Below are 72,089 nucleotides of genomic sequence, written 5' to 3'. Positions count from 1 at the left end.
ACTTGGTCTCCAAGATGGAGATAATAATGAAGTGTTTCATCTTTTGAAAAGAGTCCTGATGGTCTTTTTCTACATGCTTGACTTGAAGGGTCATTTGTTCTAAAGGCATGTTTTGTAGGCTTGTGACCTAGTCCATCATTGAGACATGGAGGTATTCACAAGACGTGAAATCAGTTTCTTTTATTGAAGCAGGAGTTTAGGTCATCCAGTTGTTGTCTGTATTTCTGTTGTTGTTAACAGTTGTTGTTGACAACTTGTCAAACAGATACAAATGAAATTTTTGTGGAGTAGATGAACTTCACATTTGTTTGAGCCACCTTGGATCAATGATCAAGGCAAAGACGTTCAAACCACCTTCTATGACCATTTCAACAAGAGTTCTGCTGGGAGGCAAAGAAGAAGGCAGCTCTTCCCAGGAAGACCAGCCCATCCAAGAAGGGAAGTGGTCAGAAACTTTGGTTCAGAGGCACTATGCAAGGAAAGTGTAGGCAGGCTGAAAGAAGAGGGTGAGTCACTCTCATTTACTATTCAGGTCAGTATATCAGTCTTTTGGAGACCAAAAGTTCTTTAGTGGGAAGGCGTGATCCAAGAATGGATCCCGAATAAACCTCTAGGTATAAAATACTTCATATAAGGGGTAAAAGGTGCCAAATGGCACAAATCCTTTGTCTATCAGAGGAAAATGAAAGTCACAAGCTGCTCTCAGAAATAGTCTCATTGCAGAGATCTCTTCATTCTGAATCCAACGCAACTTGAATGGGCGAAAACGGACTTCAGATGAAGAAGTTATCGCAGGAAGAAGGTTCCCTTTATCCTTTGAAAAAGGGGAAAATTTCATTAAAAATGGCCTAAAAGGCTATTTGAGGAAATCGTATCGCATAAGGCAAAGAGGAGGACTTAAGTTTGGCTAGAAGGGACCCCCGATCAGCGATCTCCGATGGTTGGATTGGCGGATCAGGTCGGAGGCAGGCATATGCACCCATAAGGAAAAGGCCTTAGGCCGATGCGATAGTGCGATTGCGATATCGACAGATCGCTGTCGGCAATCCCAAAAGGGAAGGACCCTCGGGTCGTGCGACTTGTGATTGCGATCAGGACTAGACCTGATGGGGTTTACAAGCCCGATTTCATAAAATTTCAAATCTGGAAATTCAGATTTTCCTTTGTATTTCCCGTTTGATGGATTTTTGGCCATTGGCCATGCCGCCAAAGCGATTGTGATATGTAATGGAAGGTAGACTCGATAGGGATTTTAGGGGCGATTTAATGGAATTTCACGTCCGAATTTCACACCTGATAGTGCTTTTCCTGTGTATTTCCATTTCAAGCCCGAAACACAATATTTCGTGGATTTTCACTTAAAAGGAGGCCGCCGGTTCATTTTCCATGGGAAAGCAGCGATCATTCCCTATGCCACGCTGCAGGTGGGAATTTCTACAATAGGGATGCGTTTTGAAGTGCGAAGAGGCAAAGCCGGGAGGAGGAATGATTCCTCATGATCACAATTGATAGAGGAATAGCTAAGGAAGCCGAAAAGCCAGAAATGCCTCAAAGAAAGTTGGAGAGCTGAATCACAAGGGGTGTTGGTAGGAGTTGGTAGTTGTTGTTGGAGTTGTTGTTGAAACCGAGCATAAGCCTAAAGCGAAGCCAAAGCAGGAAGCTAAGGCATAAGAGAGCAGCGCGAAAAGGCAGCAGCAAAACAAGTAGCGCATAAAGCAAAAGCGGAAGCGCACGCAGCCAAGGGAGTCACTTGGAATTCAAGTGGAAAGCCAGAGGGTTGTAAACTAACAGAGAGCCAAAGAAACCAGAGCCGAATTCGCAGAGCCAGAGGCAGAGCCAAGAGCCAGAGCCAGAGCCGAGAGACAGAAGGCCGAGAGCTTCAGAGACCAAATGGCATTCTAAACCCATTGTTTCTGTGTAAACCGTGGAGTTGAGCCAGAGAGCTTGTAAAAAGATTGTTGCCATAATCCCAGAAAGCCTAGTCAAGTTGACTAGAGCTCACGGAGACGTAGCCCAAGAGTTTTGGGTGAAATCCTAATTAATATTGTTGTTCTGTGTGTGCTTTATTGCATTGTCTTTGCTGCTTTATTTACTATTATATGTATTTATATATCAGTTTGAGCACATTAAATTACAACACATAAACAGTTTTAAAAACAAATACCAACGTACACCTATATTTTCAAGCATTTTTAATTCTACATTGGTTAATCAATAAGACTTGGGAATATTTAAAGCTTTGGAAGTGGGAGAGGCTCTTGTAAGTTAGACAAGAAGCCTAAGTGCCCCAATTTCATATCAGACTAGCTCTTCATTAACTGGTTTGAGTTACTCCTTGATTTTCTCTAGTTGTGAACTCATCCTCTCTTCACTTGTCTTTGAAGTCTTAACTTGTCCTAACTGAACTTGTCTCTGTAGTCTTAACTCGTCCTAACTAGACTTGTCTCTTACGCCTCATCCTATAGTGTAACTGAAGAAGACTCCAATGAATTGAAGCTCCAACACTACGCATGCAATCTATTGATGACCATTCTAGTGAACTAGAAATCAACTTATTGCAATTGAAGTCTAACTCTTGAATTAACAGTCATGCTAGAGAAAGACAATTTGAAGTCTTTATTGTCTAAGGCACAAGCCATAAGACCTTCCTTTGCTACATTTTCAACACTCCCTCTTAGCAAGGAATGGATTTTGTACAACTCCCAACTTATCTTTGAAAAAAACGAACTTGCCTTTAACTAAGGCCTTCATCAAGAGATCTGCAACTTTCCCATTAGTGGGAATGTTCGATAGCTTTACTATCCCTTTTTGCACATAGTCCTTGAGATGATGATACTTGATCTCGATGTGCTTGGAGTGGTCATAAAAAACTGGATTCTCATAGTGCTTAATGCAACCCTAATTGTCATAGTAAATCACGGTGGGCTCCAAATCCTGCCTGAAAAGACCCATAAGCAACTTCCTCATCCAGATGGCTTCACATGTTTCAAAGTTGGCAACCATGTATTCAACCTTTGTTGAACTGAGAGAAACTGATCTCTGCTTTTTGTTGAACCAAGAAACAATTGTTGACCCAATGTTGAAAATGCAACCTAAAGTACTCTTTTGATATATGGATATCCCTTCCCAATATGCATCTATGAAGCCTTCAAGGCTCACTCCATCAACTTGTTTGTATCATAACCCATAATTTGTTGTGCCTTTGAGATACCTCAAGACATGCTTGGCACCAACCCATTTATCTCTGGTGGGATCCATCATGAACTGGAACAACTGGTTCACTGCAAAACATATGTCAGGTTGTGTGTTGACTAAGTACATCAATGACCCAATGAGTTTCTTGTACAATGTGGCACATACTCGCACTCCTCTACTAGCGTCCACCTTCCTCTAGTTTGTAACTAGAGGCATGGTCATGAGCTTGAAATCATGTATGTAAAACCTCTTGAGAATCTTTGTAGTGTACTTTCCCTACCCCAAGAATATTTCCCCATCACCCTGCCATACCTCTAGCCCAAGGAAATAGTGCACAAGCCCTATGTCCTTCATCTCAAAATCTCATGCAACATCTGCCTTGCAATCCTGAATGAAGTTGTCTACTCCAGTGAAAATAAGATCATCAACATAGAGCAATGAGCGGAATCCATCCAATTTTGATGTGGTACAAGTTGGCATCCACCTCACTCTTAATGAAGCCCAATCCCTGAAGGTAGTTGTTAATGCGAGTGTACCATGATCTCAGTGCCTATTTGAGCTTGTAAAGAGCACTCTTCAGCAAATAGACATGAGTGTCTATGTTCAAAGTCTCAAACCCCTTTGGTTGTTCCATATAAATATATTCCTCAACCACCCCATTGAGGAATTTTGTCTTCACGTCCATTTCATGGATCTTTCACCCCATCTAAACTACAAGTGCTAAAATCGTCCTAATAGATGAATAACGAGCCATTAGAGAAAATATCTCCTCATTGTAAATGCCCTCAACCTACGAGAAGCCCTTCGCCACAAACATGGCCTTGTACTTCTCCACACTCCCATCTACTCCATGCTTCACCTTGTACACCCAGCTTGAGCCTACCACTGATTTTCCCTATGGGCATGGTACAATATCCCAAACATCGTTCTTCATGATGGAGAAATATCCATCCACCATGGCATCCTGTCAAACCTATTAAGAGGTTGCCTCCTCGTAATAAGAAGGCCCTAAGTCTAAAACTCAATCATTAATGTCATGTACCCGATGTACCTTTATGGTTTCTTTCTCTACCTGAAAGAGATGGGAGTCTCAACTCGCTCCTAGGCCTCCTGAATCAACCTCTCGACCCACTTGGCTCGCTTCCTCCTTGTGTTGGGAGTCACTGACTGAGTGGTTGCCTCCACTCATCCTGGTCTCTCCTCCTCATTCTATAATGAGTCCTTGTCATCTTGTTGCACGACCTGCTTGCCACATGGTTGAGGCTTAGTTTGTGGTATTGGTTGAGGCCCCTACTTGGGAGTGAGAATCTCCTCCTCAAACACTCCAACCTGCTCTCGCTCCAAGGACTCCCTCATAGCTTTATCCTTAGAAAACCTCGAATCTCGCCTAATAAATATCTTCCTGAGTGATGGTTTGTAAATCTTGTATGTCTGAGGTGTCTCACAGTAACCCACGAAAAATCCCTTTAAATTAGTTGTTGGTTCCAACTTCTTCCTACTCTCTTTGCGCACATGGTAGTAAACTCTTGTCCCAAAGATACAAAAGTGAGAAACATCAAGCTTCTTTCCTGTGAAATGCTCCTCTGGTGTAACTCATATAAGCACTTTGTGTGGACTCCTGTTTTGCAGAAATATTGTAGTGTTGCATGCCTCTACCCACAAGAACATGGGCAACCCCTGGTCATGCAACGTGACCTTGGTCGCTCCAACTATGTTGTGGTTCCTCCTCTTAGCCACCCTATTCTGTTGAGGGTTATGGGGTGTTGCAATCTCTTTTCTAATGCCCTCCTTGCCACACATGTCTTGAAAACATTAAAGACATATTCCCCACCATTGTCACTCCTCAATGCTTTGATCTTCTTCCCAGTTTGGTTTTCTACTAAGGCCTTAAATTCCATGAACTTGGAGAAGACCTCATCCTTCTTCTTCATAAAGAAGATCCATGCTTTCCAAGAATAGTCATATATGAATGTGACATGATACATGTGTCTCATGAGGGATGGAGAAGAGAAGGGCCCGCATACGTCTGAATTTACAAGCTCCAAACCCCTTTTCGCTCTATTGTCTCAACCCGGAAAAGATGACTTGGCATACTTGCCAAGTGTGCAGCCCTTTCACACTTCATGTTGGTCAATACTGCACTATGGTAGCCTTGTGGCTATATTCTAAAGGATCATTAGCGCCCCATGATGTAAATTCCCCATGCGTTTGTGCCGAATCTCCCCATCTCTGCCATGCTCATGCCATGACTTTCTTCTCAAGGTTGCATTTGTCTCAACTTGAAACTTGTAAGGCTATTCACCCTCACACCAATCTGCTTCATGGCTTTAGATTCTAAGTGCTTGAGGTAGGCCTTTCCTCTGCTAAAAATGACATCATAGCCCTTTTACTCTAGGGTGGAAACGAAAACAAGGTTCTTTTTAAGGCCTAGAAAATATAAGACATCCTTGAGACGGAGAGGATTACTAAATTCCCTCTCAAAACTAATAGTACCTACGTCCTTATTCAAGTACATGCCATCATTTCCTGGCTCAATGTGAAACTACATGTGTTTCTCCTTCAACTGGATGAAATATTCCTTGTTCTTAGTCATGTGAAAGGATGCTCTAGAATCAATGTACCACACGTTGTTGCCCATTGAAATTGCCATGAGAGCTATCAATAAGAAATACTCCTCAAACTGAGAAGTAAAATCATCTACCTTAGCTAATGTTTCCACATGATCCTTATTAGAGCCCTTCTTTCGGTTAGGAGTACACTTGGTGGCATAGTCTCTGAATTGGTGGCAAGAGAAGCATTTGATATTGCTCAAATCTTTCTTCTTCTTCTCGCCATTCTGACTGGACGTGGCCTTGCCTTTGCGCTTTTTTTTCCCTTGATCCCTTTGCCTATTAAGGCAAAGTTCTCCTCGTCCTTTGTCTGCATTAAAATTCCAACTCTCGTCCCCCTCTGGATTTCTTCTTGGATGCAATCTCCCCATAGTATTTCCCAGCTGGGAAGATTCTCTTTGCCATTGACTGCATCCTCGAAATTCTCCCAATACTTATGAAGTCTTAGTAGCACAATCACAAGGTCTTTTTTTGCTACAGTCTCGCCTACTCCAGCTAGATCATCCCCAACTTGGGTGAACTTGGAAAGGTACATGATGATGGTAGTGGCATGGAAAATGATGTGGAAAGCCTCAAGATTTGCACCAAGAAGCTATTTTTCAAGGCTTCACATTGTTAAATGATTCGATGTTTTTTTCGTGTTTTGGAATCCGGAGGCAAAAGGCCATCCAAGCATTCGATGGCTAGGAGGTGCACGTAGTATGCACCATTAACGAGAGACCTGGATCTGAATTCTATCGCAATCAACCATACAAGTGAAGGTTTTATCGAGTCAGAGTTTTATTCTGCTAAACATTTGAGTATCTAAGGGTTGGGCCATGCAAGTCTTTGGTAGGTTAAGAACAATCTGAATACCAGGCCCTCAAATCCAAGACCTAGCATAAATTTCAAGGTGGAGGTGGACCCCGCATCAATGTTTTTCTTTGGATTGATGTTATATGCTCAAGCCATCCGAGCATCCGTGAGTCGGGCCGTGTATGCATAGTTTGTTTTTTTAGATAAGAAAGGTCCTAGATCCCCATATCCAAGACTTAGTGAAAACCTCAAGGTCATGTCATCTAGGTGGCAAGGCATCAAGTGATGTATTTTTTTTGCGAAGGGAAGTGGGGATCGTATCCCAGATCCATAGATTTAATTAAATGCAAGGAAATCTAGGCCTAGACCAAATTCGAGAACACGCTACCAATGTAGGTTGGATGTCGAATTCCACATAGGAAAGTGTTATAATGAGAAAAGGTTGAATTACACAAGTCCAAGACCTAGCACTTTTGAGCTCAAGTCGTCATACCTGGCCCTCAATCATATGCTTCAAGGAGATTATAACTCAAGAATTGAGATCACGAAATTTGAGGTTTCAAGCACACAAGACAAACCATTGGAATAAATGAACTCTGAATTGGGGCCAAAATTATGAGGTTTGTAGGTAATAAAATAAAATCAAATGACATGAATTTTAAGTGTCTCTTGTTCTCATGATATTCTCTGATAAACAAGCAATATTGTGACAATTTGTGAGGGATGTAAGGTGTAGAAAAATTATATAAGTTTAGTTCTTGTTAGGAAAAAGTAAGAGAGAGAGTGTGTGCACGAGTACTTAGCAGAGCTTGAAATTGCTAAATATCAAAAATCTGAAGTAGATGTGAAACAAAGTGTGTAGAGGTGAACTTAGTAGAGGGTGAATGTGTAGATTGGTTGAGATTTGAAACTATTGCGTACGAGAAAATTATTGGTCTAGAGAGTTAATGACTTATTTGTTGAAAAATAGTCGTGTTCATGTACATAACTATAAGGGAGTTGTTCTAATCAAAAGTAAATTATGTAAGTTGGTGCCTACACAATTTGATGTAAATTGAAGTTGGTGCTTGCATTTATATTATAATTAAAAGAAAATTTGTGGTTTTCTCCCATATGGGTTTCCACATAAACATTATGTGCCTAATTCTTTGTGTGATTGATGCACTATTGTATTATTGAATGTGTGTGACTGGCTAAATGGTTTTTAAAGTTTATATAATATTGATTCACCCTCCCTCTTAATATGATTCTAGTTTCAAACAAATGTTTTGTAAAATTCTTGTACAAATTAAGTACCAACTTACAACTTTTGTAGGCACCAACCTACAAGGGATTTTAGTCCTCTCCTAGTTGAGCACCAACTCAGGAAATTCGTAGACTCCAACCTACATGAGATTCTAATCCCATCAACTAAGCACCAAATTAATGATTTATAGGCTCCAACGTACTTCTTCAAAGTACTTCACAACTTCTCCTGGTTCACACAAATTGTCTTTCTTCAGTGAAGTTGTCACCCAACCATGCCACTCTTAGATTTGCTCCTTCAACCTTGATCACAACCACTTGTCATGTTCTTTTCCCTTCTCCTGGTTTTTGGCTCGAGTCGTTTAAGCTTCACTCCACATCTTAGAACTTGTTGAGCTTGTAGAACTTTCCCAACTTTTAAACACTTGAAGCTCAAAAGAAAGATGTTGCATATCAAGAATCAAAATCTACTAACTACATGTACAATTTGATTGACTATGATTGCTTCATCGTAACAAAACCAATGAAATCCATGTTGCTTTATGTCTCTACAGTTAAAGAACTATTGGAGGGAAAGATTACAATTGTAACACAAAACATTCAAATTCTATCTCAGAGTGAAAAGATATGCATGACCTTAGACAATATACCATTATAATAACACAAAATTGCTCTTCAAAAAGCCTCTTGAACACAAATCTGCCACCGTTGTCTCCCCTCCTTAAGATATCTTATTGTTTTGCAACCTAGATGAATTAGGGATCAGCCTTCAACAACTAAACTAGAACTTGACCTTTCAACAAAGAAGAACTCGTCCTTTAGAACATACCTCAACCTGCTCCAAAACAGAACTTGGACTATGGATAGCCCTTAAAAGACAGAGAAACCTTCCTAAAAATGTGTCCAAAAACCCTTTTACAACCCAAATAGGACAGTGAATATATCCCACAAAAATTCCTCCAACACGGCTAGAACTTGACTTCATTTATTTTCTTCTTGGTCCATAACATATGAACCTTGGACCTATTCCTCTTGCTCACTTAAACAAAAACATATTGGCTTGAGCCAGTGAATACCTAGGCTCCTCCATGTAACCCCTATTTATTGTCTTTTTGGTGTCTAGGGTAACTGTGCCAACTAGTGCCACTAGCAAGATGTATAATGAATATTCAAAAAATCATTTATCCGCAATCATGTGGACTTAGAAGACGTATCATATATGTGTAGTTAGAAAGCATGATATATATCATCAGAAAAGTCTTGAAATATGTTATTTGACTATGTAACTCTCTTTCATTTGAACAATCTTTATCAAATAACAATTATTTCCAATATCATTACTAAAGACTTCCTCTATTAACACTCAACATCATGAAATTAAAATCTATATTACAAATATTTCAAAATTGTGATTTAATATAGGCATATGTTCTAAAAAAATTACTTTTATTGTGCATCTTTTTTGTATCTAAGATATCAATTTTGTAATTATAGGATTTTATTAATAAAACTCTAATATAAGTAACTTTCACTTCTACTTTCAAAATATTAGAATGAATTAATTATGGAGACGTATTAAAATGCTCTTATAAATAAAGTTATTTCCAAAATGGCAACTTAGCCACTTACCCTCAAATGGTTTAACTTATAAACAATCCTAATACACTATTGAACTCTCACATGATAAACATCTTGTGAATGACTCTACTTGTTAGTGTTAATAGACCATAAACTTTTGGATAATTTGTGCTAGACAATCCTATTAAATTTTTGAAACAGCACATCTTGTCGATGCATGAACTCTACTTGTTAAGAGTGCTTTTGAACTTACACATGGTAGACAACACATCTTGTCGATTCATCAACTCTGCTTGTTAGAGTGCTGATAGTCCATGAACTTTTGGAGAATTTGTGCTAATTAAGCAATATAGACAATCTCATTGTTATTCAACGCTTTTGTATATTTTATAAGTTATCCACGTTATTCTTCTCCACTTTTTCTTTTCAAATATGACACATGCCAAGATATGATATGCATGTGTGTGAGGTGTAGAATTCGTTGTAATGGAATTGCATGAAGGAATTGTGCTTTCTTTGCTATCCTTCAGCGACAAATGAGTCTCCACATAACCCTATGGCTAATGAAAACTTATGAATGGTTTTGTGAAAAGGGATCATTATCTCCATCTATATTTTTTTATTCAATATATGAATGTGAAGGGATCTACAATGATTGCTCTCTTCATAAAATCATTTCTTTTATTTCATAAAGAAAATAGAAATCATTCTCAAACATAAATGGGTTTATAACTTTCTTCACATTGAAATTGAAAGTGAAATGGGTTTATAACTTTCTTCACATTGAAATTGAAAGTGAAGATTCACATCAATGATTCATTTCATGAAGCCATTTCTTTTGGATCACGAAGAAATCAAAGGTCATTTTCAAAAGGAAATGGATTTCACCCTAGACATGTGTCTAGGGTAAATAATTTCTAAAATACATAAGTTTCTTTTGGCTCACGAAGAAATCAAAGGTCATTTTCAAAAGGAAATGGATTTCACCCTAGACACATGTCTAGGGTAAATAATTTCTAAAATACATAAGATGTGTATGTTTAAAGAGGGTAACAACATGAATAAATCCCAAAATGGGGAGAACCAAAGAGGGGATAATAAAAACAAAACATGTCAACAAAGGAATACAAAGATAAAAATGGAGAAAGAAATACATATGGCTATGGTTGTGACTATACAAAGAAATACTAACCTCTCTATTTCGCCAAAAGATATATAGAGAGAGAAGTATATATATAGTAGGAAATGGATAGTGCAAAAATAAAAGATAATTTATTAACATAAATTCATCAAAAAAAACTTCAATATGAAAATATAGGAATAAAAAAATCATATATGAAAACTTAACATGAAAGAATAAGGATGAGAATACTATATGATAGAAATGTTAAATAAGAGTATGTGATAACCTAATAGTTGAATGAATAGATAAGAGCATATCCATGATGGCCTAATAATTAAATAAATGGATAAATGGATAATCATAGTTTTAAAAACCAGAATCAGTGATCGGACCAGTCTACCTATCAAACTAGGACTAATCAGATCTCAATGAATCGGCCTTCAAAAAAATATGTGAAATAATTGGTTTTTAGAGAAAAAAAATATTTTTAATATTTAAAACCATGATTTCAAACCAATAGAGATAAAATACGCAAATTTTGCTCATCTATATACCAAGTAAAGGTGAATATATCAAATTGGCACCGAGTGCAATACATATCAGCAACATAATACATAATCAATGAGGCTCTAAATGGCCTCTAGAGTCCAAAAACAATGTTATAAGCTATGGGGTCACTGGCCTACTACAAGTCTACATATCAGTGATCAACATGATCACTCCTCATCATGATCAAACTCATCACCACTACTAGACAAGGGATCATCAACATGAGCTACATAAATAATTTGGCTGAGTGTTTGAGGACTCCTAAAACTCCTCTGCAACCTTAGCAATAGTGGTAGCAGTGGCAACAAAAATAGACATAAAAACTACAAATCACTAATCAACATGATCACTCCTGAAACTCATCATTAATTCAACGCTACTAAAAATGGGATCATTAGCAAGAGATACATAAACATAATCTCGCTCAAAGTCTTCAGAGTTGGATTGTTCAACCTTATAATATGATAGAAATTGAAGTTTAACATGCCTAACTAGTGATTTTGGTTTGAGTGAAGGGTTCATCTCCTCAGCCTTATAATGTGGTAGAAAAAGCTTAGCATCCCTAACCAATTATTTTCCTTTGAGTGAAGGGTACATTATTGTTAAGGCCATGATAGAGGAGTTCAACAGTTAATGGCACCAACCAACATCAACAAAGTTCAAAAATCAATGCCACCAACATCAAGGTCCTTAAAGAGCTTCATGCTCTTGATCAAATGCCAATCGCATACCCTAATGCATGATAGAATCAAATGGAAACATTGCAAACCCCCAAACCATGAAATCCTAAAAACCATTAAGTCTGTTGAATTTTTGGGTGAACTCTAAAATTCTAGTTTCTCCATATCAAATCCAATAAGGTTGAAACCACTCTCAAACATCCTGAATCATTTCATGGTAATGTTAAAATTTTAAGTAAAAGGACGAAAATGAAAAATAAAGGAAATGTCACTTTTACTTAATTTAACATTATCACTTGGCATTGATTGCTAGTGTTTCTAGGGTTAATATGTGTGAGGCAAATGAGAGGGGAGGCATGTTTTTCTTAGACGGGTTGTTTTTGGAGGGAAACAACTCCAAATTTCCCTTAAAACAACATCAAAACTTAGAAAATTGCATTATGTGGGGTTTGTATCTGGTTTGGTAATAAACTGATTAGCTTATGAAGAAACTGGTCGTTTCCTTCAGTTCCTTCATAAACTGACCAGTTTAGGCCAGTTTTTGTGGTTTTTTGGCGAAATAGGCCCTTAAACCGGGTTTTCGGTCCGGTTTGACCTGATCGCCCAATGAACCGGTCGGTTTGACCGGTTTCAGTTCAAGACGATCGGTTTTTAAAACATTGTGGATAATAGCACATCCATAAGGTCTTGTCTAAATGGTAGATAAAGATGAGAATACTACATAATATAAATGGTCAGTAATATAAGAGTATGCAATTACCAAATAGTTGAATAAGCATATAAGACCATATCCTCTTTCTTATCATAATAGAAAGTTTGGAAATCTTCAATGAAAAAAAAGATAAGAGAATATCCATGATGCCTAATAATTGAATAACTGGATAAGTATATATCATAAGGTCTCAATAAATGGATAAGAATATATCCATAAGGTTGAATAAGGTCTCATCATGGCCTAATGTTGAAAATTATTGGGTTCCTTGTTTTTTGCCTTAATTCAAGTTGCCTCAACGAGTTTCTCCTTGAGCATGCACGAGTTCTTATGAGTTAGGAGCTAATTCCTAAAAAGTAGGACACGTTCCTAAAATTTAGGGCAAATTCCTAAAATTTAGGAAGTGTTCATCAAGTAGTTAAATAATGTGTCAAAGTGGAAGGTCGCGTTATCAGTCTTCTAGTGCGAGTTAATTGAGTTAAAGAACTTGTGGTTGAGTCTCAAGATATAGGACGAGTTGCATGAGTAGTTAACTCATGCTAACTCAAACAATCACAAAAGCAAACTCCTTAATTAGAAACTCACCAAATTTGGCCATTCAAATTGCTTTAAAAGGAGGAGCGAAGGCACATTGTTACTCATTGTTTTGTGAGCATGGGCTAGTGAAACAAAGAAATAGGAGTACACACAAGATTGTGTGTGAGATTGTAAGGAAGAAGATACAAAAGAAACTTATGCATGGAATTATTGTGAGGGAGAGTTCCCTTGGGTAGTGTGCATAGAAATAGGAGGAAATTCCTATTTAATAGGAGCACCTATTGTGCAAGGATTTAGGGAGCGGATCAAGCTGCAACAAGCATATTTTTCAAGCCTAGGCAAGGCAATGCAAGGAGAAGGGTGTATTCTCTATTGAAAACAAAGTAGTATTGTAAGATATCATTCTTTAGTTTCTATCAATAATATTCTCAACAAGTAGAGGGTTTTCCCAGTTGGGTTCCCTAGAAATTTTGTGTCTTGAATTGTGTTTATTTATGTTCCTATTATGCTGCAAAGTTTAGTAGATAAATTTTGTGTTTATATGAAAACAAAGTAGATTTCAGATCGCTCATATTAGCAAACCAAAATTTTGTGGATTTTCTACATGGTATTAGAGCATAGAACATAGTAAAGGCCAGCGCAAGTTAAGAGCAACACATCATAGGAGAAGAACTTCTGAAGCAGCCTAAGAACAATAAGTGTATGGACTGTTAATGGTTGATTTGCAAGCCCTAGATCAGTCAAAGAGTTGACTATGTGTAGGTAGTTTTGGAGGCCTTGAGGAGAGTGACAATAGGGCTGATGTGTCACAGTGACAGGGAAAATTTGTGTGCCCTAGGAGCAACATTCTGGAGCAGCCAAAATCTTGACAAGTGGGTAGTCCTTGAAGTCCTCATGTATAGTGATCATTGAAGGACTAATGAGTTGTTAGGAGGCAGAGTTGTGAGCTCTAATTCAATGGGTTACAAATGGCCAAGCCATTGATAAGAGGGCAGATCCAAAAAACCCAATGAGTAGACTTCTTAGTCGAGCTAGAGGTCTATTAGTGGGCAGATCAGTGAGCCAAAGTTCAGTGACACAAAAGGAGTTGTGATCATTGATAGTGGCAGATTGTGGACTCGCAAAGCATGGTGGGAAAGAACAAGTCTTCAAAGCAAGTTTCACAAAAGAAAGTAGGGAAGCCTTCTAGTTCAGAGGGAGCAGCTACAACAGCTGACAACTTGGTAGAGTTGGAGACAAATCCAGGTGGATGAGGTTCTTCAAGGAACACCTTCCTTGCTAAGAGGGAGTGTTGAAGATTTTATTGAGAATGGGTTCCTTGTTTTGTGCCTTAATTCAAGGAACCTCAACTAGTTTCTCCTTGAACTTGCACGAGTTCCTATGAGTTAAGAGCTAATTCCTAAAAAATAGGATGAGTTCCTAAAATTTACGGCAAATTCCTAAAATTTAGGAAGTGTTCATGAAGCAAGTTATTGATGTGTCAAAGTGAAAGGTCGAGTTATCAATGTTTTAGTGCGAATTAATTGAGGAAAAGAACTTGTGGTTGAGTCGCAAGAGATATGACGAGTTGCTTGAGTTGTTGACTTGTGCTAACTCAAACAATCACAAAATCAAACTCCTTAATTAAAAACTCACCAAATTTAGCCATTCGAATTGCTTTAAAAAAGAGGAGCGAATGCACATTATTACTCAATGTTTTGTGAGCATGGGTTGGTGAGACAAAGCAATAGGAGTACACATAAGTTTGTGTATGAGCTTGTGAGGAAGAGTGTGAAGAGAAACGTGTGCACATAATTATTGTGAGGAAGAGTTCCCTTGGGTAGTGCACATAGAAATAGGACGAAATCCCTATTTCATAGGAGCACCTATTGCACAAGGATTTAGGGAGCAAATCAAGCTACAACAAGCGTGTTTTTCAAGCCTAAGCAAGGCAAGGAGAAGGGTGTATTCTCTATTGAAAACAAAGTTGTATTGTAAGAGATCATTCCTCAATTTCTATCAATAATATTCTCAGCAAACATATGGTTTTCCGAGTTGGGTTCCCTAGAAATTATGTCTTGAATCATGTGAATTGTGTTTATTTATGTTCCTATTCCGCTACAAATTTTAGTAGAGAATTTTTGTGTTTATATGATATGAAAATAGATTTCAGATTTCTCATATTAGCATATCAAAATTTTGTGGATTTTCTACATGGTATCAGAGCAGAGAACCAAATAAAGGCCAACACAAGTTGAGAGCAACACATCATGGAAGAACTTCTGACGCAGCCTAAGAACAATAAGTGTATGGATTGTTAGTGGGTGATTTGCAAGTCCTAGAACAATCAAAGAATTGACTATGTGGGCAGTTTTGGAGGCCTTGAGGAGTGACAATAGGGTTGATGTGTCACAGTGACAAGGCAGATTTGTGTTCCCTAGGAGCAGCATTTTGGAGCAGCCATAATCTTGACAAGTGGGCAGTCCTGGAAGTCCTCATGCACAACAATCATTAAAGGACTAATGAGTTGTTAAGAGGCAGAGTTTTGGAGCCCTAGTTCAGTGGGTTGTAGATGGCCAAACCCCTGATAAGAGGGTAGATCCAAAAGACCCAATGAGTAAACTTCTTAGTGGTGCTAGAGGCCTGCTAGTGGGCAGATCAATGAGTCAAAGTTCAGTGACACAAAAGGAGTTGTGATCATTGATAGTGGCAAATTGTGGACTTGCAAAGCATGGTGGGAAAGAACAGGTCGTCAAAGCAAGTTCCGTAGAAGAAAGCAAGGAAACCTTCTAGTTCAGAGGGAACAACTGCAACAACCGAATACTTGGAAGAGTTGGAGACAGATCCAGGTGGACAAGGTTCTTCTATGAACACCTTCCTCGCTAAAAGGGAGTGTTGAGAATTGTAGCGAGAATGAGTTCCTTGTTTTGTGCCTTAATTAAAGGAGCCTCAATGAGTTTCTCCTTGAGCATCCGCGAGTTCCTATGACTTAAGAGCTAATTCCTAAAAAGTAGGACGAGTTCCTAAAATTTAGGGCAATTTCCTAAAATTTAGGAGGTGTTCATGAAGCAAGTGACTGATGTGTCAAAATGGAAGGTCGAGTTATCAGTGTTTTAGTGTGAATTAATTGAGGAAAAAGAACTTGTGGTTGAGTCGCAAGAGATATGATGAGTTGCTTGAGTAGTTAACTCATGCTAACTCAAACAATCACAAAATCAAACTCCTTAATTAGAAACTCACCAAATTTAGCCATTCAAATTGCTTTAAAAAGATGAGGGAATGCACATTAATACTCAATGTTTTGTGAGCATGGGTTGGTGAGACAAAGCAATAGGAGTACACACAAGGTTGTGTGTGAGCTTGTGAGGAAGAGTGTGAAGAGAAACATGTGCACATAATTATTATGAGGAAGAGTTCCCTTGGGTAGCGCACATAGGAATAGGACGAAATCCCTATTTAATAGGAGAACCTATTGCATAAGGATTTAGGGAGTAGATCAAGCTACAACAAGCGTGTTTTTCAAACATAAGCAAGGCAAGGAGAAGGGTGTATTTTCTATTGAAAATAGAGTCGTATTGTAAGAGAGCATTCCTCAAATTCTATCAATAATATTCTCAACAAACATATGGTTTTCCCAGTTGGGTTCCCTAGATAATTTGTCTTGAATTGTGTTTATTTTTGTTCTTATTCCGATGCAAAGTTTAGTTGCGAAATTTTGTGTTTATATGAGAAGAAATTATATTTCAGATCACTCATATTAACATATTAGAATTTCATGGATTTTCTACATGGTATCAGAGCAGAGAACATAATAAAGGCCAGCACAAGTTGAGAGCAACACATCATAGGAGAACTTTTGAGCATCCTAAGAACAACAAGTGTATGGGTTTTTAGTGACCGATTTGCAAGCCTTTGATCAATAAAGAGTTGATTGTGTGTGGGCAGTTTTAGAGGCCTTGAGGAGAGTGACAATAGGGTTGATGTGTCAAGTGATAGCGCAAATTTGTGTGCCCTAGGAGCAACGTTCTGGAGCAAAATCTTGACAAGTGGGCAGTCCTTGAAGTCCTCATGTATAGTGATCATTGAAGGACTAATGAATTGTTCAGCAAGTTCCGAGTAAAAGAACTTGGTAGAGTTGGAGACAAAGCCAGGTGGACAAGGTTATTCCAAGAACACCTTCCTCACTAAGAGAGAGTTTCTCCTTTAACATGCACGAGTTCCTATGAGTTAGGACCTATTTCCTAAAAAGCAGGACAAGATCCTAAAATTTAGGGTTGATTCCTAAGATTTAGGAAGTGTTCATGAAGTACTTAACTGGATGTGTCAAAATGGAAGGTCGAGTTATCAATCTTCTAGTGCAAGTTAATTGAGGAAAAGAACTTGAGGTTGAGTCTCAAAAGATAGGACAAGTTGCATGAGTAGTTAACTCAGGCTAACTCAAACAATCACAAAAACAAGGTCCTTAATTAGAAACTCACAAAATTTGGCTATTTGAACTGCTTTGAAAAGAGGAGCAAAGGAACATTGTTACTCATTGTTTTGTGAGCATGCGCTGGTGAGACAAACCGATAAGAGTACACACAAGGTTGTGTGTGAACTTATGAGGAAGAGTGTGCAAGAGAAAATGTGCACGAAATTATTACGAGGAAGAGTTCCCTTGGGTAGTGCACATAGAAATAGGATGAAATTCCTAATAAATAAGAGCACCTATTGCACAAGAATTTAGGGAGCAAATCAAGCTACGACAAGCATGTATTCTCCTAGGCAAGGCAAGAAGGGTGTGTCCTCTATTGAAAACATAGTTGTATTGTAAGAGATCATTCCTCAATTACTATCAATAATATTCTCAACAAGCAAAGGGTTTTCCCAATTAGGTTCCCTAGAAATTATGTGTCTTTAATTGTGTGAATTATGTTTGGGTTCCCTAGAAATTTTATCTTGAATTATGTTTATTTTTGTTTTTATTCCACTACAAAATTTAGTAAAGAAATTTTGTATTTATATGGAAAGAAATTATATTTCAAATTGCTCATATAAACCGATCATAATTTTATGGATTTTTTATACCTAATAATTAAATAAATGAATAAGAACATATCTATTAAATAAAAACATATCATAATTTTATGGATTTTTTATACCTAAAAATTAAATAAATGAATAAGAACATACCTATTAAATAAAAACATATCCATAAGGTATTAAATAATGCAGTTGTCTATAATGCGACTTTTTGGAAGCTTTTCTGGTGGATTTTTCTGGTCAAAATCTGACAGCAATTTATTGGAATCGCAAGTTTGATAGCTAGTTTCTACACAATCAAAGCGTCTTGGAGTTTTTCAGGGTGCTGAATCCAAATATGCAATTAAAAACCATTTTAAATAATACAAATCAAGATTTAACCTCAAATTTTTCCACCAGATTCCGTCGCCACAATCTCCAAAAAATCGCATTATAGACAACTCCTTAAATAATAATGACTTTAATAAATAATTTTAAATATATATTTAAATTTTGACAAATCCCAATAAAATATATATTTCAGGATTAAGAAAAATATATAATTCACAATTGAGAAACACTTATTGATGAGAGATTCAACCCATATCTATCTTAAATATCTAAATTAAATGGATACAAATAATCCCTCGTCAAAAACCTTAGATATAAGATTGAGCCCTTTTTCTTAGGCAAGTGTATTTGGACGACGAAATCACGAAATTATCCCCTCCAGCTGAAATTATTTCATGGATACTAATAATTTGAAACGCAATGCCCCGGAAAACTACCGGAGACCAGCCAAAAATTATAGCAACGGGCAATTACTAATCCCTAGTATTGATTCCAAGGGGAACGGTTTCAAGGGGGGAAAATTATTTTTACTTGGCCAAGTTGAAGGGAAAAATATAATACTAAAGAGAAATTCGTGATCCGGTGCATTGTTTAGATATTATAATGAAGAGAAATTCGTGATTCGGTGTATCGTTAAGGTAATAGGTGATATTAAGTTATTGATGTTAAGCAGTATATTGTTAAGGTATTAGGTGATATTAAGTTATTTATGATCTGGTGTATTGTTAAGGTATTAGGTGATATTAAGTTATTGATGTTAAGCAGTGTATTGTTAAGGTATTAGGTGATATTAAGTTATTAATGTTAAGTTACTGGTTCAATTTGTCAAGTTGGTACTGTTAATTTACTTGTTCAAATGTTAAGTCACTCATTCAATTCTATTAAGTGGGGACATTAAGTTGGTGATGTTAATTTACTAGTTCAATTCTGTTAAGTAGGGACACTCAAGCAATTAGTTCAATTATGTTAAGAGGGGACACCTGCAATCAGTTCAATTATGTTAAGTGGGGACACTTAGGTGATCAGTTCAATTCTGTTAAATCTGTGATCCAGTAATCAGGTGCACTGTTAAGGCCAGTAATTAGGTGCACTGTTAAGACACAGCACTCCAGTGCACTGTTAAGGCAAAACACTCAAGGGATCTCTGTTAAGGCACAACACTCAAGTGATCCGGTGATTGGGTGCTCTGTTAATCAGGTGCAGGGTGCTCTGTTAAGGCACAACACTGTTAAGGCCAGTAATTAGGTGCACTGTTAAGACACAGCACTCCAGTGCACTGTTAAGGCAAAACACTCAAGGGATCTCTGTTAAGGCACAACACTCAAGTGATCCGGTGATTGGGTGCTCTGTTAATCAGGTGCAAGGTGCTCTGTTAAGGCACAACACTGAAGTGGGTGATTGGGTGCACTGTTAAGGCACAATACTCAGGTGATCCCTGTTAATGCACAACACTCCACTCAAGTGATTGAGTGATCAAGTGCACTGTTAAGGCACAACACTACCCTCAGGTGATTGGGTGATCAGGGGCACTGTTAAGGCACAACACTACACTCAAGGTGATCGGGTGCACTGTTAAGGCACAACACTACACTCAAGTGATTGGGTGATCTGGCAAGTCACTAGTTTAACTTTGTTAAATCATGCACAACACTACACTCAAGTGATTGGGTGATCTGGTAAGTCGCTAGTTTAACTTTGTTAAATCATTCTTTGTTAAATCATGCACTGTTAAGGCACAAGGTGATGTTAAGTCACTGGTTTAACTTTATTAAATCATGATAGGTGCATTATTGTTAAGGCACAATGTTAAGTCACTGGTTCAATTTTGTTAAATCAGGACACTGGCTCAGGTACACTAATAACAGTCACTCCAGTGATCCAATGATCAAGGGGGCACTGCTATCTCACCTCTCCAGTGATCCAGTGATTGTGATCAGGTGCACTGTTAAAACAGTCTGAGTCACTGGTTCACTTCTCCACCTCATTCATATGTCATTTAAATGTTATTTTTGAACATGACAATGATGTAACTTCACTCTTGCCCAAATTACCAAAAAAAAAACAACCTAGAAAAATTTACAACAATACACCTGAGACAAACAATAAAAATCAATCACGTCCGACACGCTCTACTTTTCCAATTGGTGTTGGGACTGATAGATGTGGGAAATAAGCCTAATCAGCACTAGTTGGCTAGTGCTATATGGCGTCTTCCCAATATCCTTCCTAGAGTAAAATGGGGTTCATAAGAGATGGATAAGAGTTATGGTGCAGCCAAACATTGCCATGTCTGAGTATGCATGAGGCTTTTTTAGGAGGCCTCAATCTTCCAAACAATTTATCTAATGGTCCCCCATCATGGGGTAATCCCGGCGATCTGTCCGGGAGAACAGAGCTAGATTAACCGAAAAAAACAACCCAGTAAAATTTACAACACTACATCTGAGAAAAAAAAATCAATCACATATGAGAAAAAAAAAATCAATCCGAACCATTTGAATTAGTAGAAACTAATTTAGAAACTGACATTACTGATAAATACTTCGCTGCAAAGAGAACTTAAACCTTCCACTTAGTGGTTTTTTCAATTCAACCTTCCCCTGAGTTTAACAATCACTTGAACACTGTCTCCAGAAGGATTCTCAACCTTAGAGCCCGCTAATTCCATTTAATGTCTTAGATTCCAAACTTATTCCCTTTTCTTCTCTGTAAATAATAAAGATTTTGTTTTTCAGAGAGAAAGATTCTTGACTTCTAATATTACAAGATCATCATCAAGCAAAATCATCTATCTAAATTTATCTAAACTTCCGCAATGTGTCCTGCAAATAAATGATGTGGAATCCATCTTTCAAAATCCAATGGATTAAAGGGTGCTAATTGGCTACCCCAAATTGATTAAATCAGGGTTCCCCTGTAAAGCAGTACAGCTTGAAACATCTACTATGGATCCTCATCATTTAGTAGATTTGGCAAAGCAAGGTTGGCCGTAGCTTCCCCCATTTTGACGAGACGCTTCATCCAGCTCAACTTGTGTAATAGATGAATGCATGCAAAAGAATTTCAAATATAAAACCTAAAACAACGAAATAAAAGCAGAGAAACGAAGGCACAGAAAGAACAAAATGTAAAATCTAAACAACGAAATAAAAGCAGAGAAACGAAGACACAGAAAGAACAAAATGTAAGGGGATACCGAATGGTTATCATCATCAGAATTCACTCTCTCTCATCCACAGCTTTCAAGCCGTGTAAGAAGGTGTCCTAAGATTATATTTTTTTATCATCATCTGATAAAACCATAAGGGCACAAAACAGAGTACTCGGATTCAGCAAAATAAAAGTAACATTGCATCACTAATGAAATCAGTCCAAGTGTTGGATAAATTTACTTTATTCATCATCATCCTCATGCCCTGCAAATCAATAAACCTCTAGAAACAACAAACAGACAGCCAGGCATATATAAACAAGACCGAAGAAAAAACCCTAAAACACTCCAACCCAATACATGCAATAAGATCACACAATAATAGCTCTGAGAGGGATGAACTCAGGAAGAACGTAGCGATACATTATAATCACTTTCTCTGAATCATTGTTAAACATAAACAGTATCATCATCATCCATCCATCCTAAGGAAAACACTCAAACTACTGCTAATAACCTATTCAGCATATCCCTATTAAGCAAACACACTGCTGAAATCGTTAAAACCATACAATTTTCAGTTCTTACATAGCTCAAGGCGGCGGCCGAATGCTAAGGTTAGCAGAGGCTTTTCACTTATAAGGAGGGTTTGCTCCCTGAAACCCTAGGAAGTTCTACCGTGGCCGTCCATCGCTTTTCAGATGGATGGATGACAACACGCCACATGGATTGAATTAGTGACAATTAGCGGGTGTGAATTTAAATCAGAGTTGAGTGTGGACGAGAAAATGCTTAAAATGTGGAGTTAGTAATCTCAATATATCTCATTCATCGCAAGTGGTACTTATCCAATACTCTTTAGACTCGTTTATATTTATTTAATTTTGGATTCGGATGATCATCCCTGGAGAGGACGAATAAATTTATATTTAAATTTAAATTTAACTAGCATTTGCATTTTATGTTGCAAAGGAAACACCGTAAGGCATAGAGTGGTGAAGAATAGCATAGAATGGGGAAGAATAGGGACATGTATAGAGTGGGGAAGAATAGCATAGAGTGGGGAAGGATAGGGACATGTGAATGGACATTGTTGAAAACAAGGGTGGATGATAATGAGTTACAATTGCAATAGTTAGTTATGTGTATTCTGAAAATGGATATTTTGTAAATAATAATAGTTTGTGAAAGAATAGCGACATGTAAATGGACATTGTTGAAAGAAAGGATGGATGATAATGAGTTAGAGTTGAAAGTATTACTTATGTGTATTTTGAATATGGATGTTTTGTAAATAATAGTAGTGTGTGGAAAAATAGCAATATGTGAATGGACATTATTAAAAGCTAGGGTGGATGATAATGAGTTATACTTGAAATGATTAGTTATGTGTATTCGAATATGGCTATTTGGTAAATAATAGTAATGTCATGTAGAGGTTATCTATTATCCATGTAGTTGTTTTTGTTTATGTGAACATGTTTTTGTACATTATTTTTTTTTTTGTCTTCCGAGATGTAATTTTTCCATATGCTACCTATTTATGGTGTTATTAGAAAATACTATTATATTGTAATGGAAGAGGTGAAAGAAACGATACGACATTGTGAACAACATCATGGTCGTCATTCCATATTTGAAAATGCATGAAAAATTGTTGGAGCCATCATGATAAAAATAAAAATTCCAGCATGATTTTGAAAAAATTTAGCTAAATTTTTTGAAAAAGTGGATTATAGTTGTCAAGTTTTAGAATTTTGAGTGCCTTAATTTTGCATAGAAAATGATAGAAATTACAACATGATTTTGAAAAAATCCAGCTAATTTTTTTGAAAATGTCAACTACAGCGGTCAAGCTTCAGTATTTTGGGTACCCAGGCATTCAGTATTTTGGGTACTCTAGCCTTAGTCCATTGAAGGCCATCTTCTCAGCTCTGAATAAATCTCACTACACTGATCTTCAAATTTGAACCTCTGAGAAACGACTTCAAATTTGTTGTTTTAATGTGAAGCCTGCTTTGATACCATGTAGAAATTAGGTTGTATATTTGCAATTGCTCATGAAGTTTTAATCAAAATCACAAGACACAAACCTACTCTACTGCTTTGAGGACATTAATTTAAAATTTATAGCAAAAATCTCAGACATACAAGAAGAAATAACACACATGCAACAAGTATTTTTATTTGGGGAAATAAATTTGCTAAAAGACCCAATGCTTGCTTGCATTAATCAAATGAATAGAGATGTATTACAATTGCTTTGCACAACTGATCTCACCCTGCAAGTGCACAATTTATTTCATTCTTCATTGAAGCCATCTAACCCAGACTAGGTCACATTTTGCCTCGTCTTGAGCTCATACTTCCTTGTGTTGTTCCTTGAGGAATTAAGCCCCATTATTTAGGAAATTCCTCTAATTAAATTGTGCAATTCCTTAGGCTGATAATTTGACTGCATGCAACACCTGTACACTCAAGACTAGTCTACTACTGATGTTACATTGCCTTGGAATCTCCACCTCAACTAGGTAACTCGAATTCTCTGGATGCACTAGATATTTTGGGATGATTGATCAGTTATTGGATGATCATTAAGTTTGACTGAAGTCCCACTGCTTAACTTGACCCTCCACTAGTTCGTCCAACAGTTGGAACTAGTTTAACTGGAAATGAGATAAATGGCCTTGATTGCTACAAATTAGCAATCACACATGCAAAATTGAACTCTAACTCCTCCAACTCGAATTTACTGAGTAAACTGGGTGACATAAGCCATGTCACACAAGTTAACATCATTCAAGTTGTTTGTTGATGTGGAAATTCAAATTTGATCAATTTGATCAAGGAAAAATCAAATTGAGAATTTCTTGTTGCAATTTTCAACACCTAATGGTTATAGTACATTGAGAACAATGTTTGGTGAGGCCAATCTTTAGTGCGTAGGTAGTTGAGTAGTACAACTAAGGGCATGATTGAACCAAGCACTACTATTGAACCACACATGTATATCAAATGACTATAACACCTAACACTCCTTTTCCCTCAGAACCAATAACTTTCTCCAGTGAGCTCACCATAGTTGTGATAAAGAGATAAAAGAGGAGCATTATTTTTCTCACATGGCTCCAAAGAAACACCCAAGAGTTACTTCACCAATTAAACTTCTAGAAAACTCAATCATGACTGATGAAGAAATAGAAGACGTGCAACATCAAGTATTCAATTTAGATATTCAAATTAAGAAAATAATTGACACTATGTTAAGAAAGGTTGAATTGTCACAAATACAAGAATCAATTAAATAGGATATGGAAAAAACAAAAACAAAAAAAAAAACAAAAAAAATGGTGGAATGATTGAAACAAAAGATGGATGAAAATAAGGAAATGGAGAAAAATATGGAAAATTGGAACATAAGATCGTACAAGCCCTCTATGAAAGGCTCCCTAAAATTGATAATGTTTGAAGTGATTCATGAAAATAAAGGTAATATCCATGTTGTTAAAGTTTCTAAAAATAAGCATTTGTCAGAAAGATTTAACTCTAAATAGTGGAGTTACTTATGGATTGTCTCCAAACAGTATGAAATTTCTCGAGGTTGAATTAAAGAAGTTTGAAGGAACAAATATCTTTACCTAGGTGAAACAAATAAATAAATATTTTGAATTGCATAATATTATAGATGATAAACAAACGATTCACATAACAACTTTGAATTTTGAAATATAACGCTATCAATGGTCTAAATGGGTAGTTAAAAGAAAGCCTTTTTTTTATTCTTATACTTTGGGTTTATTTACAATAGACTTAGAAGCACAATATGGAAAAGTTTGGGAACAAGACTACTTTAGTCAATTGACAAGAATCAAGTACTTAGGTGATATCGAAAATTAAAATTCAAAATTTTGAGTATTGGCCACAAGGATGGATAACATAAGTGATGAACATTTGTTGGAAGCTTACATGGCTGGATTAAAATAAGACATTAAACATGAGCTTTTCCTAGAACATCATGAAAATATTATGGAAGCTATGCAATTGAATAGTCATATTCAAGCCAAGAATAACGCTACAAACAAGTCTACTGGTGGGACCATATGCATGAAGCAAAGATTGTTTGAGATTCATAAGACAACCCTAACTCAACCTACTTGAATATCACAGAAGAAAATAAAGGAAATAAGAGCAAAATGTATAGCCTTTGGTTGTAACAGCAAAGGATCAAAAGAGCATAAATGCCAAGAAACAAAAGTGTTCACCTTCAAAACTAATGATAGAGAGAAAATGGAAACATCTACACAATGAAATGAAAAAGAACTTGTCAACTTAAAAAAGTAGACATAGAAGTTGAAATTGTGCACAATATTGTTTTATCCATGTGTGAAATATCTATGCATGCATTGGCAAGTTTGTCATCACCTCAAACCTTGAAGATTGTAGGTTACATTGAGAAGCAAAAGGTCATGGCGCTTATTCACTAAGGAAGTAACTATCACTTCATTGATAAAATATTAGCAAAGTGTCTCAATAGCTTGGTATATCCAAGCTATTAAGTATGGGAAAAATGCCACCACATTAAACTAAGTATGGGAGAATATAATTTGGTAAGCCCAATGTATGCCATTTCCATTGGAGGTGTAGATGTTCTATGGATTCCATGGTTGTGAACATTAGGTAAAATTTCTACAAACTACAATGAATTATTCATGAGATTTGAATTGAGAGGAATTCAATATGAATGGCAAAGAGTTAAAATCCAGACCTTCTCAAGCCATCAACTATCATAAAATAGAAAGGGTAGCAAGGGAGTTGTGGTTAAACTTTATTTTATGAAAGTTAAATGGAATGCCAAAGTAGTCTCATCATTCCATACAAATATTTTTTTTCTTCGAGAGAGATGTGAGTGGGTTTGTAATGTGTGCATAATTTTTAACAAATTTTTAATAATATCTTTCAAGTCCCAAAAATCCCCTAAGACTCTTGATGTTCTTGAGAAAATGTCATTTTGTAATGGATTGGATCTTTTGAGGATCCACTTTAACTCCTTCCTTTGAAACGATATGACCTAAATACTCTACTTCTTGTTTCCCACAAGGACATTTGGATATTTTTACATACATTTAATTGTTCTTGAGAATTTGTAGAACTTTATCCACATGGTTAATGTGGTCTTCCTATTATTTTCTATAGATAAGTATATCATCAAAGAAAACCAACACAATTTTTTCAAGATGGGGTCAAAAAAATTTGATCATAAGGCTTTGAAAAGTAGAAGCATTAGTCAACCCTAAAGGCATGACCAAGAACTCACAGTATTATTTGTGTTCTAGAAGTTATTTTTGGAATGGTTTCTTTTCTTAATTTGATATAGTGGTATCTTTTTTTAAGATCAAGTGCATGTCTTCTATACCAGTATTGGCATTGCCTAAGTTTTGTGAAACACTCACAAAAAAACATTATGCATAAGGACAAGAAATTAGAGAAATATTGACACAAAAGGAAGACTATTGGTTTTTGAAAGCAAACAATTCAAGGGAAAAGACTTGGTGAAATCAACGTGTAGTAGAAATAGAAGCAATTTTACATGAAATAAAAAATGATGACAGTGTCTCATTAGGAGAACATTAAAGTCAAGACAAACCATGATATCCTAAAGTACTTTTTGGAGCAAATATTGTCAGTAGAAGAGTAGCAAAAGCACAAGGGTTTGATTTTGAAATAATCTACAGAAAATGGAAGGACAATGTAGTAGCAAATGTTCTTTATAAAATAAAAGAAACCTCAAGTTCATATTCTAATACACATTCTATCCATAAGTGGCTAGCAAAAGCTCACCATAAATGGAAAACTGACAACAGTTCTAAACAAAAAACACAATGGATAAAGGGATGAACTATATGGAGCATTGTGAGTGGAGGGGAGATATACTTTAGTATACAAGGGTAGAATGTTTTCATACCCTTAATCATAGTTGAGGCAACAAATATTAAGAGAATTACATGATCCAAGATCCAAGACATGCAGGGTTTCTTAAAACATATCAAAAGATCATTTTTTTTAATGAATAAAGAAAGATATTCAAAAACTTGTAAAAAAATAAAGGGGAGACAATAAAATCTCCAATGTTACTTTTTCCATTACACATACTTAATCAAAGATGGAAGAGATATCAATAGACTTCATTTCAAGGTTACCAAAATTTAAAGGCAAGGGCGTCATTTTTGTGCTTGTTGATAGACTCACAACATATGCACATTTTTGGAATTCAAAGTACATATATAACAAGCCAAGCAACGAAAGTGTTCATGAAAGAAGTTCATAAACTTCATGGTTTTCCGAAAGTAATAGTAAGTGAAAGAGACCCAAAATTCATTAACTTTTTAAAAGGATTATGAAAAATGAGTGGAATAACACTAGATATGAGTTCAAAGTTTTATTCACAAACAAAGGGTCAAATAAAAATAGTTAACACATGTTTAGAGAGTTATCTACGATGTTATGATTTAGATAAGAAAACTCAATGGATGAAGTAGTTGCTTTTGGCAGAATGGTCATATAATTCCACCTATCACACATCTACTAAAATGTCCCCATTTGAGGTCATTTATAGATATACATCTCCTAGTATCCCATACTTTTTGCAAGATAAGTCCAAAGTACATGCAATAGAGTTACAAATGGAAAAGACTAGAAACTTTAACAATTCTCAAGTAAAACCTTCAAATAGCGCAAAACAAGAAGCAAATCAACATGTAAATGAAGAACAATTTCAGAAAATTGATTGGGTATTTTTGAGACTACAACCTTACAAACAATTTATATTCAAGCAAAAGAAGAAGAAAAAAACATAGCTACAAAATTTAATAGAAATCTACAAGATTATTCATAGGATTGGACAAGTGGCATATCAGTTAGATTTGTGTTCCCACATTCATAGGATGTATATTGTCTAAAAAAAGGTTTTGAGATAAACTATGCTAGTGCAAACAAAACTTCTAAAATTGTATGAAGAATGAAAATTGATCTTAGATTAGAAAAAGTTATAGATCAACATTCTATATCACTTTAGAATAGAATTGAAAAGCTAAAATCAGTGGAAGAACATGCATTTTGAAAAGGTTAAATGGAAAATGAACGGTTCATGAAGACACAATCTCAATTACAAACTTTAAAGGCAAAACATTTTTAAAAGATGAGGGCTATATTAAAACTCTAATAAAGATTTATCATTACTTTGTTTATTATGATTAAGTTGAAGACACAATCTCAATTACAAACTCTAAAGGCCAAACATTTTTAAAAGATGAGGACGGTTAAAACTCTAATAAGCATTTATTATTACTTTATTTATTAGGACTAAATTGACCTACTGATAGGTTACATCATGTGGCGTTGTCTCCTATTCTCCTATTTATAATAAAAGAGATTCATTTCTCCTATTTTCGTATTCTCCTATTTATAATAAAAGAGATAGAGATTCATTTATATAAATATCATATTTGTCTTTGCATTAAATTTATTGTAAAAAAAGATTTCCCATTTGATATTTTCAAAATATTTAGAAAATCAAAATTTGAATTTCCATCTCTTTAAAATATTTAAAAAATAAAAAATATATATATTCTGATATTTTTAAAATATTTAGAAAATCAAAAAAATATATGAATCTTTTCTTATGCCTTCAACAACAAGAAAAAAAAAAATTGATTTTAGACCATAAAGTAAACGAGATTCACTTGTATAGAGATCATATTTGACTTTGCATTAAATTCATTTATAATAAAAAAATATTTTCATATTCTCCTATTTATAATAAAAAGAGATAAGATTCATTTATATAGACATATCCTATTTATAATAAAAAATCCTATTTATAATAAAAGAGATGAGATTCATTTGTAAAGACATCATATTTTTATAATAAAAGAGATGAGATTCATTTGTAAAGACATCATATTTGTCTGTGCATGTCTGTGCATTAAATTCATTGTAAAGTAAAAGATTTCTTTACCTCAAAATTTGACTTTTGATATTTTTTAAATATTTAGAAAATCAAAATTTGACTTTTTGATTTTTTTTAAATATTTAAGAAATAAAAAATTTAAAAATTAAAAATATATATCTTTTGATCATTTTTAAAATATTTGGAAAATCAAGAAAATATATGAATCTTATCTTACGCCTTTTGGTGGGCTCCAGTATTGTAGCAATAATGCTACAACTCCTGGAGCTTCCTTCTCTAATTTTATGAACCCGATAGTTCGTAACAAACTTGGAAGCGACGATGCTGTATGCACAAGTACTAGCTCTTGCCGCAGCTGTCACTTGGTCAGCTGGCACAAGTCCACTAGGAGCTTAAGCCAACTTCTATGAGCTCTTAGAAGAAGCTTTTTAATTGATGGATGAAAGCTAACTCGAACGAAGCTAATCTAATTGCAAAAAGAAACTGAAAGCCAAAAAGAAACGCAAACCCTAGCAAACCCTAATTCTACCAGCTAGCCCTACTGACGCAAAGGAGAGCATGCAAACTACTAAAAGAGATGACATTACTTCTATGAAGGTAAAATACATATGTCTAGACTACCTCTATCTGAAGAAAACGTCTTTTTGTATTTTTGTTTAAGTTGTTGGAATTATCATGCATGTGCTTCTAACTAATTTTTACTGTGCAGAGGTGGATCAAGGAGGAGAAATGCTTGGGAAAGGTTGGGAAGGTTCAGAGAGGGTCTAAGGGGTCCCTAACACCCTTCCAGAGAGTCTCACAAAGTTTGGCTGCCAAGAAACCGTGTTTATGAGCTTCTACAGGAAGTATGCAGGGGTTCTACAGGATGTTCAGGATTTCTACAGGATGTTCTGTAATTCTTCTACAGGATGTTTCGAAATGGGATTTTGGAGCATGGATGGAGGGAAAAAGATGGAGGAATGAGTATGGAGGTGAAATAGGGGTGTGAAGAGGTCTAGGACTTGGAGGATGGAGTTGAGGAGAAGGTGTGGATGGCTGGACTTGTTCCAAGAAGACTGAAGTAATGCTGCACAAAAGGTAGGGTTATGAGGGCAGTATGGCAACGTGAGGCAAGAAACCAAGTTAGGAGAGGGAGAAGATGGGTTTGAGGTAGTCTGGGTAGATAGGGAAGTGGTACAGGTGCTCTGCAATTTGTGTTTCCAACTGAACCAACAAAGACAAACAAGAAAACAAAGATCTAGTTATGCTACCCTAATATGATCTAGCTAACAGTAACAAGAATGGACAGCAGCTTTATTTGCAAGGAAACCATGTATATTAACTATGCAATGAAGCATTCAAAGATCTGAACATGTAACCAACTTCTGCAAATGAAAACCAAACACTAATGATTGCATGGCAAAGCAAAGTCAGTGCTTTTGTGGGCAGCAAAGTCATCCTAGTCACAGCTTCTGATCCCACTAAGGGAGAGGTGAAACCACAGATGTTTGTTGGCCCTTTTCTTGAAGCTTTTTTCTGTTAACAACCTATCAACTAAATCTGAGCATGAAAAGCTATTTTACTCATCAAAAAACAAACTAAATAACAAAACAAGATTTAGATCTAAATAGCAGATTTTATTCTAAGAATGCAGCAAAAACACATAAAGATAATCAAAGGAGGTACTGGGCGCTTGAGATGGGCCCAACCCCAAGAGATACAGCCTCCTAAGAGAGATTTAGAGCTGGTGCAAAGCTGGATTCATCTTTATTGAGCAAGAAAAGAAGAGTTACATCAAAACTATCCACAAGGAGAACTTGAAAATGTGCTTAAAGCAAAGCTAATCTACTGCCTAAAAATCGAACTACAAAATGACTACAACAAGACTATGAAATGACTAACTACTAGCTACAGAAGTGACTAACCACTAGCTAACCCAAATGAGGCCCTAAGCCTTCTTATTTATACAAATTGAGGACCCCAACAGTCCTCCTAAACTTTAGGGACTTGGCTGCCCAAGACTTGTAGTTAACAACAGTCCTACTTGACTTGCTTGGCTGCCCTTGTGCTAATTGATTTGGTGGCCTTTGAACTCCGAGCTGATGGTGGAGAATTCGAGGTAAGGGCCCATAAATGAAGGGGACACCTTCCTACAAATCCTCTCCCTTGTTCTCCCACGAATTTGGCTGCCAAGTGCTCATTAAAACCTTCAATTTTGTCTCCAAGTTGACCAAAAAGGCTACACAAAGCACCCATTAGACTTGTTGGCATAATGACTAACCAAATTCACTCTATTAGCATAAATATAATAAAAACATGCAATAAACTAATGAGAATGGTGGATTAAGTCGAATTAGGAGGTTGAATGAGCCCAAATAATTATCCATTTTTGGGGCTCATCATCACCCCCCTACTGAAAGTGTTGCTCATCCTCTGAGCAACCAATCTCTCTCCTCATCTTTGATGGCCCTGGTGGCCTCCTTGTCATGCCAAGCTTCTGAAGTGATGTCCTCTTTTCTGTTATGAAACCATGCTTCTTTGCTTCTTCCCACTGCCTGTTCCTTTTCCTAGTGAATTCTCAGCCTTGGTATGAGTGTGCAAGTATATTCAATCTGATGGCAGCAATGGTGGTGAAAGGAGATGAAACCAGTGGAGGATGGAAGAAAAGAGTGGTTGCATGTCTCCTCAACAGTCTTCAAGCTTCAAATCCCTCTCCATAATTGATTCTAGCCTACCCAAAGGCTTCTACAGGATGTTTCTGGTAAAAATACAGAACTTCCTGTAGAAAGTTGAACCATGACTAAATTGTGTCCGAACCCTGAAAATAATGAGTGTTCATGGAGGGGATGGATGTGCTTAGGGTGGCCAACACAGGTGCTGCATCCTTAGCTAAAATCTCGGCCAATTTCTCCTTCTGCTGCCCTTTCTCCAAACTTCCTGTAGAAAGTCCTGTAGTGGCTATTTTCTGTCTTCCTGTAGAAACAGTCTTCACTGTTTTGGCCTGCTTGGCTGAGGGTGCCTTCTCCTTGACTGTGTTGTGGTTGCCTTGGGTGTGTCCCTACTTGTTTTGACATTTTTAGTCCTCTCTGCCCGTGTTTGAAGCCATTTCTCCCTTGGTGTTTGTGCCTTCATTCCTCCCACAGTTTTGGCCTCAACAATTTGGCCTTTGCTCCTTTTCTTCTCTGTTCTTGCCTTGCCTGAATGTCTTGCATTTCTTCATCATTGGTTTTCTCATATTTTTCAATGTGTTTTTCTTCCTTGCCATCCTTTATTTTTTCAGCACTTCCACTAACTCATCAACATTAGTTCTTTGAGTATCCAGCCTTGTCCTCCCCCTCTCGCTTTTATTTGGCTCCTTGTATTTCTCTTGATCATGTAAAAGATCCCACCTATTCATTGTATGACTGTACTATGACAAGACACAAACTTGCTGTTCTTGGTTGGTTAATTACATGCCTTGAATGGTCCAACCTATGATTGATTTCCACCTTACACTTATTTCATCTCATTAGTCTTATGGTCAACTTTAAGTCGCACCAATGTTTGTTAACTCTTCATTTGTGCAATTTTGGCCACCTTCAATTAATCCTTCTTGCTGTAACTGGTTGTCAGCTGCCAAACCTGATCTGTCACAGTAAATAAATTTTTCATTCCCAGCCTGATCGCTTTTATAAGCACTCTCAAAGTAGTGTTCCCCTGTTCTCGATTTAGACAGCTCCAAACTAGCTTGGATCTGTGACATAATCCCTTTACAATCCTGGATCACCTGCATAAAATTCTGATATGATACCTTACTCTGTTTTAACAATTATGTTCATGCATGCAAAAGACCCTAACCACGTTTTTTTCTTCTGTTCTCTTCTTTTTTGGTAGAAAGAGATCTGAAGGACATTAAGAATTCTTCAGCTATCTGGTTATGAGAGGAAGAGTTTGCTTCTACAGATAGAGGACAGAGACCAAGTTTTCTTCTCAGGACAAATTCAGATATGAAAATTTTAAAAGTTACATCCACAGGCTGGCTCTCACAGCTGCATATGCCTTCTTTATAAGAGAATTTTAGACCAGAAACGTGGAGAGATGCAGAAAAACTGAGAAATTCCATGCAACACACAATCACACTGCTATTTTTGACTTACAGGCAAACTGGTCTCTAATTCTCCTGCTCCAGATAGTTCAATTCACCACCTTTCAAAATATATATCATGCGTGGAAGAGTGCTTTCGAGCCTACCCTTCTCGGAACTCCAAATCTGATGAGGGAAAGCTCAGGTTTCTTTGTTCCAAAACGCTGTGTCATACTTCCTGTAGAAGACCCACCCGTTTTCTGTAGAATGCCCTTGCATAGGTGGGTTTAAGAAAAAAATGGCTGAGAAAGCTTGGTTTGTTGCTATGGGGCTGGTATGGAGCTTGTTGCAGCTGCAAGGAATGTGATAAACTGGAAACAACATCGGTGAGAGTTCGATTGGCCATTATGAAGATTTCCGTTGATGGAGGGTGAGCTGGCCAACTGCACGTTGGCCCCATGCAGACTGTTGGTCCCCACTGTAGTGTAATTATGAACTGTAGTCCTCTGCCTGTAATCACTTACCATTAGTTGCACTGGAGTTTGGAATATCCACAACTGTCTGTGTTTTTTTTCAAATTTCACGTGAATGACCATACACGTATGCTGCGTGATTTTTGGCTGATTGCTAGAGAATTGGAAAAGGAACTTATCGGCTCAATCTTGCTATATTCGTGCTTTAATTCCACCATTCCGTTTGTTTAAACATTTCTTCAATTAGATTCATGCAACAGAGGAACAAGTTTTAGTCACGTACCTGAAGTCGTGCATGGTTGCTGTGAAGCTGAGATCTTTCATTCGCTGCATGCATTTGTTTTTGTGATTGCATGTGGCTTGGCTGTTGATTTTTTGGTTGTTTTCCTTGTGCAGGTGTCCTCTGGCCAGATGCATGCTGCAGGAGTTCATTTCCAAGCTCAGATCTGCACCTTGAAGCTGCTGCTGTTGAATTTTCACATGACCAGAACTTGTTTTCGCCATTGCTCCCAAACGGTAAACCGGATCGATCTGAAAATTGTTGAGCATGTTCCTATCATCATGATGCACCTCCCATAGCAAAATCGTGATCAATGGATGCACGGATTTCGAGAAAAATGGAAAATGGCTGAAGATTTCAGAGATCGATTTCTCGGAAACCGTGCATCAGAATCGGCTGAAACTGCTTGGGTAGGTTACCATCACTCATATGCATATCCCCATGAAATAGGTTTTGAAACGGATGCACGGATATGGAGAAAATGCAAAAATGGCTGATGGTGATGGAGGCTGATTTCTTGGAAACCGTGCACTGGAATTGGCTGAAACTGCTCAGGCATGTTGCCATCACCCTTGTACAATTTCCCATAAAATGGTTTTTCAAATGGATGCATGGTTTTCAAGTTATGGCAAAAACAAATTTTGTTCTAGGTATTTTTGCTTCAAGGCATTTTGCATTTTTGTTGCATGGTATGAAAAATGAATTTGGGCTGTGATGCAGGTATGGAGATGATGGAGGAGGAGTTGGAAGATTGCATGAGGACTTATGAACCCTTGAGGAAGCTACCATGTTCACCAAACCACCTTTTTGAAATCCATTTCTAGCTTCCTACAATTTCTACAGGAACTTCCTGTAGAAGCATAATGAAGAAGCACAAGGAGGTGGAAAATATGATGGAAAAGGGTGAGGAATGGGAACATGGATGCTTGCAGGCATAACCAATGGATTCCAAGCTTTAGATCCCCTTCCAACATCGAACCTGGCTCGCTTGAAGGTTCTACAGGATGTTTCCTGTAGAAATATAGAACCTCCTCTAGAAGGCACAAAAACTCCTTTGTCTTTGTTTTGAGTGATCCTCCTGACCTGCAATGTCATTGCTGCAACCTGAAATTATTCAATGGAAATTAGATTTATTTTTCTTTTTCTTTTTCTCTTTTTTTGAAAAACAACTAGGGCGCCTCATGGAGGTTTTCACCCTAATTGCCTGCCCTAGGCGCCTCCAAGGGAGGTTTTCACCCAGAGATCTTATTCTCTTTTCTCTTTTTTCCAACCCATTGACCGCCTCATGGAGGTTTTCAATCAATGAGCCAATCTAAGGCGCCTCCGAGGAGGTTTTCACCTTAGATTTTTATTTTTTCTTCTTATTTTCATTTTTTCTCTTTTTTTTTTTTTCTACCCTACCCTACTTGAAAAACAAAATCATGTTCAAGTATAAGAATACTTCCAATGGAGCCATGTGCACATCGAGATTAGAGAAAAAATGATGTGAAGGCTCGAAATGCATGCTTGGACAACTATCCGGACTTTAGAGACCAAATGATCTGACTTTGAAGGGATCAAACATAACTGAGGAAGAGAGTACCGTTGCAACTTAGTCACCTTCTGAAACCATATCTCAATATAGCTTTGATATCCTTGGTCCTTTTGCTGATCTTTCTCTTGAGTACATGGAGGATTTGATGGTAACCATGAAGGAACTCTCTCGATCTCTGATTCTGATCTCTTCTCTTCATCAAGTGCAGCCCATGGTTCTTTGATCTCCTCTTTGGAATCTTCTTTTTCCTTTGGTCCTTCAATGTTGTCAATATAATCTCTATTTTGCAACACTCTTCCTGAGCTTTGGTGAACATCATTGAGCTCAAAAGGAGTCATTTGCACATGTTGTGCCTCAGCTTTGCAATTGGGTTGAGCTACTCCATTGTATGGCTTTGGAAATGGTACGGGTAGTTGAGTGGAGGTGTGAAATTGAGATGGAGATGGATGGCATTGTGGTTGGGTAGGCATTTGGGGTTGCCTTGGTGGAGGAGGAGGCGATGGTTGTGGATGAGTAGGTGGTGGAGGGAAAGAAGCGGGAGGAGTGTTGTATTGGGGCGTCCACTCCTGATGAGGTGCATTCCACTGAGGCTGTGGCTGAGCATAAGAGTGAAATGAATGAGCAGCTGGTTGGGCGTAATATGGATCTGTGAAGGAACAAGGAGGAGGTGTGAACCATGAAGGGTGAGTAGGGGGACCCCAAGAGGGTATGGAAGTGGTTTGATAGGGGTCATAATAGGTCTGGGATGTACCTTGCATTCCCTGCTGGTAGGGTATGGGTCCATGTGGCCTCCTTTGGTTCATATAACAGAGTGATTCAGTGGCTCCTTTGGCTCTCTGGTATGCAGCTTTGAGTCCAGGCAAGGAAGGGCACTGATTCGTAGGATGGTATTCTTCACAGACGAAACAAACTTCTAGAGAGTGCATTGGACATTCGTTCCTAGGATGCTTTCTAGTGCACCTAGGACAAAAAATGGCCAAAGCCCTCTTGGCTTCTTCTTGCTTCTTTTGGATCCGCAAGGTATCCAGTTGCATGGCAAGAAACTGCCTCATATCACTCTTGAAATCTTCGATCTGATTTGCAAATTCATTTTTGGATAAGGTACTGCTCCCCACATTTCTGCTTGTAGCCATTTGCTCCAGAGGAATGTTTTCTTCTTCTTCTCCCCTAGAGGTTCTTCAGATATGTCTTGATGTCCACCCAGGGGTTCTTCTTAGTCACAGCCATCGAAGAAGAGAGAAGGTTGGCTGTGTGAAGCAAAGGGGGGTGTTGTGAAAATATTTTTCTAACTTATCTCTACTCCTACCAGGCATGAAAGGAAATCTTTTTGGTTGATTTTTGCTTTTTTCTACTTCTACCTGCAAAACTGAAATAGATTGAACTGCAACTAACTATCTTGCTAAAATGAAAATGCGGAATTGAAACGAAAGCAGGAAAGGACTAATCTATTTTGCTCAAATGAAATTGCAGGAATGAAATGCTAGTCTACGCTTGCAGAATTGAAATGCTAATCTACGCTTGCAGAAATGAAATTGCGGAATTGAAATGCTAATCTATGAAAGCGGGAAATACTAATCTACTTTTGCAAAAACGAAATTGCATAATGGAAATGAAATAAACTACTTAGCAGAAGATTGTAGTGGAAAATAGAAGAAAAGCGGCAATCACCAATACTCTGACGCTTCCCCGGCAACGGCGCCAAAAAGATGGTGGGCTCCAGTATTGTAGCAATAATGCTACAACTCCTGGAGCTTCCTTCTCTAATTTTATAAACCCGGTAGTTCGTAACAAACTTGGAAGCGACGGTGCTGTATGCACAAGTACTAGCTCTTGCCGCAGCTGTCACTTGGTCAGCTGGCACAAGTCCACTAGGAGTTTAAGCCAACTTCTATGAGCTCTTAGAAGAAGCTTTTTAATTGATGGATGAAAGCTAACTCGAAGGAAGCTAATCTAATTGCAAAAAGAAACTGAAAGCCAAAAAGAAACGCAAACCCTAGCAAACCCTAATTCTACCAGCTAGCCCTACTGACGCAAAGGAGAGCATGCAAACTACTAAAAGAGATGCCATTACTTCTATGAAGGTAAAATACATATGTCTAGACTACCTCTATCTGAAGAAAACGTCTTTTTGTATTTTTGTTTAAGTTGTTGGAATTATCATGCATGTGCTTCTAACTATTTTTGACTGTGCAGAGGTGGATCAAGGAGGAGAAATGCTTGGGAAAGGTTGGGAAGGTTCAGAGAGGGTCTAAGGGGTCCCTAACACCCTTCCAGAGAGTCTCACAAAGTTTGGCTGCCAAGAAACCGTGTTTATGAGCTTCTACAGGAAGTCTGCAGGGGTTCTACAGGATGTTCAGGATTTCTACAGGATGTTCTGTAATTCTTCTACAGGATGTTTCGAAATGGTATTTTGGAGCATGGATGGAGGGAAAAAGATGGAGGAATGAGTATGGAGGTGAAATAGGGGTGTGAAGAGGTCTAGGACTTGGAGGATGGAGTTGAGGAGAAGGTGTGGATGGCTGGACTTGTTCCAAGAAGACTGAAGTAATGCTGCACAAAAGGTAGGGTTATGAGGGCAGTATGGCAACGTGAGGCAAGAAACCAAGTTAGGAGAGGGAGAAGATGGGTTTGAGGGAGTCTGGGTAGATAGGGAAGTGGTACAGGTGCTCTGCAATTTGTGTTTCCAACTGAACCAACAAAGACAAGCAAGAAAACAAAGATCTAGTTATGCTACCCTAATATGATCTAGCTAACAGTGAAAAGAATGGACAACAGCTTTATTTGCAAGGAAACCATGTATATTAACTATGCAATGAAGCATTCAAAGATCTGAACATGTAACCAACTTCTGCAAATGAAAACCAAACACTAATGATTGCATGGCAAAGCAAAGTCAGTGCTTTTGTGGGCAGCAAAGTCATCCTAGTCACAGCTCCTGATCCCACTAAGGGAGAGGTGAAACCACAGATGTTTGTTGGCCCTTTTCTTGAAGCTTTTTTCTGTTAACAACATATCAACTAAATCTGAGCATGAAAAGCTATTTTACTCATCAAAAAACAAACTAAATAACAAAACAAGATTTAGATCTAAATAGCAGATTTTATTCTAAGAATGCAGCAAAAACACATAAAGATAATCAAAGGAGGTACTGGGCGCTTGAGATGGGCCCAACCCCAAGAGATACAGCCTCCTAAGAAATATTTAGAGCTGGTGCAAAGCTGGATTCATCTTTATTGAGCAAGAAAAGAAGAGTTACATCAAAACTGTCCACAAGGAGAACTTGAAAATGTGCTTAAAGCAAAGCTAATCTACTGCCTAAAAATCGAACTACAAAATGACTACAACAAGACTATGAAATGACTAACTACCAGCTACAGAAGTGACTAACCACTAGCTAACCCAAATGAGGCCCTAAGCCTTCTTATTTATACAAATTGAGGACCCTAACAGTCCTCCTAAACTTTAGGGACTTGGCTGCCCAAGACTTGTAGTTAACAACAGTCCTACTTGACTTGCTTGGCTGCCCTTGTGCTAATTGATTTGGTGGCCTTTGAACTCCGAGCTGATGGTGGAGAATTCGAGGTAAGGGCCCATAAATGAAGGGGACACCTTCCTACAAATCCTCTCCCTTGTTCTCCCACGAATTTGGCTGCCATGTGCTCATTAAAACCTTCAATTTTGTCTCCAAGTTGACCAAAAAGGCTACACAAAGCACCCATTATACTTGTTGGCATAATGACTAACCAAATTCACTCTATTAGCATAAATATAATAAAAAGCATGCAATAAACTAATGAGAATGGTGGATTAAGTCGAATTAGGAGGTTGAATGAGCCAAAATAATTATCCATTTTTGGGGCTCATCACCTTTAACAAAGAATTGATTTTGGACAATAAGATTGTCAAATGATTATGGAAATTATTGGTCGCGTGAACAATATCATGCAACCAGGCAGGTGGTTTAAGCTCTTAAGGAAGGAAGAGATGTAATTTTTTCCTTGCCCTATGAAGCTAGAAATGTTGTGAAATATAATCGCCTAGGCCAAAGTGGGCATTAACAGTGTAGTGAGAGATGGAAGGCGTGTCATCCTGATTGAAGTTCCTTAATAAGGACCAACTATTAATTAGTAAATTTGTTCCATGAATAAATGGTCAAATGTTAAAATAGCTTAGCTTTACTTTCTGCATATGCACAAAGCATTTCAAGAGTATTCCCTGCTAGAATTTTATGCCCGAGTAGGCTCAAGATCTGTCCAAAGAGAGCCTACAGTGTGATCCTAATATTGCTCATAAAAATCACAAATTGTCAAAACAGGTTCAAAAATCTCATCAAAATCACATTAATATCCCCATGATATAACATCCAAAGAAAAGGATAACTTTTGAAAAAGAGAAATCACAACTCTCCCAGCATATGGCATTCATCTTGTAACAAAGGGAATTAAGCTGTCAAACATGAGCCATTAAATAATATCAGGAGCTTTTGCCCACGAGTATATATAACAGAGGATCAGGACCAATTTGGAAGTGACTTCTAGCTACTGTGAGTCACAAGACTGAAAGAATGCATTTTGAAATAGCTTGCCCATCCTTAACTTCTAAAACAGACCAGCTATGAAAATCTATAGTCCTGCTTTAGAAAGACATCATTTTCAGAGTGGAGTTTTCCATAAACATGATTTGTTAAAAAGGAAATGGAGTTAAAAACAGAAATTGACCTTTTAACTTATCAAAGATCAGGATTAAGACCAGATCCCCATTCTAAATTCACCCTTCATCCAAATTATTACCATCAATTGAGTCACCAGAGATTGAATTCAGACCAGATCCCCATTCTAAATTCATCCTTCATACAAATTATTACCACTAATTGAGTCACCAAAGATCAATTTCAGAGTTGAGTTCTCTGTAGGCATGATGAAAAAAGAAATGGAGTCAGAAATCGACCTTTTAACTCATCAAAAATCAGAATTAAGACCATTTCCCCACCGTAAATTCACCCTTCATCGAATTTATTACCACCAAAAATCTGAAGCTTGAACCCCTTTTTACAAAGTATATTAATAAGCAATTTCAAAGCAAGGAGCTCAGCATAACTGTCAAATTCCTCTCCCAATCTGGCCTTGACCCTGAAAAAGTGGGTGTCTTAAAAAAAATTATGCCACTTGCTTTATATTTATATTTGGGAGGAGATCCTTGGCTTGCTCCGTCAAAATCGTGAAAAGGCTGCCTCTCAAGCATTGCTTTGGGAAGAGTTATATAACTAGCAAATATAAATCTGTGCTGGGATGCACACTGGAAAGGTGGGATGAATCTCCCTTCAAAAGCGTCAACGTTCCTTGCAAACCAAATTCCCAACTATCAAGAGTAAAGCTTTGAATTCTTTTAAATCTGGCTTCTACTGCCACTGTGTAAAACTTACTACTTTAGTTTCACCTTGCCCAGCACCTCCTACCCGTATCAGGCTATCCATTCCAGCCCACAATGGGGAAGAATATGGGCAAGATGATCTCCTATAGCTTCCTCATCCAGCTTGTATAAAGTACATCGACTTGGCCCATGTCCAATCCTCTTCTGTACCATGTAGTACTTACACAGAGTAGGGCCTTGTTCTATATGGCCAGCCACATGAAGATCCTTGCTTCATGCTTTTAGTGGGGACTTGATTTTCCAAAGTGGTTTCCACTGCCATTAGATTCCATCAGGCCGATCTGTTAACAAACATTGCATTGCATTGAAACCGAGTCTGGGGGTAGAGAATCACCAGACCAGCTCATCCTTGTCTCCTTGAGTCGAACATGACTCACTTTTAGTCCACCTGTGTTAGACTCCCACTGCTCCCCTTCATTCCCTCCCAGCTCTGGAAAGTTTGCCCTGCTCCTCTTCATTCGCCTCCAGCTCTAGAGGTTTGCCTTTTTCCACTTTTGCTACCAAAAGGTAGTGTTTTATGGAGAGGTAGCCTGAGCTAGATAGAAGTAAAATTTCCCTCACAGGTTGTAGATCAGATGAAGGCATAACTTTTCTTTTAAAATCCTCTTCATTTGTCAGCAATGCTCCAAGTTCAATGTATTGGATCCACATAGTGATCAAGAATTAGAAAGAACTATCCAACTTTGTCCATAGAACCATAAATCATGTAAATTTGAATGTACAGAACATAAATGCAAACCATACACGGGCAATATTCCATGTTAGGATGTGGTTCAGTACAGGTAATGCAATTTGTCCCAAAATATATTACTAACTCACTACAGAGGATTCAGTTAGATAATTTAGATGAGAAAGCAAAATTAAATTGCATCAACACAGTTAAAAATAAGAATCTCATATTCTGCGTATTTGCAGACAAATATACATTAGTGAGGAATTGTTGACTTCTCTTATCTCACATTTCTTACTTTCACAGTCCATGGAGCAACATAAAAGACGGATGGATGATCTGTAAAGCTCGAAATGTTGTTCCTGCACCAATCAACCCCTTCTAAGTAAGGTAAGGTTTCATGGACTAAAGAACAATGCCAATGAACGTTTCTATCTAACCACTGTATCGAATAAAGAAAAGAATCAACCAAACCTGAAGTGTAAACTGTAACAATGGGCACTGCAGAAAGCTACAGAACAAGTCAATGTCTAGATGCATCTTAATACTGGACAAGTTTCCAGGGTAATTCAATTTAACCTTCCAGCCATCAACCATAGGAGTATGATTGCGTTAATGCCCTATTCTTATTTTTCGAGTCTCTGGGGAATGGGTGCATTCATCGGATAGCCGTCCCTCTTTAGATTTTCTATTTGAGCTGCCACGTTATGTGCATCCGCTGATTCTGAATCTGGAGAAATCGTAATATGAGTTTCCGCTGAAAGAAAGTTAGACAAAGGAAATGTCGACCCTTCCCGCACAAGGGGCATACCCTGTGGAGGAAGAGAGTTTTCAATGGAATAATGCATTGGACTCAAAACTGGCGACACTGAAGCTTGAGCATTCAAATTTGGTGACATGTCTGATTTGACCCAAGAGGGTGAATTCAAAGCTGGTGATCCTGGTTCATGACCCAACGGAGCCAAACTCGGTGAAGCATCTCTCAGGTCTTGTGAATCTTGGCCAAGATATTTTTTAGAATAGAGTTTATCCTCACAGACTTCATAGAAATTCCCAGTGTGAACCTCTTGACAGAGAGAACAAACACCACAGAAAAGCCACTGCATTAGATCTGTCACATTAAGCTGCCCACAACAGCAGCCATTTCCAGGTAAGCCAAACCTCTTCTGCATCTGAATCCTCCAAAACCCACCGTACAGAAGCCCAAACACGCAAAGAATGATCCCAATGATACCAAGACCTTCCCGAATATTCTCATTATCAATATTGATAGCAGCCAAGGTGAAGATCTAATAAGGGGCCATGCACAACAAAATGAAGGTCACTATGTGCACATACATGTTCCCAAACCCCAGTCTATCCATATTCCACCCAAAAACGTAGAACCCACAAAATGTTGAAAAAAATGCAACAGAAGGATCACTCCAGCAGTCAAATAGACCTCCCTGCCATTCCGGTTTAGGTTCCATTCTTTTACTACCTCTTCTAAGAAGAGAGTATTTCTTCTCAAGCCGCGCGTATGTAGATTTGTTTTTCACAGAGTTATCATCTATCCTAATAACATTTGCATCTGCATCAGTGATACTTATAACCGTAGTCTCCAAATCACCTTCGGCTTCGTAATCTTTCCCAAGAGGACTCAGGATAAGATAAAGACCAGCTGCAACAGGGGCGCCTATTGCAACAGAAACGCACAAACCCACTCCAATAGCCGGACGCTGTGATCTCTTATAGCCCCAATTCAGACCACAGAGCGCATACTGCGCAAAACAATTTATTTACAAAAGTAGCACAACTACCATCATGTGTGCCCACTCATGAGGTTTGTAAGTCTCATTTTTATAGTAGACCTTTCTAAGATTGACAATGTCCTCTGGTTTCCATCTAATGAGAAGAAAAAGATGATAACAATGTTGTGGATGTAGATAAAGTCACATCATGATAAAAAGCGCATTTAGAATTTGATTATTGACCTCAAACCAGGCATCCCTCTCACTCTTTTTAGGCACGACCCTGTTAAAAAAGCCAACCAGAACCAAAAAAAAGAATAGCTCCAGATACTGCCACAGCAATACCCCATATTAACAGTGCCAAATTTTTCGGATTTCGCAGCCATACTTTCACTGCCTCCTTCAAAAATACCCACCTAATTTCACCAACAAAAGGGACTTTAACGCCATCCTTGAGGTGACGAAAAGGCTTCGCCGGTGCTGGAGTTCATTGCCATAAACTCCACTAAGAATTCAAACGGACTCTATCTAGAACTCCTCTGTAAAAAGCGCACAGATGTCAAGCGGAGGGCATTGTTCATTGCCCTAATAACGCTTTTTAAGGTTTTTTAATGTTTTAAAACATTTTTTTATTAAATTAGATGGCTGATTTTTGTTCAATCGTCTAACAAAAGATCTAACGGCTACGATTAGGACAAAAAGGCATTTGGGGGAGTCCATTTCAGAGGGAAACGCCTTACGGCGTAGTAATGTATGTCTATATATATATGATTGTTATAGTTTAATTTTAGTAGATAGGATGTAAGGGAAACTGTTAGAAATTAATTTGTTTGCTTTATAATTGTATTTTTATATTTAAGGCTCTACAAAAAAAAAGGAATTAAGGGAAATTGTTAGAAATTAATTTGTTTGCTTTATAATTGTTTTTTTATATTTAAGGTTCTACAAAAAATTTAGGTGGGAGGTTTGTGTTTGATACAAATGATATTCTCAAAGATTTAATGTTTATGTGTGTTAGGTTAGTAGACTATGTCATGGACCTAGTGGATGTTGTGGATCTTTTTTATCATAGTTGTATGCCTATGTGCATGGGTCAATTCATGTGATGGAGAATGGGAGTGTTGAGCACAATGGGGATGTGGCAAGGGAATGATGGAAAGTTGGAAAAGTAATATTGATCTATGGAGATGATAAGATACAAGATTCAATCTCTAATTGTTTCTATGATATGGTCATTGAGGTGGAGGTTGTTCAAGTGTTCAAGTTAGAGGGGCAATTCCCTAAGAAGACTGAGATTTATCGTGACTCAATTGAAGCACCCACTATGGACCTCCTTGCATTTACTTCAAACATAGTCCTCTCTAATAGCCATTACTTGTCACCTTTCATTCGAACATTTGGGTTTTTTTAAAGAGATTGAAGGGTTTTTAGAAACATTGTGTAGTGGTAGAGGTATTAGGCATGAAGAAAGTGTGTCGGCTAAGGGTTTTATGGGCTCTTCCTTGGATTTAGCGGAGTCGATAAGGTCTGTCGAGCTAGGCCATGTGGAGTCTATGGTGACAGATAAGATAGTGGATTCAAAGAAGAGAAAAAATATTATTAAGATGAAGGAAGACATAGTAAAAATAACAATCGATGAATATCTTAGAGTGGAGGACATGCTCGATTATGTTGGGAAGATATTAGCAGGTTGTTTCTTTGGAATCTCTCTTTTAGAATAATATATTCAAGATTGGATAAAATTATCATGGGAATGGTTTGTGGGATGCTACCTTACTTTTCATTTTTTGGCTAGATGATGGCTATGTTTTGTTTTCCAATCTAAGGAGGTTGGATGAAGGTGCTAGGAAGCCAATGGTTCTAAGGAACTTGATCCCTTAATCTTAAGTTATGGCATTTGTGCTTTGACCCTAGGCAGGAGCTAAAGGAACTCACCAATATGGGTAAAGCTTCTATGGCTACCTATAAATTTAGAATGACAAATTTCTTAGGGACTTAGGCAATCACCTAGGTAAGACCTTGATGGTTGATCAACAAAACAAGTTTTTCGTGTAGAGAATGGAGGTGAGAGTCCTAGTCAAAATTGACATTTTGAAGAGGTTGGCAAGGAGCATCGATGTTGAAATTGGGAATGGGAATCCACACAATCTTTAGATTTTGGCAATGTTCCTTTAGGTTCACATGATGCCATGCAATTAGGCATGTGGTGGATGATTGTGAAAGACGATTTGTGAAGAAAGTACGGAAGAAAAAGGAGCACTCTGTAGAAATTTTGAATAATATGACACTTATTCACAGAGATTATCCTGATTATACACTATTTGCGGAATGCATGCATAATACATAACCTCCTCTACGTTGATCATCAATTTGCATAATCAAAACATTCGCATGCGTACATTGAAACACATCAATAACACATATCAACACACTATGTAACCGGAGAAAGCATACAGTTGAAAACCCCCAACTATCTGTATATTATAATGATAGAGAACATGTAACAATACATAGTACAATACTCCTCACAAGTACTCAGTACTATCTCCACCTGCTACACACAAACTAGCTCAGATCTGAATCAAGTCACAGGTTCAAATCTCCTCCGCTGTCTGCCTGCCTCTACTGCGCAATCCAAAGCAAGAATAGGAATGATCCAAGCTCATTTTCCTTGGCTTGTACTGCGCAATCCTCATTGGCAATCTCCATCAATGCATGTGCAAATCTCATGCACAACTATAGTCACAACTGATAGTAGTCTCCACCTCTAACACCTATCTCCACTGAACTGTCCATGCACTGAGTTAACTGATGTATCCTTTAGTTGCTTTATGAGTTAATAATTAGTGAATTAATTAATAATTAATTCACATCACTCATCACTAGTGTATTCTGCAGTTAGAATAAATACAACTAGTTCAACCAAGTCAAACTGAACACAACTCCATCAACTCCTCAATCAACTCCACCAAACTCAATCACTTGAGTTCTAACTGAAGTCCAACATGCAATAGCTCAACTGACCCATAAGAAAAGAATATTTCCTTCTGACAGTTGCATGTGCCACATCCGTAGCTCGAACTGAAGTGCTCCAAGAGGATAAGATAATGTTTATAGTCCAAATATTATTAAGAACTAATAATATTCGACTGTTCTAATTTTAGCCTGGCAGTCTAAAAATAGACTCTGCCCATATGTCTAAAAATAGAAGTCCATCTATTTTTACCAACATGACCAATCATCCACAAATAGCATCCTACAACTCATAGACCATGATCCATATGTCTAAAAATAGACATAGTCTAAAATAGACTTTGAGCCAAAAATAGCTTGCGGCCCACTTAGTGAAGGCGACTTCTTTTCACTAAGCTCCATCATCTTGTTGCATTTTCAACACTCCCTCTCAACAAGATATGGATTATCTGCAACCCCTATCTTGCCTCGGTGGTATTCTAATTTGCTCCCGGTGAGCGCCTTCATCAAGATATCAACATCCTGATCCTCTGTTGGAATGTATGAAAGTAACATGATTCTCTGGTGCACACAATCTCTGATATGATGGTACCTGATGTCAATGTGCTTGGATATATCATGAAATACTGGATTAGCCGAGAGTTTAATGCAACTCTGGTTATCACAATAAATCACTGTAGGCTCCAAGTGTGACCCGAACAACCTGACCAGGATCTTCCTCATCCATATAGCCTCGCATGCAACCAAACTTGCTGCCATATACTCGGTCTCTACTGAACTGAGTGCCACGGATCTCTGCTTCCTGCTGTACCAAGAAACTGTTGTTGACTCGATACTGAAAATCCCTCCAGATGTGCTCTTTCTGTCCGTTGGGCTCCCTGCCCAATCTGCATCCGTGAAGCCACATAGCTTCACCTCATCCTCCTGTCTGTACCACAATCCATATCCCGATGTGCCTATGAGATAACGCAATACATGCTTGCCTGCCTTCCAAAAGAGCTTGGTTGGCTTAACCATAGCTTGTGAAAGCTGGTTAACAACATAGCATATATCGGGTCGTGTATTGACTAGATACATAAGCGACCCCACCAACTGTCGATAAACAGTGGCATCCACTACCTCCGCTGAAGTAGCATCCTCCTTCCTCCAACCTCCAGGAAGAGGAGTATCAACAGGCTTGCAGTCATGCATGTTGAACTTCTCTAGTATCTCCTGAGCATACTTACCCTAAGAAACAAATAGTCCATCACTGCGCTGCCAAATTTCCAATCCCAGGAAATAATGAAGGAGGCTCAAGTCCTTCATCTCAAACTCCCTAGCAAGATCATCCTTGCATGAAAGTATCAACAACTCATCTCCCGTCAAAATCAAATCATCTACATAAAGTACAATGATAAGCAACTTACCCTCCACCACAATCTGGTATAGGTTAGGATCCACCTCACTCTTGGAGAATCCAAGTTCAGTGAAATAATTGTCTATCTGTGTGTACCAAGCACGTGCTGCTTGTTTCAACCCATACATCACTCTCTTGAGCCTGCACACATGCGACTCGCTGCTGAAGATCTTGAAATCTTCGGGCTGCTCTATGTACACCTCCTCCTCAATGACTCCGTTGAGGAACGTAGTCTTCACATCCATCTGATGAATGTGCCACCCCATCTGCGCTGAGAGAGCAAGAATCGTCCATATGGAAGAATACCTTGTGACAGGTGCAAAGGTCTCCTCATAATCGATCCCCTCTATTTGTGAAAAGCCTCGGGCAACAAATCTTGCCTTGTACTTCTCCACACTCTCGTCAGTTGCCTGCTTCACTTTGTAGATCCATCTCAAACCCACCACTAATTTCCCCTCCAGTCTTGGGACAATCTCCCATGCACTGTTTCTGACAATCGAATCATACTCTTCCACCATGGCATCTACCCATGCGGGATCCTCCACAGCTTCCTCGAAAGAGGATGGATCGTCACGACACATTTGCTCCCAAGAGCCATGTATCCAGTGTACCGATTAGGTGATTGTCTCTGTCTGCGCTGTGCTGTAGGTGGTCTTACAACCTTCTCTGCATCTTGAGCCAATCGCTTAGTTTCTGTAATGCGCTTTTTCCCTCTGATGGTTGGCGCTGCATGAGTGGTCTCCTCCACTCCATGAACTTCATCTTGTGGCTGATCCACATCCTGAAGCTCATCCTTAGGAACTAATAGGTCCTCATCTGGATGCAAGTGTGGCTCCCTTTCAAGCAAACACTTCATGGCTTTCTCCTCCTGAAATTTGATATCCCGTCGCACAACAGTCTTACGACTATCTGGCAAATACACACGATAGTTGTGGGGCGTATCAGTGTACCCCACAAATATCCCAACCTTTGTGGTCAGCTCTAGCTTCTTCCTGGCATCCTTTGTCACATGCATGTAAACGTTAGAACCAAAAATCCTCAAATGAGAAATATCAGGCCTCTTACTAGAATAAGCCTCCTCGGGTGTACTCATGCCAAGTATCCTGTGAGGACAACGGTTCTGCACATATACTGCAGTATTGCATGCTTCCACCCACAAGTGAAGGGGTAGGCCCTGATCATGCAACATCGCCCGCGCAAGACCCACGATCGTTCTGTTCTTCCACTCAGCAACCCCATTTTGCTGTGGGTTATGGGGAGCTATGAGCTCTCTTCAAATCCCTTCTGCACTGCAGAAATCCTTGAACTCGCTAGAGATGAATTCACCACCATTGTCGCTCCTAAGAGCCTTCACCTTCTTCCCCGATTCCCTCTCGACCAGTGCTTTGAACTCACAGAACTTTGAGTATGTATCGCTCTTCTTCTGCATGAAGAAGATCCAACACTTCCGAGAGAAATCATCAACAAAGATCACATAGTACCTGTGCTTAGCTGTCGAAGCTACTGAGAAAGGTCCACACACGTCTGTGTGAATTCTCTCAAGGATCATCGTGGCACGACTATCCTTCTCGTGAAAGGTGGCTTTCACAAATTTTCCCAAAGTACACCCCTTGCACTGATCTGACTGCGCAAGAGTTCCTTTAGGAATCCCAGTAGTAATCTGCTGCAGTATCTTTAAGGCTCCATGGTGAAGGTGGCCCAATCTCCTGTGCCACAGCTCGCCATCATCCCGGCTCACCAATCCTTCTGCCTTGCATGCCATTGCTGCGCAGCCATCTACATGCAATTGATAAAGGTTCCTGACTCGAACCCCTATCTTCCGGGTTTCTCCAGTTTTCTTACTGCGCAGGAAAGCCTTTCCCTCGCTGAAAACAACATCATATCCCTTGTCTTCTAACATCACCACAGAGATAAGATTCTTCTTCAATCCTGGAACATGCATCACTTCCTTCAATACGAAGGGTTTACCAGACTCCCTCTCAAAGGAAATGGTACTGATACCGGTCGCACTGTATCTACCATCATCGCCCATCTCGATGTGCACTCCAAGATCTTTCTCCTCCAGATCAGAAAACAAATCTCGATCTCCTGTCATGTGAAAAGACGCACCACTGTCCAAGAACCATACCGATCCCATCACACTTGATACGAAGCATGAGATCAACGAAAAATCCAGCTCAAACTGCGAGGCTAAGGCCTCTCCCGCTGCAGATCCAACAGCTTGCTTATTTTTCTTCTTCTGCAGACAATTTGTGGCATAATGTCCGTGCTGGTGACAGTGAAAGCACTTCACCTTGGACATGTCCTGCTTCTTGCCTTTTGCACCGGAATGAGAAGCTTTCTTGTTCTTCCCCTTCTTTGCTTTGGTAGCCAAAGCACAATTTTCTTCATCAGATGCCTTTGATGAAGATCCGTCCTTGGTATTCCGCCTGATCTCCTCCTGCACAAGATCTGACCAAAGTCTCTCCCATCCTGGCAATTTCTCTCGACCATTGACAGAGTCCTGATAGGAATGCCAACTCTTCAGAAGACCAAGGAGAGACAAGCTCACCAAGTCCTAATCATCGACAGTCACCCCCACACTTCCCAGCTCATCCAGGCATTGAGTGAACTTCGTGAGATACTTCCTTTCTCACACTTAATGTTTCTGAGTTTATCCTTGAGCGCCAAATTCCTTTGGTCGCTCTTGCTTTGGAATAAATCTGTCAACGCTTTCCACATCAAATATGGAGAAGCCTTTCCATGCAGGCTGGACATAATGTGATCCTTCATGCCCTCCAATAGAATCCTTTGACACTTTGCTGTCTTCTTTTGCCAAGCCTCAACGTGATCAGCATCAGTAGGCTTTGGGACCTCAGCCTCTATGAACTCATTCAGCCCATTGTCATCTGACACCGCCTCCATCCTGTCTTTCCATGCAATATAATTCGAGCTGCCCTCAAGAGCATACTCCAATCGCAATCCGTTGAAAGACATTTCAACTTTGACACCAAGAAAACACTGCTGCAAATTCGAATTCCACCAGCTCAAAACTCAACCGCTTCTGATCTAAAATTCGTGAGAACAAAGTATTTCTCGTACAGAGATTGACTGTATGGGATTTTACCGGATATCTCACTTTCGAAAAGAAGGATGAATCCAGAGGCTACCTGGCCCGATTACAGACTCTGCCTGAAGAAATAAAATGTAAACACTCTCTGAATAATAGATCTGATGATCAACTCTGCTATGATACCATGTAGAAATTTTGAATAATATGACACTTATTCACAGAGATTATCCTGATTATACACTATTTGCGGAATGCATGCATAATACATAACCTCCTCTTTGTTGATCATCAATTTGCAGAATCAAAACATTCTCATGCGCACATTGAAACACATCAATAACACATATCAACACAGTATGTAACTGGGGAAAGCATATAGCTGAAAACCCCCAACTATCTGTATATTATAATGATAGAGAACATGTAACAATACATAGTACAATACTCCTCACAAGTACTCAGTACTATCTCCACCTGCTACACACAAACTAGCTTAGACCTGAATCAAGTCGCAGGTTCAAATCTCCTCTGTTGTCTGCCTGCCTCTACTGCGCAATCCAAAGCAAGAATAGGAATGATCCAAGCTCATTTTCCTTGGCTTGTACTGCGCAATCCTCATTGGCAATCTCCATCAATGCATGTGCAAATCTCATGTACAACTATAGTCACAACTGATAGTAGTCTCCACCTCTAACACCTGTCTCCACTGAACTGTCCATGCATTGAGTTAACTGATGTATTCTTTAGTTTCTTTATAAGTTAATAATTAGTGAATTAATTAATAATTAATTCACATCACTCATCACTAGTGTATTCTGCAGTTAGACTAAATACAACTAGTTCAACCAAGTCAAACTGAACACAACTCCATTAACTCCTCAATCAACTCCACCAAACTCAATCACTTGAGTTCTAACTGAAGTCCATCATGCAATAGCTCAACTGACCCATAAGAAAAGTGTATTTCCTTCTGACAGTTACATGTGCCACATCCGTAGCTCAAACTGAAGTGCTCCAAGAGGATAAGATAATGTTTATAGTCCAAATATTATTAAGAGCTAATAATATTCGATTGTTCTATTTTTAGCCTGGCAGTCTAAAAATAGACTCCACCCATATGTCTAAAAATAGAAGTACATCTATTTTTACCAACATGACCAATCATCCACAAATAGCATCCTGCAACTCATAGACCATGATCCATATGTCTAAAAATAGACATAGTCTAAAAATAGACTTTACACCAAAAATAGCCTGCGGCCCACTTAGTGAAGGCGACTTCTTTTCACTAAGCTCCATCATCTTGTTGCATTTTCAACACACTCCTTGACGATGCACTCATTAGATAAAAGCCCATAATCAACAAATGAAATCAAAATGATGAAGGAAAGCCCTGAAAACTCTCAGTATTTTGATAGTCAAAATTCTTCTTTGGTATGAGCCTCAACCCTCTTTGAGCGACAGTGCATCAAGTAGGTTGAGTAAAGGAGAAGGAGTCCTTCAAGCACAATAAATCCATCAAAATCCATAGGGAGGTGTGAAGTCAAGGAAGTCTCTAGAAGATAGGAAATCGTGTAAGTTAGATAATCTTTTACATTTACCACAATATTTACATAAATGGTGGGAGACAAATGGGTGGTAACAAGTGTTGGGGGTGCAATAGGCCTTTCAATTGAAGTTATGATGGCTTGGATGTAAATGGCATGGTGAGAATAACTAGTGAATGTTCCAAGGATATGCAAGAACTATTACCTCCAACCTCTAGCAAGTGTAGGAAGTATTGCCTCCAACCTCTAACGAGTGTAGGAGAATTTCCTCCAACATCTAGTAAGCATAGGAAGTATTGCCTCCAACCTCTAATAAACTTCAAAGCGACATTTCCCCCTTTACCTATTTTGTAGTTGAAGGTGGATTTGAATTGCGTAATAATTAATAATAAGAGGGTTTTACAAGGTTTTTGGACTTTGTGGAGTTGGTGGAGTCCCTGAGGGAAAATTATACATTGAATTGTGCTACAAACACCTCCCCACTTGAGGCTTTGAAGGGTCTTTTGTTATAATCATCGAATGAGCCAAAGGGCTTGTAGATGAGTTCCCAATCCACCTCATTGGGGACAATTTTTATAGGAAATCCTATCAGTTGCAGTTGAATAGACTGGTAGGGGATGGGGGAGCTTGTCTAATTGGGGGCTTAGGATTGGACTATAAAAGGGGAGGGAGGGAACTTGAAGTGGGTAGGAGATTACACATGTTTCACACACGTAACGAAGAAGTATTAGAGATCTTACAAGGAAAACAAAAACACACTAACTTGGGATCTTAAAGATGTTGGGCCCTTTGTTAGGGTTACAAAATGAAAATACTTTCTTTGGATGTGAGGGGGATGGGCATCCCTATGTAAAGATTTACCCTCCATATGTTAGTATAAAAACATAAACCTTAGGTATTAATAGCTCATGTGACTATGTGTAAAGGGGTAATTATCTTAGGTAGTTTAAAGAAGTTTTTTACGAATTGGGATTTTTTTATAGGTGAATGCATGTGGTTTGTTGGGTGGATTGTCGATGGGATGAAGTTTGGTTCTTAAACTGACAGGTTATTCTTTATGCTACCAAGGTTGTGAATGGAATTCTCATTCGAAGACTTGAATTCATAGATAATGATTTTAAACGTTTATGTGCCTTATGTGATCTAGGTTGATTTTTTGGATTTTAAGCACAATTGAATGATCTAAGCATGAAAAAATACTAGACTAACTACTTGCAAAACAAGAAATAAGAGAATAAAAATACAGAGAATTTACAAATGAACCAAGAATACAATTTGAATTAGTCATGCAATTTGATGATCCAGGATGTTTTCGCTTATAGATGTATAGAAAAGAATTACATGTAAAATTGTAGCTTAACACAAAAGTGTGCACATAAGAAAGAAGAAGTAAACACATAAAAGGCACAAAAAGAAGACACCAAGGCTTGATAACGGAGTTCGTCCAATTCGGACTATGTCTCCGAGCCCGGCTCAACAATGGGGAGGTCTTTCTTATTAAATGGCATGAAAGAAAAGAGAATTACATTCATCAAATGTCCACAAGAGGCTTATACCTCCAATCTGCAAGATGGCCTGTGAAATGGATGCCTAAGATGGAGAGGTCTGCAGCACCAATGTGTCCCGCAGCAATGAAAGGGGTTGGAGTGATGTAAACTATCTAAAATAGATGAAAATGCTTTCTCGGCCTCCTGCCAACGAAACAATGTGCTACAACAATTCCTCCTCCCCATGCTCTTTCCATCAATCGTGTTTTATAATGGGTTCTTTGGACAGAATCCCATGCAAATCGGAGCTTGTCTAGTTCATTATAGAGGTCGGTAGTCGTGGAATGATCAGCAGGCACAACCGCCTCTTTAAATGGCCTTCTATTGTTGAAGCGATAAGACTTCAAAAATCCTGAAAAACACTGAAAATCCACCCCAAAACCATATACCCGGACTTCAAAAATCATTAAATCGAGTGCATATTCCATATCGGGTCTGACCTGAGGTCGCAAATCGGCATATCGGGGGTGTCCAGTCCTGGTTATTGGGAATGACCGACCGCCGATATCAGCGTTGGCCGATCGTATCGGCGTTCCCTCATATATCGCTCCGATAATGATCGTCGATCATGTTATCACCGATTGCACTGCCCGCTCGCCGATATATATACATATATATATATATATATATATATATATATATATATATATATATATATATATATATATATATATATATATATATATAAGTCCTCCGATCTGGTTGCCTCTGATCCGTTGATTCGATCTAATCGAAGATCGACGATCGGGGGTTCCACTGCTCCTTGCTTAAGTCCGCCTCTATGCGACCTCTGATTGCGATTTGGCCTTAAAGGCTTAAGACCCATTTTCAAAGGAAAATCCTCATTTTCTTAAGGATCAAAGAATCCTTCTTTGTGCAATAACTTCATCATCCGGACTCGGATTGAAGTACCGTTTGCGCCATTGGAATCAGGAAGACGAGATCTCCGCTTTGGTCCTGAGTTGACTTCATTCTGCTCACTTTGATTTCTGAGTTTTTCCATGCCATTGTATCTGAAGATCCACCTGGATCAATCCTCCCCATTGAGGAGCTTTTGGACCGCCAAAAGCTTTTCATTAGTCAATTGGCAAGTGAGGGAACTGTGCCCTCACTTTCTCTTTCTCCAGCCATCTGGCCTTGTTGGGATGCATTCCCTTGAATCCAAATTGAAGGTATTCTACATCTCCTCGCCGTGAAGTCCTAGTTCTTTTGTCAAGGATGATGTCTTCGGGAAACTCATCGAGATATTTTGGTGCAAAATCATCGATGGTAGGAATTGTGCCCACCTCATCAATGTCCATGATCAAAGGTGGTTCATACAGCTTCAGGTTCTCCACATTCACTACTGAGTACATCTGCATATATACCGGCAAGTCAAGACGAAAGGCATTGTTCCCAATCTTCTCCAATATGGTGAATGGTCCATACCGGATTGGCTGCAACTTCTTTCCTTCTCCCTTCATCCTGTCTTTGCTGATGTCGAGCCTTATAATGGGCTTGACTTTTTTCCAACTTCTCTTGGACTGCCTGGTGAATCAATTTGATTCGTTGAATGAACTGTTGAGCTTTTTCCTTATCATTACATCCATTGGAGCCATCCTCCCTTCCAAAGACCATATCAAAAGGTTCCTTTGGCAGGTAACCAAAACATGTCTCGAATGGTGAACGCTGTGTTGATGAATGCACTGCTTAGTTATAGGAATGTTGTATATAGGGGAGATTTTCATCCCACAACTTGGATGGTTCCCACAATAGCCTTGTAATAAGTGTACCATGGTACGGTTAGCCACCTCTCTCTGTCCGTCGGTCTGTGGGTGAAAAGTCGTGCTTCTTTTCAGTTTGGTGTCCATCATCCTCCACAAGTTAGTCCAGAACTCCCCAAGAAAGCGAGTGTCTTGATCTTACACAATTGATGTGGGTAATCCAAAGTGGACCCAAACATGCTGAAAGAAAAGAGAAGCAGTCTGCTCTACAGTAATCTACTTTTTACAAGGCATAAGAATACACATTTTGTTGAAACGGTCAACGACGACATACAAATAGTCGTGACTCTTCCTAGACAAAGGTAAACCTCCTACAAAGTCCATTGACACACTTTCCCATGGACGACTCGGAATAGGGAGTGGTGTGTAGAGCCCAAGTTTTCTATTAAAGGGCTTTGAAACAGAACACATCACACAACCCTTTACATAGCGAGTCACAATGTTTTCCATATGAGGCCAAAAACAAAATCTTTGTACATAACATAAAGTCTTTTCGACACCAAAGTGTCCAGACACAAGAGAGGTGCGGGCCTCTCGAATTACATGTACTCTTTCTCCTATGGGAATACACAATTTACTAAGGTGATACAACAATTTCCCCTACAAGTGATAGTTGTCCACCTGTGAACCATGGGTTAGTTTTGCATAAACCTCCTTAAAGTCATCATCGTTAGCACATTTTTCAACATAACTTTCAAAAGATAACGAAGCATTATGAAAAATAATAGAAGCAGAAATAGGAGGGCGAGATAGCATATCGACCACTTTATTGCTAGTGCCCTTCTTATACTTTATTACTAGATAAAACTATTGAAGAAAGCCCATCCAATTGAAATGACGAGATTGCTACAACCACTTGAAATGACGAGATTGCTACAACTTGGTTTGTGACTGAAGGTACTGCAAGGGCTGATGATCTATATGGATGATGGTCTCCTTGCTGATCAGGTAGTGTTTCCACTTTTTCACACTCTGCACCAAGGCATAAAGCTCCTTGTCATAGGTGGGATAGTTTATCACAGCTTGAGAAAACTTCTTCGAATGGTAACAAATCAGCTTCTTTTGCTGCATCAGTACAACTCCCATGGCATAACCGCTGGCATCAGTTTCGATCTCAAATGGTTGTTGGAGATTGGGTAAGGCTAAGATTGGCGCGGTGCTAATTTTTTCCTTCAATGTTTCGAAGGACTTCTACTGTCTTCCTCCCCATTGGAAGACTTGTTTCACACTTGTCAATGTGTGCAAAGGTGCTATAATAACAGAGAAATTAGCAATAAATCTCCTCCAATATTGGACTGCACCTAAAAAGCTACGGACCTTGATTACACTAGTAGGCTTAGGCTAACTTACAATTGCTTCAACTTTAGAGGGATCAATTTTTAACTGACCATAACCAACAATATGACCTAGGTAACCCAAAGAGGTTTTCCTGAACTCACACTATGACAATTTTACAAAAAGTTTTTCTTTCTTCAGCACATCAAACACTTTCTTTACATGACTCACATGTTCAAACCAACTCTTGCTAAACCCTAGTATATCATCTAAATACACGAGAACAAACTCATCAATGAAAGGCTAAAATATATTATTCATAATCTGCATAAAGGTGGCTAGAGCGTTGCAAACCTAAATGGCATCACCATCCATTTGAACAACCCTTGCTTGGTTTTGAAAGCGGTTTTCCACACGTCCTGCTCCGCAATTCTGACCTGGTGATAGCCACTGCGCAAATCCAAATTTGTGAAATATACAACACTTTTTAATTGGTCTAATAAATCATCTATGCGCGGGAGGGGATAACAATTTATCACCGATATTTTGTTGAGCGCGCGGTAATCCACGCACATCCTCCAGCTATCGTCTTTCTTTGGCACTAGAACAATCGGCGAACCGCATGGAGAGGAGCTCGGCCTGATTATGCCTTGGTCCAACAATTCCTGCACTTGCCGCTTGACCTCCTCCATTTCAACTGTCGACATCCTGTACATGCCGATATTTGGTAGAGGGGCGTCATGCAATAGTTGGATTTCCCTCTTCAGAGGTAGTCCCTTCGGCTCCTAAAACAGTTCAGTATAGTTAGAAATTAATTCAATTAATTCCTGCTTATGCTTCCCATCACAACCCTAGAATGCATCAACGAAATCAGCCTCTTTCTCCCTTACGACCATAGGCATGCATGTTTTACTGGAATTCACTAGTCGTTTCATCTGCCTAGCGCTTACAAGGTTAGCATTAATCTTATTTTGATGAGCCCGCATTATGTATTCTACCCCATCCTTGGTGATGTGATATTTATTCTCATGGTGGAAAAAGACTGCTTTTCTGTCATACAGGTATGGGCTCCCTAACACCATGCCACAGATATCTAGCGGTATAACATCCATCTCTACTTCGTCTACCAGCTTAGACACAATCACAAATTTTACCTTGCACTGTTGGGTTACATTCAATTTAGCTTTATCATGTATCCATCCCAGCGGGTAAGGCTTTGGGTGCGGTTTTGTCTCTAAGCCAAGCTTCTTTACTAGGGATTCTGCAATTAAGTTTGCTTGAGACCCAGTGTCAAACAGAGTTTCAACCTTGGTGTGATTTACTACAACTCTGATATGAAATAATTCAATTCTTTTTCTATCATTCGAAAGGGACTCATCTACAGAACTGGTGCTTTCATGCGATTTAGAATTAACAGGAGGTGTAAGGGTACCTTTTGTTCCCGCTGCTGTGACCAACGCTTCATCTCCCGAATCTGATCCAAGGTCTTGCTGTGTTGCTGCCACTATTTTCTGCTTCCGTTTTCCTCCATACTTCTTTGGAGGCTTTTCTGGGTCCTGCTTCCAACAGTGATCGTCATCGTGGCCTTCCTTCTTGCAATGATTGCAATAAGGCCGCTCTCCTTCTTTGGCTGCTGCTATTTTCTTCTCCTTCCCCTTCCATTTCGCTTTGGATTTGCCATTGGGAGGCTTGAATGGTGGCTTTCTGGACTGATCCTCTCTTTCATTCTTGCCCCTGCTCTCAATATGAATTGCTTCTACACTAGCTGAATCAATAGTGGTTGGTTAAAACAATAACAATGAATGCCGAATATAACTATGCAGTGAGCCAATATACTTAGTTACAACTTCAGGTGTATCAAGTGCAATACCCAAATTTAGTGCTTGCTTCCTAAATTCTTCTGTAAAACTCTAAACATCCTGCCCCTTGCCTTGCCTTAAATATTTCCAATTCATCAAAGCTTTCTGTTTGTATCCTAAGGGATAAAACGATTCCTTTAACGCAGAAGTGAAATCAGACCATGAGGAAAAGAGCTTACCCACATTTTTACTGCTCTGCAATTTGCTCTCCCACCAAACAAGAGCCGTGTTGCCCAGCCATAGAGAGGCCAGCTGGATCTTTGCCGCATCCTCTATGATTTGCTGAATCCTGTAGTAAACCTCAATCCGCCTGATCCAATTGTTAAGCTTTTATGCATTACTTTCACCATTAAACACAGGAAGATCAAATTTAACATCTAATTTAAAAAAAGGTTTCTTAGATGCATCCTTTGGATTTCTCTGATTACGGTGGTGAGAGGAAGAAGAACCTTCACTACCAGAAGGAGAAGGAGGGGGGTATTCTCCACCATTCCCATGTGCTAAACCTTGTCCTTCTGGGTTCCTCTCTTCTGCTTTTTCCAGTATTATAACTAGTTGATTGATATTTTCTGCCATTGAATAGAAAGTCTTTCTGAAGCTGTGCTCGTCTTCAATATGAGCTTCATCTTCAGCCATGTTTCTTCTCCGAGGTGCATGACCTGCCTCTGGATCGAAAGGTTCTAGATTCCCTTTGCCTTTTTGAAGCCTACCTCTTGTTAGCATACAAACATGCAATTCACATCTAAAAATCCCTGCTCTGATACCACTTGATCCAGGATGTTTTCGCTTATAGATGTATAGAAAAGAATTACATGTAATATTGCAGCTTAACACAAAAATGTGCACATAAGAAAAGAAGAAGTAAACACATAAAAGGCACAAAAAGAAGACACCAAGGCTTGATAACAAAGTGCGTCCAATTCGGACTACGTATTTGGGCCCAGCTCAACAATGGGAGGCCTTTCTATTAAATGGCATGAAAGAAAAGAGAATTACATTCATCAAACTGTCCACAAGAGGCTTATACCTCCAATCTATAAGATGGCCTGTGAAATGGATGCCCGAGATGGAGAGGTCCGCAGCACCAATGCGTCCCGTAGCAATGAAAGGGACTAGAGTCGTGTAAACTGTCTAAAACAGACGAAAATGGTTTCTCGACCTCTTGCCAACAAAACAGTGTGCTGCAACCAGAAAAATGCCTCCTCCTCGTGCTCTTTCCATCAATCATGTTTTATAATGGGTTCTTTGGACAGAATCCCATGCAAATCGGAGCTTGTCTAGTTCATTATAGAGGTTGGTAGTCGTGGAATGATCGGTGGGCGCAACCGCCTCTTTAAATGGCCTTCTATCGTTGAAGCGATAAGCCTTCAAAAATCCCGAAAAACATTGGAAATCCACCCCAAAACCATATACCCGAACTTCAAAAATCATTAAATCGGGCGCATAATCCATATCGGGTCTGACTTGAGGTCGCAAATCGGCATATCGAGGGTGTCCAATCTTGGTTATCAGGAATGACCGACCGCCAATCGCCGATATCGGCGTCGGCCGATCGCATCGGTGTTCCCTCATATATCGCTCCGATAATGATTGCCAATCGTGTTAACGCCGATCGCACTGCCCGCTCGCTGATATATATATATATCTCTATATATATATATATATCTATATCTATATATATCTATATATATATATATATATATATATATATATATATATATATATATATATATATATATATATATCTGTAAGTCCTCCGACCTGGTTGCCTCCGATCAGCCGATCCGATTTGATCGGAGATCAGTGATCAGGGGTTCCACTGCTCCTTGCTTAAGTCTGCTTCTATGTGACCTCCGATTGCGATTTGGCCTTAAAGGCTTAAGACCCATTTTCAAAGGAAAATCCTCATTTTCTTAAGGATCAAAAAATCCTTCTTTATGTGATAAATTCATCATCCGGACTCGGATTGAAGTACCGTTTGCGCCGTTGGAATTAGGAAGACAGGATCTTCACTTTGGTCCTGAGTTGACTTCATTATGCACTTTGATTTCTGAGTTTTTATATGCCATTGTATCTGAAGATTCACCTAGATCATTTGATGTTGTATTATTGTTGAATATGAATACGCAATATAAATTTTCTGAGAGGAAGAACTAATTTGAATTAGGTTGGGATTCCATGTGTGTGTACTTGATATAACTCAAAAGCACTTCCCCTAATTGGCAAGTGGGTCAAAAATAGATAGGGAGGTCTAACCTTATCAAAGTATCCTAAATTGGAGTGAAATAGAAGTAAGTGGAGTTAGAACTTAGTTAGAATTGATTAATAACTCTCACATGCAAAAAACTAACCAGTTAAACACCAAAATAGGACTAAAAGTCACTTAACAAGGGGAGGAGAGAGAAAATTGGGAGCTAGCTATTATAAAGTAGGGAGCAAGTGTATACTCACTCTAGGAATCCTTATGCATGAGGTATTGTGAATTAATGGAGTGGAATTATCCATATTACCCGCCAATGAATGTCCTATCAGTGTCATATGTCATCCTAGGCGACACTCCCCACTAAAAATAGAAAAGCGAAAAATAGAAAATGTGTCAAATGATGGGGAATGTTTAGTAGTGAATGAAAAGTGGCCATATTCACCCCTAATAATGTCTTGAAGAGGGTCTAATGATCACTTGAGGGTAGATCCTAATGAGGTCCTACTAAAATACTAAGTGCAATGCACCCCAACAGATATCAGTGGCCACCAACCTCTTCCACTGACTCAATGATTCTATGTCTTCTTGGCAGACTTTATATGGTTTTTTGGGCTCTAAACTACAGGGCCATTTTGAGGCCCTAAACAATGTTTTTTCCCCATTCAATAAGCTAAGGGTTTCCATGGCATGCCTTGGCCTTGGCCAAAAGTTGCAATCATCATATAGTTCTTTCCAATGAACTATTGTATGCCCCAAATAGAGAATGTATGCAAAATTTGTGTCCTAAAGGAGTCGAGGTACTAACTGAACACTACAAAGCTTGCAAAGCTTTTGGCTCATCATCTTCTATTTTTAGGGTTTTACACCTTTAGGGTTCTTTCTTTATGTTAAAAGGTCGTTCTTCCAACTTCTTGTAATAGCTTTGTGAGTGAGCATTGTTACCATCTATCTTTCTCAAAGATAAGCTACCACCATTCTAGCCAGTTGGTGTTCTATGGTATTCTACCATTGTATTTATATTAATAGAAGTTGCGTTTTCACTATATTATTTTGATCTCTACTATATTTCTTTATGTTGTGTCTGATTTCCTTTCCTTCCTTTCAGTTTGTTCATTGTACAACCCAAATCATTATGATAGGAACAAGTAGTTTTGGGATCATTTGTTTTCTTCATCTCTCTTGAAAGAGGACATTTTGATTATTAAATAGGACCTAAATTTCACTTTTGGGTCACAAGGAGATCCAAGGTACTAGGGCACATTTTTATGTGTAGATTTTTTTTTTTCATTGGATAATGAGTGCTAATTTAGTGGATGAGGATCCTCAAAAGTTAAAACCTATCTGGAACAAAAAAAGGTCGGGGAAATAGAGGTATCGAAGAAACTGTAGCAATTTTGGGTGACAAATAGATTCTTAAGAAAAATGGAGAATTGTGGGAAATATGTTGGAATAGGTGAGAGCTCAAACAACAACCTAATTTACCTTGAACTCGTAAGACCAAAAAACAAACCTTCATACCCCTTCAAATTTAACCCTATTTAGTTAGAGGACGAAGAATTCATAAATTTGACAAAGAGTGAGTGGATGACTTACAATCCATAGATACGGTGTTTGATGAGTAGTCAACTAGTAGATTCCTTGTCACGAGTAAAAAGAAGGTGGTGGAATGGTTAGTTAATATATTAAAGAATTGGACTATATCTTTAAAGTGGTGGAAGAGGTAGTGAATTCTCTATACAACAACAACTCAAGAGGGAGCCTTTTTTGATTTGGAGTTAGAAAGTTGGTAGAAATATAAGCTAAAAGGCTAAATCTCTTCCTCTAAGAGAGAGATAGATTGGTGGATGAAGTTGGAACGAGGAGATGATAATACAAAATTATTTCACCAGTTTGTTAGTCATTGAAGGAATTTAACTACTATCTAAGAGTTAAATGATTATGTAGGACTCTATGTATATGGTTTTAAGTACCTTGCTTGTGTAGGGATTCAATACTTTGCCAACATATATAAAGAAAAAAATGGAGCTAATATTGTCGAGATAGTAAAGACATGTTCTTTTTTCCTAAGATTAATATCAAAAGAAGTCGGTTAAGAGCTATATTTTGAAGTAGGGTTGGAAACATTAGAAGCGTTTTTATTGACCTTCTAGAAAGGAAAATTATAGGTCTAGATGTGAAAATGATTGAATTTTTTATTGCCTTCTTTGAGTTATTGAGACAAGATATGTTGAGGGTTATTGAGGAGATCCAAATGACCAGATGGGTTCCCCTAACTTCAACACCACCTTCATCTTATTGATACCAAAGGGGAATAAGCTAGCAGAATAAGGGTTCTTCAAGCTGATATCATTATTCAATTATGTATATAAGATATTTGCAAAGATCCTGACAATTAGGCTAAAAGGGCAGATGTCCATAGTCATATATTTTGAGAAGTATTTTGTCTTTAAAGGGAGATAGATACATATTGCCATGGATGTGGTGCAAGAACGATTCTATAACATTCAAACAAATAAACAAAATGCGATGGTCGTGTAGCCAGATCTTTCCTAGGCATGCAATCGTGTTTTCCTGTTGTATTTTAGAATGCCTCTTACACATACTAGTTTCAATTTAGACATGGTTAATTGCATCGTGGCTTGTGTTACATCTATTTCTTACATGGTTCTAATAAATGGGATAATTTCTCCTTTTTTGGTGCCAAGTTAGGGAGTTGGGAGAAAAATGTTGGCAAAGTGAGAAAAAACATTTAATCTGAGTAGTGGAAAGGTTGAGCACTATTCATATCTAGAATAAGAGAGTTTAAACAATTAATATGTTATGTAATTTGCATCATAAACTAAACCATAAATTTCAACCATGCAATATAAAAAAACAAGATAAAAATCAAAGTAGTTATGTGTTTATTACCAATGGCAAGGCAAAAAGGCCTTTCTCAAATATAGTGGTCGACAATGAGCTCACTTTCCTTTTCCTTAGGAGGGCCCTTGTTGATCCTTTATGGGATTTTTCTCTCCTTCTCAGTCAAATATCTATAAATGTGGCTCTCAAAGTGCTGCCTTTCAAGATTGAATTTTCCAACATAACTATACTCATAAATTCCAACTAGCTCCTTGAATGCATATCCATGGCCTCTTTATATATCAAATATTCAGTACCAAGAATGGTATAGTTCATGAACCAAAGACCTAATTATTTTGGTCACAAAAGCTTGAGTTTGCTTGAGTGGAATCATGCTTTATCATGATTTTTGGTCTCTCTCCAAAGGAAACATGAACTGATGATTTTTAAAACTTCTATTTGAACTATCGTGGATGGCTTTTCTCGAAATGGAAATTGCTATTTTTGTGTAATTTTTCTAATTTGTATGATTATTGAGGGATATTCAACATAATTTGCACAAACTCTTTAAAGGAAACCCACACAAGTTCATAAAAGCATAGGTTCCACTATTTTTTGTAATTATTTTGATGGATATATTTAATGCCATGGTGCATTTCCTTGGTGATTATGACTTCGGTAATCACCTATATCATTGTTAGGAATTTTTAAAACAAAATATTTGTTGCTTGATGTGTGAGGTTGGGAGTCATTGTGTAGCTGAAATATATCATTGTTTGCTCACTAATATTGGAAACTTGTGAGATTATACTACAAAGAGATAGGGAAAAGGATCCCAAGGATGGCCTAATGAGAAAGATAGGAATCCACCTAAATAGCTACAATCTAGTTATAAAATCTCAATGCTTTTATATAAACAACATTAGCATGTCCATGCTCATGATATTTCCAAAAAATAATTTACAATGGTGGACAACAGGCCAAAGGGGTTGATATGAAAATGGTTTCAAAATACGGTTGTTGTTTTAATGAAGCTAGAAAGCCAATGATGTAGGTATCTACATCGCCCTCATGGACGTCCATGGGAGGAAACAATTGATCCAAGAGGAATAATCCCTAGAACTTAATGTGAACACTACTGAAAGAGTGTTTAGATAAACGACAATGATGGTTGGATCAAGCTAAAAAGATGACTACAAGTGTTGCAAGGTACGACTTAATCTAATGTGGAGGTTATGTTGAAGTCAAACATCTAGTAAGTCAATGGAAGTAGGGAGAAATGATGACTCTCTTTGTCCCATGTGGGGCTATCATTGTTATGGGAATGGTAATTAAGATACCACTATACTCTTAGAAAGGACGAGTTGATGTTGAGAATAATGAACTTGTGACCATAAAGAACAAGAGGTTGTTATGTGGAATTTTGCATCTACAAATAAACACAACTTCCCTAGGTGGGTATCTACACCTAGAACAATAGATTTAAAGAGTTTAACCTTTTCCTATAGAAGATAAATAAGACAAGGGACCTACTTGTTATCTTTCGCTTCCCTTTGTCTTCTTTGAATAGATCTCGTCGCTCCTTCTCTAACTGAATCTACTCGATAAGGACCTACAATCATAAACAGAGGACAAAAACCAATCAAACCAAGAGATCTATCTACTATAAGCAAATGGAATCGGAAGCATTTACACATATAATCATCATACATAAAGACAAGAAAATGGGAAAAGGTGTAAACAACTTTATTAAGTAGAAGGAAGAGTTACAACCAAAGAAGTTTGATCCCATGTCACTCATCCAGCTTGAGTTCCATCCTTCATCACACCAAAAGCACAACACTCCAACAACATAACAATACTTGCTTACAATCTCAAACCTCAAACCAACAATATCTCCTTACAAATTCTCAAAGTCCAACCCCTGATCACTATGATGAGTGCTCAATTTATAGGGAAATGGAGGTGGTTTTGTCATAAATTGGGATTGAATGGCTTTCGAATTTGGGAGTTAGTTTCCATGGAGGAAGGGATGAGAGGATAGGAGGTTATTTGATTCATTCCCTATCCAATTTTGAGCTCATAGGAGAGGATAAGAGGTGGGAATCTTCTAGAATGGTCTAGAATGAAAGAATATTCCCATAACCCTATGAAGATTTCGCTCAATCTCGCCCAGCGTAGGTCAAAGTGGGCCTAGGTGCTCTGCAGAGCATGCTTGAATACGCTTAAGTGCTCTGTAGCACAGTTACCCCTGACCAAGGGTGTGCTGGTGTGAGGACCCAACTATAGGTCCTCTAACAACTACTACACTCATTCAAATAATTTCGCTAATTTTCATTACAAGTAAAATTTCAGGTTTATAAAACATCATAAGCAGGAACATAAATTAATTTAATCTACAACATGTATAACTTGCAATAATTTACGTAACTAAAATAAATGATGGATAATACCTGTTCCAATAGCTTAGTTGAGATGATCCTGAGATCCATGCTCCTCTTGACTACCTGAATGGATTTACCTCCCAGCCAACTAGGAAGTAATTCCTAGCCCAGGAAACCTCCACAGGTTCCCTAGCCCTCCAAGCCCAAGTCCAACTAGATGTAGTGTGTCCAAGTTTAACAAACACTCTCCGGATCCTAGTTTGATCTCCCTCCTCTTTCTCCACATCCCTCCTCCAGAACAAAATCCTCCCAAGCAGAACCAAACCAAAACCAAGACCAAGGATTCCCCCCTCCTCTCATCATCCTTCCCCTTTTATTCCTCTTTCTCCCATCCACCTCAACCACCTATGATTAATGTCATAACTACTCCCTCATCCTTTCATTTTACTTTTCATACCATATCTTCTTCCAAGTAAATTTGAGAGGGCATTTTGGGGATAAGATATGGATATTTAAATTGGTAATTAACTGGGAAGGATCATATATTCTCCCAAGTAAATTTGAGAGGACATTTTGGGGATAAAATATCGATATTTAATTTGGTAATTAATTGGAGAGGACCATATCTTCTCCCAAGTAAATTTGAGAGGACATTTTGGGGATAAGATATGGATATTTAATTTGGTAATTAATTGTGGAGGACCATATCTTCTCCCAAGGAAATTTTGAGAGGACATTTTGGGGATATGGATATTTAAATTTGAATAAGGGAAGGAGACCACATCTCATCCAAGATTAAATTTGAGAAGACAAGTTGGGAATTGAATAATAACAATAATAAATTTTATATCAGTAAATAAAAATTACAGTTTTCCAAATGAAGGTATTTACCAATATTTCTTGATAATTATAAGTCAATATTTTCAGGTAATTTAAACACTAATAAAATTTTCCTGATAAGATTAAGTGGGGCATTACATACACCCCTCCTTCAGAAAACTTTGTCCCAAAGTGAAAAGATACAAGGAGTTCGAAGGCATAACAAAATAGAGAAGGAGTTCGAAGGCATAACAAAATAGAGAGAGAGTTATAGTAGTAAAATTTAATAAGTCAGGCAATGATACCACTTCCCATCAAGAGTCTCCAAGTAATCTATATCCTCCTATCCTTCCTAACCTACTTTTGTTCCCACCCTATCCATCCTCTGCTGTTATATACTATGTCATCGTCTGTACCAATCTAACCACTGATAAAACCAATATGGAAAAAGCGTCGACTATATCAACCTAATTTACCCAGCAAGCAACTGGCAATCGTCATCACACGTCTAGGGGAGCGTGTCCATCACTGCCCTCCCACGATTCCAGGTTTGGAGGTTACACAGTGGGAAATACCTCCACCCCTCCTTACAACTAGGGTCAACACCAACTGGCAATCGTCATCACATGTCTAGGGGAGCGTGTCCATCACTGCCCTCCCACGATTCTAGGTTTGGAGGTTACATGGTGGGAAATACCTCCACCCCTCCTTACAACTAGGGTCAACACCCTAATATGGACCACACTATAGCGCTGGTTGGATACTTGTCATCGAATAATCCAGTCAGGTAGTCTTGTCACCTGCCATTTACATTTTACCCATGTCATAAGAGTGCATATCCAGTAGATACAAAATGTAATAGTACAATGTACATCATACCTTTCCTCAGTAGATGTTTCAACCTTCCCCAATGGAAGAGTAGATCTTGGTTATCATATAGTTCTTTCCAATCTGCGGGTTAGTTCTCATTCATGCATATATATAACAACAAAATATATATAGATAAGTGATCTTAAACATCATGTTATTAAGTCTAGTATCCACATGTCAATTCTGTAGTTCATACTGGAAATAAATCTTACATTAGATGAATCATAATTTCACTAAGTCATTCATTAGATAAATCATATCCACTTAAGCCATATATGATACAACAATAACTCTGATAAGTCATGCACTAGATAAATCATAACCAAGTAAGTCATACATTTGGTCATACATCAAACATTTCCATCATCAATACCTAATCCACCTAATGATTTATATAAGTAGTTTCACTTGTCCAACTAAATGCATCAATATTACATAGCATTCATAAATAAATAACATGGAACTGCAAAATAGAGCCTTAGCATAGGTAGCTATCTAAGTCAAAATGGGCATCATAGATGCTCATGTGACAACCTTGTGAAACCCCTCGACAACAATTAGAGTTGAAACAAGATTCAACTGTCTGCAATGGAAAATAGCATTTGAACCCAGATATGCTACAAGGTGGTACCAAAGTAAAAAAAAGACCAAAATATTGGCAAGCAACGGATTAGTGCACTATCAATTCCACTAGAAAGTGCTAGTATAAGTTTCATGCATATAATTTCTTTAATACTTCAGTGAATATGATCAGCTCAATCTCAAGTCCATGGATGCTAGGCAATATCTTGACTCGGTCACCTACTATTTTATTCCCTTCTTAGTTTGATTGCTTCTAACTCTACGCAAACTGAATTTGCCACTAACTCTATATTTTTCTGGTGATTAAATACACTCAACTCTCGTGTTACCTTGGTCTTTGGACCCATTGTTGTTGGGTAATGGACATACACAATAGCAGAATATTTGCAAAAAGAGAAGAGACAAAAGAAATGGAGATATTGCTTGTTATAACTTAATATGGAAATTGTCAAGACTAGATATATAAAGAGGAGTGAGACTACCCTGTACAACCACCCTGTTTCATTAAGACATGAATAACCCAGTTTAACTTAATATTATTTATAACATGTGGCTTTATTAATTAAAGGCACTTACCCATAATCTCTCTCTAATATTTGTATTTCTAATGTACTCTCCAGAAACATTTATGAATTGGATCCCACATAAGTAAATTCAATCTGGAAGTCAAGGAATCGAATTCCAAATGGATCAAATGGAACCAATTCTCTTTTGTGTTGGGTTTGCAATAACTGATTCAGTTATTGATTTGTTTAGTTAAAAACCATTTTCCATGTTTTCTGCATCTTTGTCAGTGACATGCTTTAAGTATTCACTTCTTCCATGACTTATGTTCAAGGCAAGTCATCAACTACCTTTTGTTTAAGCTTCAAAATCTATCGACTTCGAACAAACTTCCTTGAAACAAACATGAAGCCCTCATTTTGCTCTTCTACAGATATAAAACATGGAAATTTTGTGGGTGGATTACGTAAAATGGAAACTACTGCAGGATGGCCATCATTAATAAAATTATGTCATGATAAGAAAATGTATCTTATGGAGGCAAACAATATACCAGAACTGTCCAAGCCAGGTGATGTTATTATGGGGGATGTTGGCATTGAACAGGAGCTTTACAAATCAACCTTTGGTGAGATCAAAGATGATGTGAATGAAACTAATGGAGAGTTTCTCATGGTTGTTTCAAGTGCTAAAGAAAAGAATGAAGAGAGAGATCGATCTAGTATATCTCCTGCCATTGATCTAATTGCAAAGTCAAAAGAGAAATGCTTTTCAAAAACAGTAGAGAATGTAGCTGAGGGTTTGGAGGTGGATGTGCCTTTGGGATCTAGATGTCATGTTAACTCAAGTACTGACATGGATAACTTTCCTTTTTTTTTATAAAGGATGATAAAAGGGTCTATGTAGGTAATTCCAAGCAAGATTCTGTGGTCCTAGACTGTGTTGTTGCAGACAGTTTTGAGGATGACCAGTGTTCCAATGATGTTGTCCAGAAGAATTCATCTCATCTCAGTGCATTAGTGAGCTGTAAAATGCCCGTCTATGAAGTACGACCTTTGTATGAGACAGATCCTCCCTGTGCTACAAATGTTGAGGTAGATCTATAAACTCTGGTCAAATATTCCATAAGTTTTAAAGAGGTATAACTAGCATTTGCACCTTATGTTGCAAAGGAAACGCCGTAAGGCATAGAGTGGGGAAGAATAGCGACATGTGAATGGGCATTGTTGAAAGCCAGGGTGGATGATAATGTGTATTTTGAAAATGGATATTTTGTTATGGTCAGCCTAATACATTCATTAATTAGATGACAACGAAAAAATTTCGGGCCCAGGCTGAACCAACACAAATCTTTTCTACAAGACTGAAATTGCCTAAATGATTCCTCAATCAATGGAAATAACCGTTTCCCTCCTCTGATACCTAAAATACATTGTAGGAGACCGATTTTTCAAGTAACTTAATATAACTAGCAATTGCCCCAAAAAGTGCAAAGAGAGGCCGATTACAGACAAGTTTTTTTATGTATAAAGTGTTGAGAATGGAGGATCTTGGATTAGACTTTAGTTGGACTCCGTTGGTTTGGGAGATGTATCATGTGTTACCATTTGTGCATATTATGGGCATAAAGTTTGTTATGATGATGGAGATTATTTTCAACCAGTGGTGGGTTGGCAACGACTTTTTTGAATGCCTTGGGTAAGATTCCATCTTCTAGATAATGGAAATTCCAGTGTCCATTTAGTCTATACTAGAGTACAATGATTGTTGGCAAAGCTAAAGAAACTGTCATCAATGTATAGAGCCAACGTAACTCGTAGCCATCAGTTTTTATCCATACAGGGCTATGATTATAGGTACCAGCCATTTGAGCGGGCAGCCGGTGTATTTGCTAAATAGGGATCATGTTATCCTCGTGGAGTTATTGGTTGTGCTTAGAAAATATAAAGTAGGATTGAGCATCGACTATCTGGCTGGATGGAATTTTTGATAAGTGCTGGCCAATTTTATCTATTGTGTAATCATCCAAAACATAGAGGCTAACCCAAGTGGATGCTTAAGTGGAAATTGTGTGGCCCTTGCATTATCTAGGTCCTATAGAAGCAAATATCATAACTTAATTTTAGAGCATATTATGCTTCTCAGCAGAGGGATCAGTGATGCCTTTGAATCAATTACCTCATTGGCATTTGCAGCTACTAGCATTTGAATAATGTAGACCTGGGTAAATATTCTTAATTATATGAAGACGATAACACTTTGCAGCTGCAACTATGAACAGTAGGTGATTCCTCCTGTAATCTGTGGAATTTTAAGGCATTGAGTATTAAATAACTGGCAGATGATTGTTTTTTAGTTTTCATATTGTCATTGTAATGCGAACATTTTGTCTTGGAAATTTTTACAGTTGCTTCTGATCATTCCAAAATTTCAATAATATTTGAATTACATGAAAGTATTTTTCTATTCGAGTAACACCATGGGTTAATTATTTCGCTGTCTCCATAGCTGAAGATACCTTGGTATTTTTTTGTTTGTTTTAATATATTTATTAATTTGTGGTGGATATGAAATGGGTATATACTATATAGTATTGGGATATTTATGGTTTTTCATGTTCTGTAAAAGAAATTGTTGCATTTGAAGTTGTTTGTGAAGTATCCGTTACAATTCCTCTATTAAATAAATTATATTATTATAGTACGTTGGTTGTCTGGCCAGTTGAATGAAGATGACATCTCCAAATAAAATTTATGCAGCTCTGTGAAGTTCTATGCCGAAATGTGCCAACTAAAAAGATTCATTATTTTATCATTAAAAAAACATAATTCATTATTTTATTGT

General features: G+C 38.1%; 2 non-coding genes and 2 pseudogenes across 2 annotated transcripts; 1 reads left to right on the top strand and 3 right to left on the bottom strand.

Annotated features, from left to right (window-relative positions):
• Positions 1-21,559: 21,559 nt before the first annotated feature.
• LOC149228890 (small nucleolar RNA snoR31/Z110/Z27) lies at positions 21,560-21,652 on the bottom strand. Its single transcript, XR_016248564.1, has one exon. It is a non-coding gene; the product is annotated as a small nucleolar RNA snoR31/Z110/Z27 (small nucleolar RNA).
• Positions 21,653-21,677: 25 nt separating this feature from the next.
• LOC149228889 (small nucleolar RNA snoR31) lies at positions 21,678-21,764 on the bottom strand. Its single transcript, XR_016248575.1, has one exon. It is a non-coding gene; the product is annotated as a small nucleolar RNA snoR31 (small nucleolar RNA).
• A 20,446-nt stretch (positions 21,765-42,210) lies between these two features.
• LOC149228888 (uncharacterized) lies at positions 42,211-59,678 on the bottom strand (annotated as a pseudogene).
• Positions 59,679-69,716: 10,038 nt separating this feature from the next.
• Positions 69,717-72,089, top strand: part of LOC149228887 (uncharacterized) — a 7,517-nt pseudogene continuing 5,144 nt past the window's right edge.

Source organism: Pinus tabuliformis, chromosome J (assembly GCF_031772625.1).
Source record: "Pinus tabuliformis cultivar Carrire ecotype Pingquan chromosome J, CPIR1, whole genome shotgun sequence".
Classification (NCBI taxonomy): Eukaryota; Viridiplantae; Streptophyta; class Pinopsida; order Pinales; family Pinaceae; genus Pinus; species Pinus tabuliformis.
Note: the sequence above shows the minus strand (reverse complement) of the source record. Positions and strands in the feature narration are given on the sequence as shown.